This window comes from Cucumis melo, chromosome 11 (assembly GCF_025177605.1).
Source record: "Cucumis melo cultivar AY chromosome 11, USDA_Cmelo_AY_1.0, whole genome shotgun sequence".
NCBI lineage: Eukaryota > Viridiplantae > Streptophyta > Magnoliopsida > Cucurbitales > Cucurbitaceae > Cucumis > Cucumis melo.
In genome coordinates, this window is record NC_066867.1 from 18,572,619 (window position 1) to 18,644,165 (window position 71,547).

Genomic DNA, 71,547 nt, shown 5'->3' on the forward strand with positions numbered 1-71,547 from the left:
AACAGATGGCCAAGAGAAGCCTAATGAACGAAATATTCGACCGCCAGAGATACCCGATGCGCGCCAAGAATTTTGCGTCTATTCGGCCTTCAAAGAACTTTGCATCTTAGGATTTAGTAGATATTTTATATTTTCAAAGTCATTCAGAGAATTCTTCCCTATTTCCAAGGAACAGTTTTCCCATTTTCATTTATGTTCGTTCTTACCGTTAGTTAATTATGATGGCTTCTTCTTCTTTCTCTTCATTAGATTTGATAAGATGTGATAACCGGATATATAGTTTTTTTTTTTTTTTAACTAAGGACTATGAGGAATTTTTATCTATAAAAAGGGAAAGATTATTCATTAAGACCATCCCAATCCCAATATGTGATCAATAGTATTTTGTTACATATATCTAACGATTATTATAAGACCATTTAAGATGTTCAATTGATAACTTGAGACGTCGCAATATTCTTAATTCTAATAGTTTAAGAGGGAACTAGGAAACAACTACCTCACCAATCCATTAAGCTTTAGGTATTGTCTTCGCTTGATTCCTTCTTATTTTTCTTAATGTAATCAATTGTTCTACCTGCATATGATCCATAAAACTCAACATCATCATCAATTACTTCCTCACATGCATAATAAAATTACAACAAAAATGCTCAGCGCTTCTCTGAAATATGAAATTTAACTCAGAAAATGTGTAGCCTAGTTGAAAGACTACGCTGATCAAAATTCCAAGTACATTCTGTAGGCATCTCGATCCCCAGGGTAGTATCCTTCAATCGAGCTATCAACTTGGAACCCAAGTTTCTTGTAGAGATTCATAGCCGCCGTCATCGAGGGATCAACATGAAGACCTATACGCTGAATGTTTCTGGTTCTGCATTTCTCAATAGCTGCCTTCAGTAGTGTTTCTCCATGACCTTGTCTCCTACACTTCTTCACTGAACTTCGTTTCAAACCACATGCCAGTAAAGGAGAGAATAACTCATGATTAGCAAAAAGGTAAACAAAATTGCGAAATTAACGCACAATCTACCTTTCTTAAAAGCTTTCCTTGAAGCCCCAGATGGGAGAAGGGGAATATTTCCTCTCAGCCCATTTATCAAACAGGTTATGTGTATAAACAAGTTGCAAAATCCACAGAATTGGTACCGATAACGTAAGTAAGCCAAATTGCACGGTTATAGTTATACTCATCTAAATTAAATTAAATCATCTACAAGGTGAAGTTAGAAGCAGTAGATAATTCAAACATCCGCAGAATTCGCTTTCAGCACAACATATGCAATATCTTGGAAAAGTGGGCATGAAGAGAAATTAGGGGAGAGGACAGAAGGGAACCTGCGAGTTTGGCGATAGTAACGTAAAGAGAAGAAGGCCAAGATACATTACATAACCTACGACTTCTCCATGTAAGTCCAGGAAAAACAATCCAGAATTCTGTTTTCTCAGTTCTTGGTCGAAAAACCTGGCAAGAGACTCGTGTTTTGGAAATATCTTCTTCTCGAGCTTCACGACGTCTTCCACTACCTTAGCCCGCTTGGTGGAGTTTCTTCGCGATTCAACTATATCCCCACTGTTCATTGGTGAGAGCTATATCGTCTCTTCCTTCCTCAGATGTGTCAGGGTTGGCGTTTCAAAGCTTTCTTTCTTTCTTTCTTTGGTTTCTAGAAGTCAAGAAAATTATAAGAAAATAAACATTATAAGGAATCCTTTTTTTAAAATAATGTATTTTAAAAAACTAATATCAAAAATAGGGTGAAAGTTCGACAAAAAAAGGGTAGTTTTGTAGAAGTCCCGTACCTGGATACGACTATGTTTGGAAGTCGTAGACGGGGTCCACGACTTCAATGCGTGTACCCCACTTTCATTATTTTAAAATTTAAAGATATATATATATATATTTGTGCGGGGATTGAGGCGAGGAGGAATCGAAAAGATAGGGTGGAGGACGCCGGCGGGCGACAGGGTAGGAAAATGCAGACAGCGGTGATTGAATCGGAGGACGGGATAGAGTGGAGGACGGCAACGATTGACGGGGTACGAAAATGGAAACGGCGGCGAAAAATGAATCGCGTCGACCGCGATGGTCATCTTCTCAGTCCTCGGATTCAATCTCGTCGACGGCGTCGAAGTTAAACACGTCGGTTTTTTTTTGTAGCTCGTCTAGTGAGGAGATATTCCGGGGCATAGTAACCCATTGTGCCAACCGCGACGGTGGCGTCTGGAGATTTATCGTGCGTCGACTGCTGTGGGAAAATGGAGAGGGATGAGAAGAAGATGACGGGTAGGGTGGAGGACGGCGAGGAGAAGATGATGGGGTAGGGTGGGGCCCACGTATATAATATCTTTAAATTTAAAAATTAAAAACCTGTGGGGCCCACGTATTAAATATTAAATATATATATATATATTCAATATCTTTAAATTTTAAAATAACGGAAGTGTGGCCACGCATTAAAGTCGTGGACCTCGTCTACGACTTCCAAGCAAAGTCGTGTACGGGGTACACGACTTCCACAAATTTACCCCATTTTTGTCAATAGTTTGGCTTTCACCCTATTTTTGATATTAGTTTTTTAAAATACATTATTTTAAAAAAAGATTCAAGTATAACGCAACCATAAATTTCATTTAAATGTTAAGTACATCCACGTCCTTATCAATGGTAGTAATGGGTAGCACATTTCTTAGATAACTTATATTAGTAATGACAACTTATTATCAACTATTGATTGTTATCATCTGATAACTCTTATCAATCATAATTTTGAATATGAAAAAACCAAAAACACTCGTAATGGTGGCAAATAGAAAGCTACACTTGTAATATCTATGACTTTTAGGGATGAATATGATAGACCAAAAAAATCGAATCGTTGATCGGTCGGTGTCAGTTTTGAAAATTTTCAAATCGATAAATTTCAAGAATATTTTTAAAGAGCTAAACTAACCGACTTTTACTCCTCAACGATCAGTTTGAATATTTAATAAGCCAAACATAATTAGTTCGGTGATGGTTTGATAAAAACAAAATCGACTCGGACCAACCGATGCTCATACTTAGTGGCTATAACTAATAGTTGTTATCAATGATAGCTTTCTATGTGAGAAAAATTAGAAAAGAAAATGTGCAAAAGTAGTTGGACGTGGTCTTTTTAGTCTTTACCAATTTTTGTGCTATTTATGCCATTATTTTATTCATCTGCTATATATTCTATTATTTTTTTGGTTAAATGCATTTATGCAACTGACCCTATTTTTAAATTTGAATCGAATAAATAAATATAAGTGTGAAGTTGTCAAAAATTCCCTTATTTGAATAAAAACGTATAACTTACAAGAATTGAACTTGGAGAGTTTCTAAACAGTTTAAAAATCACTAAAATACTCTATAACTAAACCAAATACCACAGTAATTGACCCACATATCAGACATACCTATCGCATCAAGGACCGCCACATGACTTAATCGCCTATAACGCGAAAACCTTCCTTCATGTCTTTACTACAAGTTAGTTCACTTTTCACCATCACATCACTCCATGTCACCTTCTACACAAAATCTCTAGTGTAAATAATAGATTTAGTACATACATACACACATACTTTATACTGTATTGATATTTATACCACCTGGAATGATAAGCAGACGTTGATAACTTGTAGAAATACAAGTTATTATAGACTTTTAGGTAAAACAATGGAGTCTAAATGCAGGATAAAGTGCCAAACGTGTAGCTTTTACTGCAAATTCATAAAGATAATATATTATAACTTACATAGGTCTCCACGCATGTTTTACCATGCTTTTTTTGTTTTTATCGCTGGATCATGAGGAAAAGAATAATTATAGTGAATCATAAGAACGCATGTAAAAGCTTAAGCGATAGGAAGATTGTCTGGCGATTAACTTCACTAGGTGATAGGTCACATCATCACGAGAAGAGATTCACTAAAAGACAATAATGGTAGTTGGAGTTGATGTTACTTGACAAGGCTGCTTTTGGCGCTGAAATGTGTAGAAGAATAGAAGTTTCCCGCCCAAAGTTTCCTATAAAAGACCTCCATCTTCACCATGTAAGGGAGGTCAGAATGGACCAAAATCTAGAGAGCTCCAAGGGGTTTGTCTCCTTTAGAGTCGGCGGAAGAGAATAGCTCTTCCCCTTCTGTAGAAGTTCTTTCCCTCTTCCCTTCTTCTTCGGTCAACTTCTGAGTGAGAGCTTAGAGTGAGATTAAAGAGATAAACCACCATTTTTCCCCCTAACTTGTAAAAGAGCCAAGGAATGCTCATAAGGCATTCTACAGCTCGGCTCCCCTTCGTACTTTTCAGTTTTGTAATGTTTGACTTTTACATTTTCATGGCTGAAAGGCCTACATCAATCAATACATTGCATATTTATGCACTTTCTTTTTGTCATTTCTTTACTGTTCATCTTGTTAAAGTGACGTACGTAGTTTAAGTTCATGATAAGTGCTTGATAAGGACTCTTTACTTATAAAGTTTATCGTGTTTAGTTGAGCTTCACTCCATGGCTTGGCCAACGTTTATTGCCAATTGCTCGAGAAAGTAAGTAGCAAGGACATAGCTAAACACATGCAGAAAGGAGTTTGGAAAATCTACATCATGATCAGTATTCATTCTAAATGGAGGAGCAATAGTATGGAGAAGTATAAAACAAACTTGTATAGCCGACTCCACAATGGAAGCTGAATATGTAGCAGCTTGCAAAGTGGCAAAGGAAGCAATATGGCTAAGGAAATTCTTGACAAATCTGGAAGTTGTTCCAAATATGCATCTATCAATCACTTTATATTGTGACAACAGTGGTGCAATTGCAAATTCAAGAGAACTTAGAAGACATAAACGGAAAAGGCATATTGAGCTCAAGTACCATCTTATCAAGAAAATTATACATCATGATGATGTTGTAGTGATCCAGATATCTTCTGAGCAAAACATTGTCGATCCTTTTACAAAAGCTCTCACGGCTAAAGTGTTTGAGGATCACCTACAAAGTTTAGGTCTACGATATTTGTAAACTAGGACAAGTGGGAGAGTTATTGGGCATGTGTCCTAGTTTATTATATTCGTATGTTTATTGTACTAATATGTATTTTCTTCTCATGGTTAAATTCATCCCACTGGGAGTTTTAGTCCAAGTGGTAATTTGTTGAAATTCATTTCCTAAAACTCGTAGTTTGTAATTATATTATATTCAATAAAATCATTATTAAGAAAATATTAGTGAAATTGAATATTATAATCTTAAATCCAATAAACTAAGATTCCAAGGCTATTTTGAGTAAACTTGAACTTTATGTAAAGATATAAACATGGATCAAGTTCGAGTATATAGCCTAAATAGTCTATAGCATACGTATAAGGTTAGACACCTTATTTTTAGGGACACTATGCCTTGTTTTGTAGTTAGTACAAACGATGTGATCATAAGTCTTTCATATAGAGACATGAAAGTGGAGGCATCTTATGGAAATAGTTTACATAAGATTGAACCATGAAATAGTCACTTTTACGTTATAACATCGTTTATTGTTTAAAACTAACTATTTTCAATTATTGATGACCTAGATATCTTAATCTTAATCTTGAGCTAACTATGAATTCCTGCTCACATGAGATTATCCTTAGGTCTGCATAGGCAAGAGCAACTCATCAACACTGGCTCAATAAATCATCCATTTCAGGGATAAGACTGAGTGGATAGCTGAGGACATAAGGTGAAAGACGAAATTTATTCCTACCCACTTTACGGTTAGTAGATAGGTTGTTCCTTTAAGAATTGCATCCAAGTCTTGAACAATGGGCTCCACCCTCCCATGGTGGAAAGCAGTACAAACGCCGCGGAATTACAAATCTATTTTACTCTAATTACATCTAAACAATTTTAGAGATTAACATGCAAAAACTACCCTAATTAAACGAAATTAGAGTTTATCGAATGCGTACCTTTGAAGATTTCCAAATCCTCATAATCTCCTCACAAACTCGAAGTTGAGACCACCATTAGAGTTGATCCGCTATTCTTCAGACTAAGAACTAGGCTGTGAGACCCGACAGGTGAAGAAAATTAAGGTAGATAGATGGAATTTGAGGATGAATTTTAGGGCGAGAATTTAAAGAGAAAAAATAATTTGGTATAAATTTTTGCAAAATAAAAAATACCAAAATTTTCAGAAGTCTTTTCTCCTTTGAAATGAATCTTATTTATAACCTAATTACATGGAAAAATGCACGTAATTAGTTTATAAAATTTCAACACCTAACATTCCACTAACTATTAGTGAAACTTAATGAGCTAGGTGTCTACCTCTCATGTAGCCACTTATCTCACTAAGTGTTAGTGTGATTATCCAACAAAATGTTGTTTTTTTCCACTAACTTAGCCCAAGGGCAATATGGTCATTTGATCATTTAAATCAAAATCAAACTTTGACTTTTTCAAATCAAAAGTCAACATTTTGACTTTTTATCAGTTTGTCCGTCTTGACTAATTTCGAACTCCCAAAGATGAATCTGAATTCATTTTTCTAAAATTCAAATCACATTTGAATATAAAGTCAGTCAAAGTTTGACTTTGATTTTTTACAACTTTGACCATTTTCATGAAATTCAAGCTTCTGAATATAAATCCAAATTCATGTTTTATTATTTAAATCATATTTAAACATAAAGCTCTATCTCAAACTGATGACCGAAAATTATATCACATATATTTGTCGGTTTCTCTCTTTACCTAATTTAAATAATTTGAATTATTCCAACATATTGTTCTAAGTCCATATGAGCTGGAAATGGAACCTAGCTAATGGACCTATAGATCATGGGTTCTAACAATTCGAGATTAACTAACTAAAACCTTTTAGCAAGCTAATTAACATTCGTTAACTAATGGGTTATTCCACTAAAGTCTCATAGTTGCACTCCCCTCACTATAGATATATTTCTGTCCACCTGATATAACTATGATCAATAAGTTAATCATTCACAGGTTGTTTATAACCTCGGCTGGATCAAAATACTGTTTTACCCATGAGATTACATCTTGCTCCTTAAGTCCCATTGATCCACTATGGAACAATTGGTTTAAGGTCCAACCTAAACTAAATCCCTCTCCGGCCAATGAGAGGGAAGGGACCCTTGTTTAAGACTTGGATTCAGTTCCTAAGGCAACAACCTATCTACTAACCCTAAAGTGGGTAGGAGTGAATTTTGTCTTGCACCCTATGTCCTTAGCCATCCACCCGATCTTACCCCTAAAATTATAGGCTTATTGGGCCAGCGCTATTGATCTGCCCTTACCTATATAGATCTAAGGATAATTCCATTTGAACAAAAATTCATAGTTAGCTCAGTATTAAGATTAAGTTACCTAGATCATCAATAATTGAGATAGTTAGTTTTATACAGTCAACGGTGTTGTAACTTAAAAGTGACTATTTCATTGTTCTAGTCTTATGTAAACTCTTTGCATAGGAATCTCTCACTTTCATGAATCTACATAAACGATTCAAGATCACATTGTTTATACTAACTACAAAGCGGACCACAATTTATGTAGATTCATGGAAGTGAAAGATTCCTATACAAAGAGTTTACATAAGACTAGAACAATGAAATAGTCACTTTTAAGTTATAACACCATTGACTATATAAAACTAACTATCTCAATTATTGATGATCTAGGTAACTTAATCTTAATACTGAGGTAACTATGAATTTTTGTTCAAATGGACCTTAGGGTTTAGGGTTAAAGCGGACCACATTCATAGTATCTCCAAAATAAGACGTCCAACCTTATTCATACACTATAAACCGTTTGGGAAATATTCTTGAACTTGATCCACATTTATGTCTCTTCATAAAGTTCAAGTCTACACTAGATAACCTCAGGACCTTGATTTATTGGATTCAAGATTATAATATTATGTTTTCACTAATAAGGCCTCAATAACTACTTTATTGAATAGAATATAATTTTAAACTGCAAACTATGAGTTGTAGGACATAAATTCCAACAAATTTCCACTTGGACTAAAACTCCTAATGGGATAAAACAACATTAAATTTAACCGTGAGAGAATTACTCATATGAGTACAATAAACTAAGGCATACACCCAAACATTCTCTCACTTGTTCTAGTGTAGAAACTTTAGTACTATACATGAGCACATAATCGTTTAATGGTTAGGTATAGTACGTAATATTGCATATATCAAATTCCTAATAATAGAAGCAAAATGAATATGTCTCATAACCCCAACTTATTAAGGTGTTTTAGGACATTATTCCATAGACATTTGAATTTCATATTTGTAATGCAACAGATCCTTTTGAAATTCTGCATTTTATATCTAGACAACTTTTTGTCTATATAAGATGCTTGAGACATGATTAGTGATCTATTTTTGTTGTTCTGAACAATTTGGATCCTGAAAACACATTGTGTATTTCCAAATCTTTTATTTTAAATTGGGTAGCTAGTCATTTCTTTACGTCAGTTAGATAATCTACATCATTCATTGGCTTGTTTATAAGTCAATGGATCCTTTAAACCATCACCAAGTGTAACGATTTAATTTTCGATAAAACCAGATAACGGTCAGGCTAATGAACAACCTTCCCCCTACTTCGAGACACTCTCAACTCTTGATGATTCATGATGTGGTTATCATCGAAGAATGTGACATTTGTCGATACAAATTCCTTATTTTTCTTTAGGATAAAAAAAATTTGGTTACACGATGGTTTAGATTTGGGTAGCCAAATCTAAACGATTTTTTTTTTTTAAATTTGACACACGATCGTTTATATTTGTTTACACGATCATTTATTTTCTAAAAATTCTTGGGTACACGATCGTTGATTTTCGAAAGATTCTTGGGTATACGATCGTTTAACTTTTTTTACACAATTGTTTAGATTGGAGTTTAGATTTGGCTACTCCAATCTAAACGATTTTTTTTCAATATTCTTTATACACGATCCTTTAGATTTGACTATATTTTTTTGTACACGATTCTTTAGATTTGGGTCCAAATCTAAACGACGTAAAAAAAGAGATTTGGCTACCCAAATCTAAACGATGTAAGAAAAAATAGGAAAAGAATAAAGACGATGGAAAGAAATCAAACGACGTAAAAAAAGAAGAGAAAAATAAGAAAGACGATGGAAAGAAATCGCAGTGGAAAAAAAAGAAGAAGAAAACAAGACGATAGAAAGAAATCGTAGCGAAGAGGAGAAGAAAGACGAAAGTGCAAACCTGGAATATTTAAAAAATGACTAACTTCGTGGGCTTTGTTACACGAGCCGTAAATATTTTAATGGTTTGTTATATCGTACTATTTCTCCCAAACACATACTATAATAAGGGGTTTTTTAAAAAATATAACAAAGCGGCAAAGTATTTACACTGTATAAAACAATTACGAAAACGAAAAAGCCCCCAAGCCCACCGTGAAAAATACCAAAAATGTTTCATTAACCACGTCATGATCAACAATACACGCGTAATATATCTGGTACACGAACCTTTAGATTTGTTTGTTTAGATATGGTTACAATTTATTTTTTCAATTCTATTGTTTACTTTTGTTACACGATCTTTTAAATTGATTATGTTTAAGTTTGATTACACAATCGTTTAGATTTGGATCCAAATCTAAGAGATTTTTTTTTTTCAAAATTTAGTACACAATCATTTAAATTCGGCTAAATGATTTTTTTAAAAAAAAATTAGTACAAAATCGTTTAGATTTGGCTAAACGATTTTTTTAATTCTTTTGCTACACAATCATTTATTTTTTTTACACGGTCGTTTAGATTTGGCTACTCCAATCTAAATGGTTTTTTTTTTTTAATTCTTTACACAAGATATGAGTAGGAAAAGAAGAAAGATGATAGAAAGAAAGAAATCACAGAAACGAGGAAGAGAATCAAGACGAAAGGACAAACCTAGAATATTTAAAAAATGACTAATTTCATAAGCTTTTTTACACGTCCATAAATAGTTTGGTGTTTTATTACATCTATGAAAATTACCCTTATGATTACACTCCATTGTAATCTTTCCCAAAACGTATATTATAATAACATTATAATCGTTATTCTTCCCCAAAAAGCATATTATAATAACACTACAATCATAATCTTTCTTCAATGAAATATTATCGTAACACACCGTTCTTCATGCTTTCCCAAACACATATTATTATAAGCCTACCAATGATAAACCTTCTCATAAACATATATTATCGTAATCCTTATACCGATGACTCTTTCTCTTCCCAAAGGCACCATTAAAGATTAAAGACAAAGATAATTAGAATTTAGGGCTTCTTTCTCATTCACTCCCTCCACGATCACTCTAACGCATCACCCACACCCACGCCAACGTCCCACGTTAAAAGGGAGCATCGACAGTCACCATCTCCGGCGGCATTCAAAACCATCGTTCACCTCACAAGCACAGCACCCTTCGCCAGTTTGTACCATTTGGTTCACAGCCCACCGCCCTCCGGTAAGCTTTCTTTCCCCACTTTATTTGCTTTCGATGTTCGATGTTAAAAAAAATTTGGATTTTGATTCCAGTACTTCTTCTTCCCTTCTATTTGCTTTGAAGGTTCTAAAAGCTCCTTTTGTCTTTCTGTACTCATGTGAAATGTGATATATGAAAATCTCTCCTAGTGTGGCAAAATTTCCTGAGGGAAAGCTATAAATATATTTTGTTCTTTCTCTAAGATTGCCGAACAATTAAACAATTTTAATCTTGTTGCAATCTTGTTGCTTAACTTCTAAAATTCTTTTATTTGCTTTCAAAATAAAATCCCTTTTATGTTTAAAATACAGTACTCCAACAAACTGATGGAATGAGACATACGGCTCGGTTCGGTTTGAATTATGATAAAAGGATTTACTATTTAGAGTTGGAAGTACAAAGAAAAAAAAATGAAGTTACAGATGTCGACGTGTTTACTCTCTTCTCTTTGACTTTGTTGGAGTTGAAGAACCATTCATTTCCATGCCTTTGCCTCTTCGACAATAATTTTATTAATCACTTTCTTCTCTGACCACTCCCACGTTGTATCCTACTTCCTTATTTCTTCTATTTCCTTCATCTTCTTCCTCTACTACTCTGCTTTGATTTCATTTTTTTTAATTGGGTTTTTGTTGCTCCAGCTTTAGGGTTTTCAATTCCAATTTCTCACTCTCTTCTAGAATTGAAACAGAGTTTGAAAGAAATGTCTACTTTTTCTTCCCTCTCTACTGCTACATCACTCTCCAATATCCCCAGAATGCTTCCTCCAATGGGGAATCTTCATCTCCCATCCTCCCAATTTTTCCCCAACTTCAATTTCAATACCAAAACGTCTCTTTTCACTCTATTCACTTCCACCCACAAGCCCCAACTTTGTTATAGATCTCGCCCTAGGGCCTCCGTTCAATGTCTTTTCACTGGCATTGTTGAAGAAATTGGCCATGTTAAAAACTTGGGTATTGGTGAAAATGGGGGATACGATTTGGAAATCAATGCAAAAACTGTTCTTGAAGGTGTTAACCTTGGAGATAGCATTGCTGTCAATGGAACTTGTCTTACTGTCACTGCTTTTGACCACCAACTATCTGAATTCAAGGTGGGGTTAGCGCCTGAGACGCTTAGGAAGACTTCATTGGTGGAACTCTCGCCTGGTTCACCTGTGAATTTGGAGAGGGCGGTTCAACCAATCAGCCGAATGGGTGGCCATTTTGTGCAGGGGCATGTGGATGGGACTGGGGAGATAATATCTGTGGATCCTGAAGGGGATTCCCTGTGGATTAAGGTGAAGACATCAGAGGCTTTGCTGAATTACATTGTACCAAAGGGATTTATTGCTGTGGATGGGACTAGCTGGACTGTGGTAGATGTTTTTGATGATGAGAAAGCTTTTAACTTCATGTTGGTTGCTTATACTCAGAAAAATGTGGTCATTCCGTTGAAGAAAGTGGGACATTTAGTGAATTTGGAGGTAGATATTCTTGGCAAGTATGTGCAAAGACTCCTCAGCAATGGTGCCATCAATCCCATTAAGTCTTCATGATTACAAAGCCTGGAGGGAAAAAACAAAGGTCCCAATAGTTGCAATCTCAATCTTCTTCTGCATAAAGTTTTTCTCCTGCCTGGTTATGTTTTTAACCATCATCAAATTTGAGACTGAGAATGAGTAAACGATCTGATGTTCTACCGTCTTATTGTCTTGTTGTCTCTGTTGTATTAAAACACGGTTAGACGAGGTGACTACTTGTATTATGAATTTCAACCCTTTTTTCAGTGTAGTAATGCCTAATACTTTTTCAAGGGATTAGGGATGAATAAAGGGTTTGATGTTCTTGATAGAATCCAAATTAAAACCAAACTATATTAAAATATAAAGGATCAAAGCTTAGGATATGAACCAAGTAATTAGTAGAATGAACTTATGCCCTTCCTCTGTTGAGATCACTGAAGTCCTCTATCTACCGAATCAGTTATTGTCTTTGTTTTGTTTTTTTTGATGCAATTATTAATTTCGATCTTTAATCGAACAAACTCTAAAGTTGAGATTGTAAATTTATTTTTAGGGATTTGCGTTCTTAACTTTAAAAATTGTTTCTATTTGGTTTCAAGGTTTCAATTAGTCATAGTTACAATTTTTACCTGTATATGTGATAAATAACAATTTCATCTTTCTAAGTTGAAAAGGTGCTAGGTATAGGCTAAGCCTTCCTAATTTACAATGACTCCAATGTTTCTAGAGTAAGTGTGGTTTAGAACAATTGTGTATACAACGTTTTTTTTCTTTTTCCTTTTTTGAAAACTTGATTTCGTTGTAAATTTGGAACCATGCAAGTAACAGGAATTGTATATTTCCATTGTTTTTCATTTAATAATTAATAGATATATAAATTTCATACTTTAAATTTAATGAAAAAGAAAAGTTCACTTTCTTACCATTTTATTTATAAGTATTAGTAAAATAGAATAGAATTAAAGATAGGGAAAGTACCGGTACAAGGCAGCAATCTCCATCTATGTACCAATTAAATTATGTCAGTATAATTGTGATTTGTTACGTGACAATGTCTTTTTACTATTTTTTTTTTCTAACATACATTAAACATGTATCGTTCTGCTTTATTATGTTTCAAAGAAAAAAGGAAAAAAGAAAAAGAAAAGATGAGTATATTTCAGAAAAAGAATGAGAAAAAAGAAAGGAAATCTCCGCTGCTCAATTAGAGAATGAATCCACATATATCAAGACAATACGGAAATTCATGGATAGCAATGAAGGGAATTTGGATGTAAAGCCACTAAAGCAGGAAAAAGAAAAGGAGACAAATACCAATTCAATTTAATTAAACCTTAACTAATAATCATAAACATTTCAACTCTAAAACATGAAGTTGCATCATTCAAACCCTCACCTTTCAAGATAAAACATAATATAGGATTTTAAATGATACATTTATATAAATTCAAGGTTGAAATTAATACCGTTGTAAAAATTTAAGATCAAAACTAATACAATTGTTAGTTTACAGTTTAATTTGATAAATTTCAAAAGTTCAAAGTTTAAATTTATATAATTATTAATTTATGGTTCAAATTTATACAAATTTCAAAGGATATAAATTGTCCAAAAAAAGAAAAAAACACGTCAACATCTACATCATTTTCCATTTTTCGTCCAATGGCATATCTCAATACCTCATACACATAACTAGTGACATCTACTTCTTTCTTTAATCTTCAAAGTTAGAGATTCAAATTGAAAATATTATATCTACGAGAAAATAAATTTGGGTAGATTTGACAGAACAGGCCGACCCATGAGGTTTAGGAAGGCTTGTATTGTTTAAGTTGGTTTGGTTAATCTAATAAAACAAGAGTTAGACAACTCTCTTCAAATGTAAATTAATGTATGATCAAATGATAAATTACAAGGTTAATATTTTGATATCCTAAAAGTGTAATGAAAAGATTTAAATCAAGCCGCTTCTGAAGTCATCATGTTAGCGTAGATCTACCAATAAAAGTATGAAAAAATTTCATGCACCTCAGGTGTTTCAAGTAACATCGTTTTTTATTAGCAAAAACTGCTTGCATGTCTTACTTTACGGGTGATGGACCACCCCATCCGAATACGTCGAGCAGTGAGAGCTTCTAACAATACTTCCGGAGCATCTTCCAATGCTTCACCCTGTTTTCCGAATTCAACAGAGCTGAACTTTGGAACGAGTTGAAGCTCAGAGAGTAGGCTAGCTGCCGCTGCAGCAGTGCAGGTACGGTCCCATGATGGTTGAGGCCTTAACATTCAGACGAGCTCTTATGAGTCAATATTCTATAAAAGAATCATGCTTTCCCCCCAAGACTCGTGAAAACCCAGTCCATATATTGGATAACTGTCTCAAATTCTTACCTGAGTTTATGCATTGCAGAGGACCCCGTAGACAATGACATGCATGGAATGTCCTCCCCCCAAACCAATATAGCTTGCTCCTACATAATTACAACAATCATCACATCAGAATATAGTTTTTAGAGTAGTTTCCAGAAGTTTGGTCTACCACAGTCTGAATATCAACCACACGATGAACCTAAGCTATCAATCAACCATCCAAATCTGAAAAAAGAGCCAAAAGAACATTATGAAGGTTCAAACCAAATTGACGTTTTTCTTCTGTTGATTTCACAGCCTCCTAAAGGACCTTGATACTTGGAACAAGGACCTATTGTTGGGATGTTCATTTCACTGTAGTGATGGGGATATTTGAATATAAGAGCCGACAAAAGCTGGTTGAGGCCCAGTTCATTTTGGGTAATTGATAGAACACCACAGGAAGTGTCTATTTATATTGATATGAAATGGTCATTACACGAATTGAAAGACTCCTCGTGAAACAAAGGAGTATTGATCACAATGACAGAATTCACAATAAAATGTTCAAACAATTACAAACAGAAAAGTAAAGACTCGAGAACAATTGCATAAGACCCTGGACCCTCTGCTTCTCCTTTCTCTCTAGGAGTCGGCAGCCTTCCTCTACAAAATTTCCATCCCTTATCCCCGTAACTTCCCTTCTTTTTATCTCTTTCTTCTAACTTCCGGTCCCACCAGAGTGGTCCAACCCTCTCTCAACTTCTCCTCCATTCCCACATGCGTTGATATTTTTATTTCTTCTACTATATTTAAATATTAACGGTGGCCTAACAGTAGTGCCATCTAAAAGTACGGAGTTTATATTTATAATTGCTTTCCTGGACAAAATCTCCAGAAACCTAGATCCTACGGTGGTCCAACTTCATAAGATCACTCATTCAGGAATCATGGAGTAAAAGAAATTTGAGAATCCTTCTTAATATTGCTGACAGACGGGGGAGCTAGATGGCCGGCCTTGTTTTGGAGTACTCAAAAATTCTGTCCTTGTATGTCATGAGGCTTATATTGTTAAAAATTGGCAAGTTTTGGTTTCACATTTGCTTGGGGGGATTTTCTTATTTGACCATGTTTTTGTTAGATAAAATGAAACGATAAAAATTAAGACAAACTAATTCAAATTCCTGTCCTTATATGTGTCATGTGGCTTATATTATCAGTCATTTTGTCATGGGATTTCTCCGGTAATTATCCAGTAGATAACCTAGAAGACATAAAACAAAAATGCTACATAACGTTACCTTAAGTCGGTTGAAAATTGCAGCAGAGTTGCTCCAAGTACCGTCAATCAAAAAACAAATTCAGAATTCCCTCTCCATCAGTCTACGAGCAGAATCAACTAGAACATTACGGCATGATCAACTGGAAAAACAGAAAACTTCAGAAGTTTGGCCAAAAAACAAAACATCAGCCAGAATACAAAGTACGTCCTTTGAAATGTATGGTTGAATAGCTGAGCCTAGAAGCCTTCCATAAATAATGTTCCACAGGTATATCCAACCATAAAGGTCACAAATTGTGGTAATGTTAAATTTTTTCCACTATGTAGTCTATACTTTCATCATTACTATTTAATAATGTGTATAATCAAGAAGGGACATTAACTACACTGCTTCAGAAGATATGTACCATTTGCTGTGTGTTTTCTTGCTTAGTTGAGAGCTGAAGGCCTCCGGAACACCTTTGGAAGTTGCATTCTTGTTGGGATAAAGGCAACAAACTTTGCTTTTACCTGAGTAATATTCGGAAAATCACAGTAAACAAAAGAAGAAAAGAGTCTAAATGCCATACCAACTTTCCTAATGAGTTATTACAGTGAAGACCATACGACAGTTTATGGATGCTAACTATCCATATAAATCTGTTAGATATCCAAAGACAAAAAATATACGGAAATGCTGAAGAAAACTATATTGCAATTTAATGAAGAAATTACAATATAAACTAGAAATTTTACTTGCACCCTTTCCTCTTGATATCTCTCCCAAGCTCTAGTTAACTCACTAAATGTCTAACTCCCTCCTTCCCCACTTTATTTATTTACTAATATACACTCAATATCCTAATAACCTAAGAAGCACCGACACTCCTAAAATGGACAAGTGTCAGTGTTGGACACATGTCCTACACGCCAAGCTGGCGTGTCGTTTATTATATTATTAAAATTTTTATTTAAGACACGGCTGGAGACACCTCTAGGACACGGCAACCTGCAAATTTTTAAAAAGACAACTAAAATATGAGGCTTTAAGCCCAAGCCCAGCCCATCGGTTTTAAAACCTATTTTAGTTTGGTACCCATTCTTTTTCTTGTTGTTGCTAAGTGTCATAATCACAACCTTTAAAACTCGGGACGGGCGATTGTGCGGCTTATTATAACTTAGTCAACAAGTCAGTTGTGCTAAATCCGAAAGTTGCGGGCAAACTCACAATATGACGTAGCCTCCGAATAGAACACTGATTTCCTTTACGATTTCCTTCCCTTTATTGAATTCAGAAACAATTAAGAAATCTCAATCCTTTTCTCAACTCTCCAATGTACTTCTCTCTCTCAAAAAGTTACAAAGGCCTAAACAATTCTAACAAAAATCTCATGCCCTCTCTTCACTTCCCAACTTCCTATTTATAACCATCTAACTACCACCTAACTAATTACCTTTATACCCCTACACTATACTAATCTAGGTATCTAACACCTCCCTTCACGTTTTTCAAAAAATGTTTTTATAAAACAGGAGAGGAAAAAAACATTGAAAACATCATTAAAGAAAGTATTGAAGACTGTCAATTGCAAAGAAAGCTTAGATTGCAAAGAGTACGACAAGGCTTGGTCGGAGATTCAACTAGTGGATCTCCCCTATAGTACATTTTAAACTTTTTTGCTTTGACAGGCTTGCATGTGAAAAGTGTGAAATGTCAGTTAAAAGTTCAATGACATCAAAATGAAACCGATAGACTAAACTAAGTACAAAACATAAAGATAAGGTTGTTTGAGGATGATTTTCTCCACTTTCCTTAAACGCAGTCACTTGAAGACCAGCATTGTGATTTAATTTCTTTTTCCCCTTTTTTTTTGTTTTTTCTTACATTGTTTCCAATTTTTTCTCTTATCATCCATTTCTGTTTTTATTTATTTTCTTTCTCTTCCGTTTTTTTTCCTTTAATTAAATCTAGTTTTGTTTTTATTATTTTTCATTTTTAAAATCTTTCTTTTTTCTTCACCATTATTTTTATTTAAAATCTGGATCAACTAGTAGTCGACAAAAATATAATTCTATGGTTGTTATTTTGATGTTTTCAAAAGTATTATTTCACAATATATGCATCATATATATTTGTGTCGCATCGTATCCGTGTCACATGTCGGTTTCTGTGCTTCTTAGCTAATAACATTCCTACCATATTACTCATAGATTCAAAATTTCATAGTAATATCATAAATGTCTTAAATAAATACTTATCTTCTTAGACCTAGAATAATATAAATTTAGCTCTGGCTACAGTAAATAAAGCTGTAGGCTTGTTAAAGGTTGTACAAGGAATATGTAAGGCCCGTATTATCCATCAGTTTAAAAGAAAGTATAAAAGAAAGGGCAAGAAAGTAAATGTACAGGGGACAGAGCTGGGAGAGAGAAATAAAGAAAGGAATGATGCTGGGGGAGCCCACTAATGATGACTAGTATAAATAGAATAATTTAGGGATCGGTGAGGCAAGTTTTATTTTGGAAAAGACTGTTGTCTTTTAGGGAGGAGTCGACGGTCATATCAAAGGCTGGGCTATTTCTTTGTTTTCCTTTGCTTTTCTGGTGTGTATTTCTTGCTGTTTATCTACATTTCTCTGGATATTTTCCTTGTGAACCTTTCGTTTATTGAATACAAGTAATCCACAGAGTGCAGCCTCTGTTTCTACCATTTTTGTTGGGATTATTATTGTCTTTTGGGAGGGAAATCCTAACATATTGGTATGAGAGCCATAAATTTGGGGGTTGTGACAAGATTATTGGCGAATAAACAAATGGAACAGCACTTGTGAGGTAGAACATCTTAGATTCTTGATGTTTCTTTAGGTTCTTGATGTTTCTTTAACTATTTCTTAAGTTTTTTTATTTTAGTTTAGGTTTATTATTCTTGTATTTTGAGTTAGTTCAAAAATAACTAACTGATAACAAAGTTAGTTTACAAAATAATTAACTCATAACTAATTCTTGTTTAGCTTTCGGCCTATAAAAGGCTCCCATATTCGTTAATAAAATCATCTTGAGGTATTATCATAAAAACTCCCATGCTTTGCATCAGCTTGGGAGGTACTGAAAAAGAAGTTCTCGGTCTGAAGGAAATGATGCTCGAGTTAAAGAAGGTTGTGGACCAAATGGCTGATGACATAAGAGAAAATAGCTCATACCGAAGGAGAGATGAGTCGGGGACATCCAATGGATCTGTGATGAAACTAAAGGGGAAAATGGATGACTTGGAACCTCCTCTGGACAACACGATAGAGACGGTGGATAGAAGTAAGTATTAAAAGTTGTAAATGCCCTTGTTCCTCGGAAAGAACACAGAATCTTGGGTTTACCGTGCAGAACACTTTTTCGAGATTAATGAACTTCCAGAAGCTGAAAAGGTAAAAGTTGTTGTGATGAGCTTTGGCCAAGATGAAGTAGACCAGTATAGATGGAGTCACAATAGAAAGAAAGTTGAATCATGGTCAGATTTGAAAGAGAGAATGTTCCATCATTTTAGCGACACTCAACAAGGAGTTTGAGAGCAAGACTAATTAGGATTACCCAAGATGGATCCTACAGTGATTATGTTAAGAAATTTTTAAACTACTCTGCCCCTATTTCGAACATGGAAAGTGTGCTCATGGAAGCATTTATAACCGGGTTAGAACCCTCTTTACAGGCAGAAGTAACCAGCCGACACCCCTTGACATTGGAAGAATGTATGAGAGAGGCTCCGCTTGTTAATGATAGAAATATAGTAGTTAGCAACAGTGGAATTAATCAACCAAGGGTTTAGTGGAGCTGTGAACCAAGTCTTCAAGAAAACAATGGAAGGGGAGAAAAGAAACAACAGCAAGGCAGAATTTCAAATGAAACAAATAACTATCCCTATCAAGGGAAACTACAGCGAAGGTGAACCTCCTATGAAAAGGCTGTCAGATGAGGAATTTCGAGCTAGGTTGGATAAGGGCCTCTGCTTTAGATTCAATGAGAAGTATTCACATGGTCACCGTTGCAACGTCAAGGAAAAAAGAAAACTCATGCTATTCATTATGAATGAAGAAGGGGGAGAGGGAGAAGGCAATGTACTGATAGAGGGAGATGAAGAAGTAATGGAGTTGAAAAACCTTGAAGTTCCAGCTAAAACTGAAATTGAAACGAGGACAATCATGGGTTTCTCCTCTAAAAGAACCATGAAACTAAGGATAGGGAGGTCTTGATACTTATTGACAGTGAAGCCACCCACAATTTTATTCACCAAGCATTAGTGGAAGAGCTGAAATTGACCATTGACGAAGGCATGGCTTTTGGGGTAACCATTGGTGATGGGTCAAATAGAAGTGGAAAAGGGTTATGTACAAGAGTTGAAGTGAAGCTACCAAAACTCACTATCATTGCTGATTCTTTAGCAGTTGAATTAAGGCGAGTGGATCTAATCCTAGGGATCTAATCCCAGGGATGCAATGGCTTAGTACTACTGGCCTCATGAAAATTCATTGGGCCAACTTTGACTATGTCTTTCAAAGTGGGTGAGAAGAAAGTCACATTGAGGGGGGATCCATCACTAGTTAAGGCAGAATGTTCCCTCAGAACTATCACCAAAACTTGGGAAGAGGAAGATCAAGGTTCCTAGTAGAGTTCCAAATATTTGAAATGGAAGAAGAGCACGATTGGTACGAAAAAACAGTGGAAAAAGGGGAGGAATAGGATCTGCCAATGATCAAGTCTCTACTTAAACAATATGAAGATCTTTTTTCTACCCCATCCGAACTGCCACCTAAGAGAGGAATTGATCATTGCATCCTAACAGCACCCGGACAAAAACCGATCAATGTAAGACCCTATAAATATGGTTACCTACAGAAAGGGGAAATTGAAAATCTGGTGGAAGAGATGTTACAGGCTGGAGTGATCAAACCTAGCCATGGTCCATACTCCACTCCGGTTCTGTTGGTGAAGAAAAAAGATGGGGGCTGGTGTTTCTCCATTGATTATAGGAAGTTAAATCAAGCTACGGTCTCGGATAAGTTTCCATTACCGGTTATAGAGGATCTTCCGGATGAATTACATGGAGCCTCCATATTTTCCAAGCTGGATTTACGATCGGGGTACCATCAAATCAAGATGAAGGAAGACGACATTGAGAAAACTGTTTTTAGAATGCATGAAGGCCACTACAAATTTTTGGTAATGTCATTTGGCCTTACAAAATGCCCCAGCCACTTTCCAATCTCTCATGAATTAGGTATTTCGCCCTTTCTTAAAAAGGTTTGTACTGGTTTTTTTATGATATTCTGATTTATAGTAAAGATGTAACTGAACATGAAAAGTATTTAGGGATGGTTTTTGCCATTCTAAGAGATAACAAGTTATTCGCGAATAGAAAAAAATGTGTGATAGCCCACTTAAGAATTCAATATCTTGGCCATTGGATATTCGTTAAAGGAGTAGAAGCAGATGGGGATAAGGTACAGGTTATGATGAATTGGCCTCAACCAAAGGATGTAACTGGGTTGAGAGGATTTCTGGGACTGAAAGGTTATTATAGAAGATTTGTGGAAGGTTATGGTAAAATTGCAGCTCCCTTGACCAGATTGTTGAACACATTTAAATGGGATGGGACAGCCATTGAAGCTTTTGAAAAATTGAAGACAGCGATGATATCAGCCCCTGTTTTAGCCCTTCCGGATTGGTCCCTCCCATTTATCATTGAGACTGATGCTTTAGGAAAAGGGTTAGGGCAGTCTTTATCTCAAAATGGGCACCCTATTGCTTTCTTCAGCCAGAAGCTTTCTATTTGTGCTCAAGGTAAATCAATATATGAAAGGGAATTGATGGCTGTGGTGTTTGTTGGCAGTGCAGAAATGGAGACATTATGTGCTTGGTAGGAAGTTTACTATCATCTCGGACCAAAAGGCTCTTAAGTTCTTGCTGGAGCAGGGGGAGGTGCAACCCCAGTTTCAAAAATGGCTTACCAAACTACTCGGATATGACTTTGAAATTCTCTACCAACCTGGGTTACAGAACAAGGCTGCTGATGCCTTATCAAGACTGAAAACAACAGAAGAACAACCTAAAGAATTAGCTGTAATGAGTGCTCTGGGTATCATTGACTTAGAGGTGGTTTTGAAAGAAGTTGAAGATGATCCTGAACTTCAAAGATTGATTGAAGCTGTTCAAAAAGACCCAGAAAGGTATGCCAAATATCAGCGGTCTAATGACAAATTGCTTTATAAAGGAAGATTGGTCCTTTCCAAATACTCTACCTTGATACCAACCCTATTACACACATTCCAGGACTCTATTTTAGGAGGGTATTCTAGATTTCTAAGAACCTATAAACGCATGAGAGGAGAAATTTATTGGGATGGGATGAAAAAAGATATCAAGAATTATGAGGAGCAATGCGACAGAAACAAAACGGAGTCAACTTTACCAGCAGGGTTACTTCAGACTATCCCTGTACCCGAACTCATGCTTGAAGATTGGACCATGGATTTTGTGGAAGGTCTACCAACGGCAGGAAATATGAATGCAATAATGATTGTGGTGGATAGGCTAAGCAAATATGCCTACTTTGTGACATTGAGACACCCCTTCTCGGCTAAACAAGTTGCTGAAGTCTTTATTGATAAAGTGATAAGGAAACATGGAGTACCAAAAGCCATCATTACTGACCAAGACTAAAATTTTCTAAGTAACTTTTGGAAGGAACTTTTTCCACTATGTGCACTTCTTTGAAGAGAAGCACAACTTTCCATCCCAAACAAATGGGCAAACAGAGAGAGTTAACCGTTGCCTAAAGACTTACCTAAGGTGCTACTGCAATGAACAACCCATCAGTCATCCTATCAATGAGCTAGCTATTATGTGCACATAATGAGTCAAGACAACCATGGAGTGAGAGGAACAAATCGCGGTGAGAAGTTAGCCAATGCGTTGAAAGGAGCGTATTGAGCTTAGCAGCCTGAGCAATGGGAAATGAACCTAGGTTTCTCTAAGGGATGCGGAAGATGACATACAGGTTATCGAAGTAGTCTATGCGTAGGAATGGTTCATTATCCTAGTAAAAGAAATGAGGACTAATGTGTGTTTATGCGATGAAATGAGGTCTTGAAGCCTGTTTATGTTATGAAAATGAATTTGTTGGTTGAATTGTATTCCCCAAAAGGTTTTCAAAAGCATCACTCACTAAGTTTTCGACTTACGTTTTTAAGTTTTCCCTCCCCAGGTGATCAGACGTTGAGATAAGGTTAACAAAGCAAGGCGAGCAAGCAAGGGTTTAAAGTTTGGAAGTTGTTGATGGCACTTAAGTTTATTTGTTATAATTCTTGTTTTAAGGATGTATGTGAAGTGTTAATTACATAACGCACGATTTAAGAAATAAGAAGTGGTTTGATTATTAGTTGTGTTATTGAAGTTGTTGAGGTTCTGTAGCTTATGTTATGTTTTGAATCACATATTTGTTTAAGTTCAAAGACACTAGTCGCGTCACGTGCCGCATATCGAGGTTTGGGATGCATGTGGGGCGGGGCGTGACATGCACTATGAAGGAACACCTCAGAAATGCTCAAGATAAAATAAAGAAGTATGCTATATGAAAAGAAGACAAGTGGAATTCCATGTGGGAGATTTGGTATTCTTGAAGATTAGACTGTATCATCAAACCTCCATGAGCAAGAAAAGAAATGAGAAGTTATCACCTATATACTTCGAACCTTACAAAGTACTAGAAAGAATAGATCCTGTTGCTTATAAACTAGATCCAGTGATCAATACATACGGTGTTCCACGCATCACAGCTCAAAAAGGTGATAGGAGAACATACCAAAGTACAGCTTTGATTGCCAGTGGTGGAAGACCAGGAAACTCTTAGGGACGTCGATCACAAGAGTGAGTTGTGCTTGTTGCCAAACAACACACATCTAATAGGAGGAACCTTTAAAAAATTCCAAAGACAAACACCAAAAAATCATCAAAATTTTGGAAGAATGGACAATAGCCGATCAAGGAACACAACGAAGAAAAAATAAAATAGTTGGTATAGGCAAGAAAGTCAAATTACCTCCCAAACAGCTGGAGACACCTCTAGGACACGGAAACCTGCAAATTTTTAACAAAACAACTAGAAAATGAGGCATTAATCCCAAGCCCAGCCCATCGGTTTAAAACCTATTTTAGGTTGGTACCCATTCTTTTACTTGTTGCTGCTGAGCTCCCACACCGCACGGTGGATTTTATCCACCTACCTTAAACGCAGACACTTGAAGACCCATTAACCCTGCGATTTGATTTCTTTTTCCCCTTTTTCTGTTTTTAGCATTGTTTGCAATATTTTTTTCTTTTATCATCCATTTCTGTTTTTATTTATTTTCTCTCTTCTGTTTTTTTCCTTTTATTAAACCTATTTTTTTTTTTTTCATTCTCTTCCATTATTTTCATTTTTAAAATTTTTCATTTTTTTTTTACCATTATTTTTATTTAAATTTTGGACCAACTAGTAGTCAGACAAAAAATTAATTTTATGGTTGTTATTTTGATGTTTTCAAAAGTATTATTTCACAATACATGCCATCATATATATTTGTGTTGTGTCGTATCCGAGTCACGTGTCAATGTCTATGCTTCTTAGCTCATAATTCTCATAGATTTAAAATTTTAGAGTAATATCATAAATGTCTTAAAGAAATACTTATCTTCTTAGACCTAGACTAAGATAAATTTAGCTCTTGCTACAGTAAATAAAGCTATAGGCTTGTTAAAGGTAACATAAGGAGTTAAAGGTTACTCAAGGTGTTAATGATATATAATTAAATTTATCCTCAACCACAACTAAGCTTTTGATTAAATTGGTGGTTTAAGATGGTATCAGAGCAGGTGGTTTAGGGAGGTTATATGTTCGAGCCTCTGAGTTGTTGTTTCCTCCCCACTTGTTGACCCTTTCAAATATTTCAAGCTCACAAGTGGAGGGAGTGCTATTGATATATAATTAAATTTACCTAGTGGTTTAAGACAAGGAATACAATTACCTGCCGAATGCATTCCACATAATTTCTTCATGTTCAGCGATACCGTATAGGGACAAAGTTGTGGCTTCTACACCAAATACTTGAAATAGCAACTTCCCTGTGTTGTTCTGCCACAGAAAATCCTGAACAATAACTCTAGATAAACTTCACGTCAAGTTTAGTAGATGAGAATTATAAAGAATCGACCAGCGATAGACAGACCTTTGGATGCATATATAGCCAAAACCGTGCTCCATCCCATAGAGAATAATGCTTGACTCTTGAACACATACAATCCTCAACAGGCAGCCAGCACTAAACAGATTCAAAAGAACACAACAAAGGTAGATAAGTTACATAAAGTAACAATAAGGGTCTGTAGATAGTAAACAACCTATCAATTCTTAATAAATGCATTGGAAAAACTCATTCATCAAACCCGTTTTGTTAATATAGAACCCCAAAATACACAGAATGACTTAAGATTGATTTATTATACCTTTTGACAAAGATAATCCCGGCTCCCAAGTAAACGACATGCAATTTGTTGAGCAGAAAAGAATTGCAGTTTCTGCTCAGAACTACCTAGAGCCTTATATGTAGCTCGGTGTTTTTTGTCCTCCTGAGTTTTGAAATATCCCTGAAATAAGACCAAAGGTTAACATTAACAAGGCAATCATTTGCACAATGAATAAAATAAGGAGCTAAACATATAGCACCACGGCTTCGTGGTTCATGGAAGGGTTATCTAAACTTGATTCGCATTCCACACGTTTAATAACCAAAAAGGATACTGCAGGAATAGTTCTGCCATTTCAGAAGCAAGGAGAATTACCATTTTTTTTTTTTTTTTTTTTTGTGATAAGAGATAACTTCATTCAAAAACAGGAGCCAAATGAAACAATCTAGGGGACAAACTGATGAGGCATCACTTTTCCCAAGAGAGGGATTCCAAAAAGACCTTCCAATCTTTAATGATGGAGACTATGCAGTAGTTACAAAAAAATTCCTATGCAGAGCACTAAAAAATGTTAATACATGTTCACAAAATGAACCAAAATTTTGAATTTAAAATCTTTGCAAATTATCCCTTGGGGGCCTTAACCAAAGAATCCTAGTATCGCTACTTAAAAAAGGGCTTCATGAGATTTAGAAGCCAGATTCTGATGTCTTAAGGATGGCATCAAATCAACAAGAAGTATGCAAAGGAGTTTCCAACTTTTTGTAGTAAAAATAAATACGGTGGACAAAATGTGGTCTACGGATTCCTCACCAGAGGAGCATTTTTTGCAAACTCATGGAGATATAGATAGGTACGAAGTGTCTTCTAAAACCTTTCTGCACATTAAGACTCCTAGAAGGAAAGGTCTAAAGGAAGAACTTAAGATTTTTAGGGAAGTTTCCATCACATATCTGCTTGGCTAAATTCAGGTTTAACTTACTTTATCTGTGGGTCAAGTTGAAGATTAGGGGATTTACATGATAATTTCCCCAGTTTTCAAAAGTTCAGGAACATTAATAATCATTCTGACTTACAAAGACAAGCTCCCGGCTTGAGGAAGAATTGAGCTGAACATCTCTAACCAACTTGCCTTTTGTGTTGGAAAAATCCATAAACTTTATTTAGGGAACGAGTTGCAAGATGGGTTATAATCTTCCGACTACCCAAGTCTCCTGCCAATGCTAAGTTAAAAAGTGATCCTTTTTCCATGAAAGACCTGGTTTTACTTTTAGAAACGTCAATCCATCCCAAGGATCACGGAAATTACTACCAGCTGCTGTTGGGCGGACGAACAGAGATTATCTAAACTCTACTTCTAATAATAAGACTCCATGTGACATTCACTTCGTTTAAGAAATTCCAAAACCATTTTGAAAGAGAAGACATGAATCAATCTAAAATTCCAAGTTGCCGTTTACTCCATTAGCAATATCTAGATGAGTTGAATGATTACAAGGGATATAGAAACAATAATTGAGTATAGGATTTAATAGACTCTGTTGCAGTATCAACCAAAACGTAACAAAGTAAAAGAAGAGGCGGAAAACATATCCAATGGGTTTGTGGCAAACCTGAAGTTTGCCGCCATTACCACCAAAACTCATTTGGGCATCAAGATTTTTCTCCAAGACCTTCAATTCGTCTATAATTTCCGTAACCATGGTGGGAACAGGAGAGGTGGAGCCCCAACCCTGCCACTCCTGCAAGGTGATCGGAGTTTCTGTTGGTTTAGAGGTGGAGGAGTGGGCGTCGGGGTTTCTGGTGATGGAACCCATCTGGGTTTTGATTGAAAAGGCGCGAGACGGGTAGCGATTGAAAGTAGGGGCAAAGGCCCTTAAAGTTGACACCATCATGGACTTGTTTCGTCCGGTTTCTTCACTTCCATTTTAAGCTCACAGTCAGCTTAGCTTAGCCATTTCCTTTGACCTTTCCATTGTCACCAAATTGGGCCATCAACTCATCGGGCTATAAAATTTGGATTAGGCTTCCTCCGGAAGATACATCAGATTGTATTAAAACTTACATATTTATCCTATTAATTAATTTCATCTGATGCTCTTACATTGATAATCAATAATTTTTTTGGAATATAGTATATTTATTTTTTAGTACGATTGTATGGGTGGCTTAGAATGACTAATAGTTAGTTATTTTTGACACATTTACCTTAGTTGTCTAATTCCTTCAAATACAATATTTTGTATGAAGTTTTTTTTTTCTTTTGCTATTGTAGTTATATTCCACTACACTTTTGCATCTTATATTCCTTCGGTCTAGTAATCTATGCAAACTAGTTGGTGAATAATATGGTGTATTTGATGTGTATTTCATATTGAAATATAAGTTAATTTTCATAAATATACAACAAACCAGCAAAATATTTATGGCTCGTGTAACAAAATCAAAAAATTCATGAAGTTGGTCATTTGTTTAAATATTTTGGGTTTGCCATTTTTTTTCATCATCTTTCTTTCCATCGTTTTTCTTCTCTTCCTCTGCTACAATTTTTCCTTTCCCATCATCTTTCTTTTCTTCTGGTACCATTTTTCTTTTATATTTTTTTTTCAATCAATAAATCTGATATTATTTGGTGCAAGATCATGTATCAAATATAAAAGATCTTGAACAAAATCATTGAACTTAAAACAATTTAGGTAACCAAATTTAAGGCTGAGTACCAAAGCATCGTTGAGAAAAAATAGTTTAGATTTGATAGTCAAATCTAAATAATCCTATAAGTAACAAAGAATCTTGAAAAAAACCGTTTAGATTTGGCTAGTGTAACCAAATCTAAACGATTGTGTATTGAGGAATATATTTGGATAGCTAAATCTAAACGATCGTCTAACAAATAATAGTCAAATTTAAACGACTGTGTACAAAGAATCTTGAAAAAAATCGTTTAGATTTCGGTAAACGATTGTTTAGCAAAATCTAAATGATATTGGTACAAATTGTTGTTTGATTTTTTTAGTGATTATTCCCATGAAAAAGTTGCAACTTAGCTAAATTGAACTCTAATAATATTAAAATAAAGTTTATGGCAAAATATGTGCAACTTAGCATGTTTAATAGTAAAAGTTGACTTTTTTAAAGATGATGGATAAGATAATTTAATTAACAAACTTATACTACAAAATTTTTAGGAAAGGGTAAAAAACACAACATTTCATAAAATATTTACGATTCATAGAAAGTTAAATATAATTAATTTTGTCTTTTAGTTGTTGTTTTGTTTTATGAAGTGTAAATAATTTGTTTTTTTAAAAAAAAAAAACTCTAAATTTGTTTATTTTAAATAACCTAAAAATTTGTAAAAAGAAAAATAAAAGGTAACCATCTATCAAAATTGTGGTTCATCCTACTTATTTAATAGAAAGTTTCTCCAATACTTTAAAGATCATTTTCTTTAATTTAATAAAAAATAAACTTTAATTCTTTTTTTTTTTTTAACTCTCAGGGGATGTTGAAAGGAATAAGAGGGGAAATAAATAAGTAAAGTGGGAATTATGAAAAGGAAAAAATTATAATAATCCTTATTTAGTGAAGGAATAAGTGGAAGAATTATAATGGATTGTTTATAATCTTTGTTTGGGGAAGGAATATGTAAAAAAAAATTTAAAAAAAAATAGTACAAGGTTAATTTTCATAAATATATCAAATCACTAAAGTATTTACGGTCTATATAACAAAGCCTATGAAGTTAGCCATTTTTTAAATATTTCAGGTTTGCTCTTTCTTCTTTCTTCTTCTATTTTTTAAATATTTCAGGTTTGCTCTTTCTTCTTTCTTCTTCTCTTTATTGTGATTTCTTTCTATCGTCTTTCTTCTTTTCCTCCTCTTTTTCTTTCGCTCTGATTTCTTTCCATCGTATTTATTCTTTTCCTTTTCGTTTTTACGTTGTTTAATCTTTCAATCATCTTTCTTCTTTTCCTCTTCTTTTTTTATGCTGTTTAAATTCGGATAACCAAATCTAAATGATAGTGTATAAAAAAATAACAAAATCTAAAAGATCATGTATAAAGAATCTTGAAAAAAGTCGATTAGATTGGAGTAGTCAAAAGTAAATGATCGTGTAAAAAAAGTAAACTATCGTGAAAAAAATAAACAACCGTGTATCATAATTTTTTTTTAAAAAAAACGTTTAGCAAAATCTAAACAATTGTGTACCCAAAAAAATCTTTTAAAAAAATCGTTCAGTCAAATCTAAACGATCGTATACTAAATTTTGAAAAAAAAAATTAGATTTGGCTCAAAATTTAAACGAGTGTGTAACCAAATTAAATGATAGAATTGAACAAATAAATTGTTTAGATTGATCGCGTACTAAATATAGTACGCGCGTTGTTGACGGCATGATTGATGAGACATTTTTGGTATTTTCCATTATGGGCTTGTGGGCTTTTTCAGTTTTCGAAATTATTCTATACAGTGTAAATATTTTTTCGTTTTATTATATTTTTGAAAAGACACCTTAGTACAAATATATTTTTTTAAAAATTCATATTGTAAATCCAATATACAAATATTCGTATTTTATTTACCAAAATTTAAAATTTTTATCGGAAAACATGTCCCATTAGCTTTCGTAAATACGATGTCAATTTTGATAATTTTGTATGCAAGTTTTCATGCCAAAAAATTAATTGATACATTACATGTGAAAAAAATTACATGTATTTTTTTTAAATTGATGTTGTAAATATAATATCGAAAAATTGTGTATCGTTAATAATCGATTTAAAAAAATTTATTATTTTTTTTTTTAATTCGTACTGTAAATCTATTATACAAATATTAATATTTTATTTACCAAAATTTGGAATTTTTATTGGAAAGCATGTTTCATTAGCTTTTGTAAATACGATGTTAATTTTGAACGTTTTGTATGCAAGTTTTTCATGCTAAAAAATTAATTGATGCGTTACGTGTGCAAGAAATTACATGTATTTTTTTTAAAATTGATGTTGTAAATGAAATATCGGGAAATTGCGTATTGTTAACAATTAATTTTAAAAAAAATTATTTTTTTTAATTTGTACAAATGTGTATTTTTTAAATTCGTATTGTAAATCCAATACACCCTCTATTTTATTTACCAACATTTGAAATGTTTATTGAAAAGCATGTTTCATTAGCTTTTGTCAATACGGTGTTAATTTTGAATGTTTGTACGTAAGCTTTTCGTGCCAAAAATTTAAGTCATGTGTTACGTGCGAAAAAAATTATATGTATTTTCTTTAAATTGATATTGTAAGTACAATATCATAAAATTACGTATTGTTAATAATCGATTTAAAAAAATGATGACCAACGTAATAGCATTGAAGCAAAATGAAATATGAAAAACAAATATATATTTGTTTAATGCAGTTAAACGATAAAACTCTATTTTGAAATATAATATTAAAATAATAGATAATAATAATAATAAACTTCTTAATTTAAAATAATAATAATAATTTTTTAATTAAAAATAATAATAATAAAATTTTAACTTAAAATAATAATAATAAATTTTTTAAATTTAAAATAATAATAATAATAATAATATCACACCTTTGAAAAAAGAAAATAATGATTAAGATGTAATAAGGGGAGATTAAATATATTTCTTTTACCCCTTATTCTTTGCCCCAAACATTATAGAGTTCTTTCCTTTTCTTCTCTTAAAGCAGGGCCTTAACTTTTATTGGCATAAGAATGAGCTTTTTCTTTCTTTCTTTTTTATCACCATTCTTCACCTACATGTAAAGACTCAATCTTACTTTTTTGTTATTTCAATGCATTGAATGTCTCTTCATCTTCAAAGTATTTCAAGATGTTACTAGTTTGAAGTTGCAAATACTCTTATTCAATTTCATTTTGTCTATGTATTATTATATGAAATAACACAAATGTAGTTTTATCATTTTATTCATAAATATATTTTAAAAAATTATTTAATGATAAAAATTAAAATTAAAAGTATGGTAAATAATCAAATTATTAACTCAAAAGAACCTATACAACTTTTAATAGATGGAGAGAGTGAGTCGACAAAAGGTGTGAGTAGAAAAACAATAGTTTGTCATTCGAATATTTTTCCAAAATGATGATAAGAAGAATGTGATTTTAACAAATCTATGAAGATTGATTGAATGGAATGTGAAAATTATAATAAACCAATTGTTATTTAATTAACTAATTATATTTAATTATAGAAAGATTTAGAGGAAAGACCTAATTTGCCTACGAAATTTCATAAAGATCCTAAATTATGATTTTTTTTACCTAACTAGGATTTCACTTTTTTATAACCAATTATGTTTGATCATCCGCCAGAATATTTATTGATTTCTTTCCCGTCGAAAGTCCTCCACCATCGAAAATTTGTTCTTTGCAGGCAATTTATTTCACATTTAGAAATTTCTTCCACCGCCGAAAATCCTCCACCGCCTGAAACTTCTTATTTTATCACTGTGTTCATAGCTTCACCGGCAGTAATTTGTTCTTTGCCAGAAATTTATTCCACATTTAGAATTTTCTTCCACCGCCTGAAACTTCTTATTCTATCACTGGGTTCAGAGCTTCACCGCCGATAATTTGTTCTTTGCCAAAAATTTATTCCACATTTAGAAATTTCTTCCACCGCCAAAAATCCTCCACCGCCTGAAACTTCTTATTTTATCATTGTGTTCAGAGCTTCACCTTTGGTAATTTATTCAACGATTCTATCTGTCTTCACATATATCCGGTTAGTCATTTGGACATTCAGTAATAGTTACTTATATGTTGTAAATATGTACCCCTTCATATTTTTCATATTGCTCCAATTGCAGTATACTTATTTCCATATATATCCTTTATTATATATCATAATACATACATTTGGACATACAGTAATAGTTACTTATATGTAATATGTTTGTCAGGATGACCAGAATTGCAGCCTACTTCGATGGTTTTTTCAATGAATCGCACAATTACGTTGTTTTAGCATGTCTAAGATTACAGTTAATGAACATATGTGCTATAAAGAATTATACACTAGCCTTAGATCCAAATTAGACAGTATTATTGATATGAACAATATTGATATATACATTTGCCTAGGTCCTATAGAATGTGTTAAGAAGGATTTGGCTATAACAAATGATAATGATGTTAAATGGGTTTACCATATAATAATATCGAATGTTGAGCGTTATATTGCCCTTATTGTTCATTTTGTTGGCTCTTTAATTATTTGTTTGGGTTCATCGTCATCCAGTTCTTTTCAAACTCAAATCCATGATTATAGGAGTCGATTTTTTGAAAACATAACTATGTCTGAGGTAGATTCCAATTTTTCACTGAAAGTCCAAGACATGTTTTCAATCAAATTTTTGTTCAAACAGTGCATATAAGCCATTGCTCTTAGAGACAATTTTTAGTACGTTACTGTGAAATCAAACAAGGAAGTCATGATTTTGCAATGTGCCATTAGAAATTGCAAATGGTCCTTGCATACTTCTTGTTGTATTCATGGGGATAGGTCATTATGGGTTTTTACTAGGTTTGATTCTGAACATACATGTTCAGTAGATGTTCCATTAACCGATCATAGACAAGTCACTTTTACTGTAATCAAGGACCTAATTAAAAACAAAATATCTTTAGCTGGTTTTGAATTATTAACTCCCAAAGATATAGTTCATTTCATTCGTGTTAAACATGGTTTAAGTATATCCTACCAAAAAGCATGGCGTGCTCGTGAGCCTGCGTTGGATGATATTCGCGGATCTCTGGAGGACTCCTACAAGATGCTACCTAGATTTGCATACATATTGAAACTCAACAACCCAAGTATATTAGCAATATACTTAGGCATTTATTTTGTTAACATGTTTTTATCATATGTTCTGATTTTGTTTATGTTGATAGACTCTGTTGTTGAATATAAAGTTGATGCCGATGGTAGATTTCTTTACTTTTTCATAGCATTATCTGATTCCATTTCTGGTTGGCAACATTGTTGTCTAGTCATTTCTATTGATGGAACAAGTTTGAAGAATAAGTACGGTGATACGTTATCTGCTTCGATACCTGATGCCAATGATTAGATTTTTTTTCACTAGCCTTTTATGTTATGGATTCTGAGAATGATTCCTCATGAACTTGGTTTTGCAACCAATTGAAAAGAATTATAGGTGGTCGAAATGAGGTTGTCATAGTATCTGATAGACATAAAAGTATATGCAAAGCTATAGTGGTAGTATTTCTTAACGTTTTATATTGCATGTGCCTTGTTCATTTACTTAGGAACCTAAAATTGAAGTATAAGAGAATAGTCGATACAATATTTCATGCATGTGGGAAGACATTTAATATTGTATGCTTCAAACACGAAATGCGTTTGTTGGAATCTTCTATCTCTGGTATACGTGAGGAGCTTGAATCTATTGGTTTTGCTAAGTGGTCTCGTGCCTACTCACAACGTAGGAAATATAATGTCATGACCACTAATATATCTGAGAGTTTGAATTCTGCTATGCTGAAGGCTAGGGAGTTACCAATATGTTCAATGCTTGAGGTTTTGCGAATGATGTTGCAAAGATGGTTTTTTGAACGAAAAAATGAAGTTGATTATCAAATGACTGATTTTACCAAAACCGTTAAAGGTATATTAAGGGAACAGATCGAACGTAGTCGATTGATGAAGGTATGTTCATTTTATCTATTATTAATTATGCTTAATATACGTCACTATATTTTATATATACATTATGAAATTCTCTTATATTTTTCCATTGTAGGTTAATCCGGTTAATAATATGAAATATCAGGTCATAGATGGAACCTCCCAATATGTGATTTACTTACCTACGAAGATTTGTAGTTGCAGGATGTGGGATATATTGAAAATATCTTGTGCGTATGCATGTGCTATTTTTACCATGAAACATTTATCAATTAAGTCATATGTCTCACCCCTTTACTTAAATAACACTTTGAGTTCAATATATATAGAGAAGTAATAAATATCTTAGGTGATCATCGTCAATGACAAATACCTGATGATATTATGTTCATTGTCATCCTTCCACCTAATGTAAAACATGTTGTTGGTCGACCGAAGAATATTAGAATTCATTCAAGAATGGAGTTCAAGAGATGCGTAAAATGTGGCCATTATGGATGTGTTGGTCATAATTGCAACAGATGAGAGTTTTCCTTACTGAACTAGATTATTCTTCGTTTATTATGCTTTATACTAATAATTAAATTTTTTATATTGTAATGTTAAAATTTTATTTTCAATTATAAACCTATCCTCAATTTTGGAAAAAAATCCATATTTATAATTACCTTTACATTATTTTCCTTACTTATCTGTTTTATATACTTCATATTATTGAAAATATACACATCAACATTTTCCTATTTTTCAACCACATGATATTCTTTCCATTTTAATGTATAAAAGATTACAAAGTTTATTATACGTTATATACACAATATTATTACATATATAGGAAAAAGTATTATATAGAATATTCCCATTTTTTTTATTATATATGCACTAATTTTCTTAAAATTCCATATTTACCAATGATATATACATTAATTGCCTTAGTTTTCTAGATCAAACTTTGGATTTTGAAATCATATACGTAATAATATTGTAAATATACTTAACTTAAACATTTTATCACAGTTTCCATTTCAGTTAACTTCAAATTATAATGTATAACCATCTGATCTACCATATATTATTTAATATATATCATCCCAGTCTAAAAGTATATCATCAAATTGCTTTCATTTTTAATAACATAACATCTCTTGAACTAAAATCTATTAACAAACACAATATCCAAATAACATAACATAATCGAGATTACTACAATCCAAATTTTTCGGCAAATAAAATAATCCAAATTACTACATTCTAAATTTCAAATCCTAATTAAATCCAAACTTAGCAAACACAATGTATTATAGTTCTTGTGAGATTAATTTAAAACTTGGTGCTTCAAATCCTTGACTATTCAACTCTATTTTTTTTCCTTCTTTGGCTCCGTCAAACCAAATTTTGTTGGGAATGACGATCTCAAAACTTGGTGCTTCAAATCCTTGACTATTCAACTCTTCCTCACTGCATGTTGATAAGCAATATGTTTACCTCTAGCCTGTTATTCCAATGAATAACTAGTATGTACATTTTCAATATGACGACATACATATGATGAACATTTGAAATATACATACAGTAATTGTAGCAGTCCTAACAGCTACATATCTTTGAGCGGTCTTTTTTCCAATTTTTTCTTCTACATAAAGTACATAATGCGTATTTTATAATAATTTCAAACTATATATATATATATTAAAAAACAATAACTATAATGACTAAATTACTTACCTTCATTTTTATTGCTTCTTTCTCAATTTTGTCTACTTCATTAAGTAGAGCAGTATTTTATACTACATCATCAAGCAAATCATTTTGTCCTCCCTGATCATCTTCATAATTAGTATGTAATATACACATTTTTAAAATACAAATAAAAGTATATAACTGTCTAATATACCTCTTGTCCTTTATTTTTTGTTTCATTGTTTCCATCATGATCAGAATTAAAGTTAGTATGCAGAATATACGTACATATATATCTAATATATGGATGAGTTCATAAATAATAATATAGAGATTAATAGAAAATCTACCTGCCAATTATTCTCATCCCTATCAACTTTACCTCGATCATTTGAATTATTTTATCCTCTTCACCTCCATCATTATTTTCATCCATTTGTATGGTTTCATTATTTTCCACTGTTTCCCTTTCATTCTCTTTCAACATATTTTTGAGACATTCGACCTCCAAAATAAGTTTGTCCAATTTCATGTTTAAACATTCATTGTTGGCCATCATAATTTCTTGAAATTTGAGGAAGTATTAAAGAACTTCCTCATTGGATTGCTCAGGTTGTCGTGAGGATTCACCTCTCTCAAATCTGTAATCAGTTTCCACTCTCATTTCCATTTCATTGAACGTGTTTCATTCTACGAAATCATCCTTAGGAAACATGGCCTTGTATTCGAACTGTTTCAAATTTTACATTCAGATATGAGTTTATACTATATGCATATACATATAAAATATTCTACCCTTTCTGCTAGTTCTTTCCATTCTGGATGGTTGTCAACTACCCAGCTCAGCATGCATATCTTATTGTCATCAATTCTTTGTGCACATTTATTGTCATCATTTTTTTGTGCACAAAATATTGAAGGACTGGTCAAGATAGGGATACACTTATACACCCATACTAATAGAGAGTAAGCAAATCCAGAAATTCCAACAGCTAAGGCAGAATTTTTTTTTATAGATTTCTTAATAGAATCGATTAGCACATTATACCCTATCATTTCTTATGGATACGCATCAAACTGTTTTTCATCATCCAATAGTTTGATGTGTTCCAAATCACATTTGGTGGTGAATTGTTTTCCAAGGAGGAAATTCTCTAAGAAGTATATTTTGGCCATTTTTATTTTATCTTCCTCGTTTTTTTGATTCATTAAAGAAAAAATAAGACCCTTGACCTTGATATAGGATCTTCATGTTTGAAGTACTTTGAAAGAAATTTATCCTTAACCTTAGAATTATCTATGGTTGACAATGGACCACAATTCAAACCGATTATTGCCTCGAATACCCTAATGCCAAATTTGGCTATAGTTCCTTTGAAGTTGAATCACAATTCATCGTCCTTCGTCAATGTACATTGACGTCTGATTATATGGTATAGAAGTTGACTCTGGAATTTGGAGAATTTAAGGTCTAGAAAACTACCAAAAGTTGTATTTCTAAATACTTCTATTTCCCTACTATTTAATTTTCTAATTACATATAATCTTGCATAGAAGTTTAATTTCTACACTCTTGATCAATGACTCCTTTTCAGGATCAATGGTGCACCTTGCACATATAACTTGGAGGACAATATCATTATATATATACATAATATATACTATTAAATTACATTACCCAAAGTATATTTCAATAACTTAATGACTACCTCATAATAATCCTCTACGTATTTTTTTTCCTCCTCTTTTATCCTCAGTTGATTTCTGAAACAATATTAATAATATACATTTTAAATTATAAGATCATTTGTTAGTAATAACTAACTGCACTTTATTCAACTTAAATATTATATACATTTATTTTATATACTTTTTTATTTGATTTTCTTGCTTCTTTCTTCACATTTGTATTTCCTTGTTTTTCCTCTTATCCTTTCTTATCACTTTTTTTTTCATCTTCTTACTATTATCCTTCTTTTGTTCGGTTAGTTTCACAACTTTCTCTAACTTCCTATTCTACCTACATTTCATATAAACAATCAAAACCTTATAGTAACTTAACGATAGTTATTTACATGCCTACATTTCATATATACGTACATTTACAGTTTAGTTTCCTTCCCTTTCCCCTTCAACACACGTTCGAACAATCTCCTTTTGGCTATTGGTACATTGTCCTACACATAATAGAATATCATTAACGTTAGTTTCTATTCATATATAAAATTGAATATCATTTGTACAAAGAACATTTTTCAATTTGTATCGATCATAATTAAACCTCATCAGACTCCGACGAGAAGTTTAGTGGTACATGTTACAAAGTTTCTCCTTCATTAATCTACAAACAAATATAATTAAATCATCAGCATAAATCATATAAAATATATATATCAGTAAATATAACATATACTTACTATTTTAGATTGTTTTCCTTTGTTGTTTTGGTATTTTTGCTTCTGGAGTTTCGAACACCACGTCCGTTTTCTTCAACTTTTAATCCTGATACACGACAATCTGTGTACCTGTCGGTTCTCTTAATTCTTCTTTATCATCCTCTGGATATATTGTTTGAAGTGGTTGATACTTCCATTAGTTCTTCATTTCATTTTGTACCCCTTAATTATAACATATGAAATCTTTTATGTCAAAGGTTTTTATAGTTTCGTTTTTCATTTTAATAGTTCTAAAGTTTTATTACATTCAATAAAGATTCGAAAAAGATTCTAAGGTTTTATTTTAAGAAATTATAATAAAATTATAAAATTAAAGCATATAATAAGAGATAATTAATAAACTAATTAATAATTAAGGCTTTGACGATGGGATAAAACAAAAAAATAATTTGACCAATTAAAATAATACAAATCTCATAAATTATGTTCAACCATTATTAAACAATCATTATTAAATTATATATAAACCAAACCTAAGTGACAACATTTTTGTAATATTATATTTTTAAATTTACACTATATATATTTACAATTAATATATATGATACAAATAAAACATCCACGATGGAAATCAGATCAAGATTCTACCATAATTGCACTTGATTTCAAATTAATTTGAAATTAGGGTTTTTTTTAAAGAAACTTAAGTTCGAAGTTCTGATTGTTGCTTGAACTACTTGCTATCTTTCAGACTTTGAACCGGGTTATGGGAACTGTTGGATGAAAGAACCGGGAGAAAGAAAAGGACAGAAATGAAATTATGGAATAGGGTTGGACTAATATATTCTAACTTTAAACATTACAAAGGAAAAAATAGTAGCCCAAATTTTTGTCTTAAAAAATTTCAGCCCTTTTCCAAAGACCCAATAGCCCAATTTATAATGAATTTAGAAAAATTTAAAGACTTGATCTAGCTGCAACTTAACACAAATGTCTTAAATTCTTAATTATTTTCAGTAATAAGATTTGACTAATTTTACGGACGGATTTGACTTTATCATTAATTCTAAATACTAACAAATATAATTTTTTGCCATAAATATTTTATAATATAATTTATTATTTGTATTAAAATTTACATATTTATATTTGTATTAAAACTTACATATGTACGTTATTAATTATTTAATAGATTTATTTTCATTTAATGCAGTTGTAGTCATCTATTATTCGATATATATTGAATACAATTATGGTAATGTTTCCGATCATCTTTCTCTCCCCTTATTTATTATTTTTTATTCTTTCAATGAAAAATTTTCTGGTGAGTGTGTATTTCTCTCAAATCATCCAACCAACATTTCTCCATCTATTCTTTCTTATTTCGCTTATCTTGTTCAAGTTTTTCGATGAGTATATATTTGTTTCATCATATGGTTTTCCGATGAAATTTATAGTATGTTGGTGAAGTTTTTCGGTGAATTAAATTTGTTTCATCTTATTCATATTTGTTTCTAGGGTATTTCAATTTTTTTTTCTACATTAGTAATCATTATTTTTTGAATTTAAGAGTAATGTATTTCGAATTGTAGAATTTTTTTACAGTATATGAAGTTGGTTTCAGTTTACATTTTTGTTCATTATATAGTGGGATATATTGTACATAATACGTTATAGTAATATATATATATTTAGGTATGGCCAACATACAATAGAAAACCAACAATATATATTGTTCATAATTTTCGTTGAATTGCTACTGAATATATTATGAATTTGCGAATTAACCACATATTGAGGTTGATAATAAGCACATATTGAATGGAACACACTCTTCGTTCTGACGATGGCGAGTACACAAAAGAGTTAGATTAGTGTCGGACATTCCAAGTCTGATTGTGTTGATCATACCATGATTTGTCGAATTTAAACGTCCAATATGGCGATAGCAAACACCTAAATTGGGGTGGATGGGCTAATTTCGAGGGTCTGAAAAGGGAAGCGCTTTAAGGACGGTGGACTCTACTAAATTCTTATACCTTCTTCTCCCACGCTGTCTTGTAATAGAAAAATAGGAAGGAAAAAAAAAAAAGAAAAGAAAGAGAGTTGGATCTAATCTTTGTACGCGTTGGCATCCTGAGCGTACGATACAAGTAAACCACGTGGCGATGGATCCTTCAACAAATTTGTCTCTTTAGCTTATCTCAACTCAACAATGTAATTGCAAACACTATCTTTTTTAGGCATCCCCATCTCTTCATATTCGAATCTACTTCCTCTTCCCTACACTCGCTTCTATCTTTATCTAATCAACTACCTCATCCTTTGCCGTCCATCACTCATCAAAACAATTACACTTTTAATCCAACGCCTCATAACGGGCGACTTTCTGTCTTCCGATACTAACAATAATTCATTAATAGCACATGTTCTACGTTTCTTGCCTTCTTCCTCTGGATTCAACTAATTTTCTGTTGTTTGTGTTTTGCTTTTCAAGAGTTCGGTTCGCCTCTCCATTCTCACCACCTGATTTCTGGATTTTGTAAGTTTTTCTTCGCTCTCCTCTCAATTTCTTTTCCATTTCCCCACCATTTTCTTCACGATCATCAATTTCAGCTTTCTTGTTCTTCGTTTTCCCCCTCCTCCTTTCGCCCTCCGATTTGTAACCAATGGAGATGGCTATGGAGTTGGATGATTCGTTTTCGAACGTTTTGCTTCCCTTTGCCCTCGTCTCGTTTACTGAAGATGGAAGGACTCCGCGGTTTTCGATTAATCCATTACGAAGTACGCTGCGAATATCTATACCTACGCCCTTTTAAGTTTTCTTTAGGGTTTCTTTAGTTTCTTAGTTTTTCCATGTCTTCTGGTCTGCATTTTCGAGGATTCTATTTCGTTTCCGGGCCTATTTGTTGAATTTTTTTCAATTTGAAGATTGATTGTGTGTGCTTTAGTGTTTTTTCATATGGCTCTGGTAAGCTGTTGTTTCTCTTCGAAACCCTCCATTTCTACTTGTTGAACTCAAAAGAAGAACAGCTGTTGTTTCTCTTCCATCTTTCGTTGAAGACTACTACGGAATTCTACTGTCAAGCTCGGCTCTTTTCTAAGAAATTTTTGGATCTTAGAATTTTGATACTAGCTCTTCAGCTTGAATGGCTAGAAGGATGGAATTGGGGTTCCCGAAGTCTGCTTCATACAGTCTTCGAGAACAAGCTGCTAGAACGATTCTACGCAATGTAAGGTCACAAGGGCACACATACGTTGAGCTACGAGAAAATGGGAAAAAGTTTATTTTCTTCTGTACTTTGTGTCTTGCACCGTGTTACAGTGATTCAGTGCTCTTTAACCACCTGAAGGGCACTCTTCACACTGAAAGATTATCGGCTGCCAAACTGACTCTATTAGGACCAAATCCGTGGCCTTTCGATGATGGTGTTCTTTTCTTCCATAAGCCGGTTGAAGGAGATAGCCAGGTTGGGATGTCAAACGACAATCATGAAAGGTTGTTGGAGTATAACAACAATGATAACAACCTTGCGATTGTCAAGTATGTTGGAAACTCAAAAGGCAATGGCAATGGACAGGAGGAGTTTAATGGAAATATGAGGAACGTGGAAGATTGTTCCTTCGAGAATTTGAATGATGGTGGAGAAAGCGGTCCTTTGGTGATTCCTGGTGTACTGATTAAGGAAGAAATTTCTGATATAAAAGTGAGGTCGTTGGGTTATGGACAAATTGCTGCTAGGTTTACTGAAAAGGATGGGATCTTTTCTGGAGTCAGCAGAATATGGTGTGAATGGCTGGGTAAAGTAAATGACGGGATTGAGAATAAGGTCAAAGTTCCTGAACATAATTATGCTATTGTTACTTTCACTTATAATGTTGATTTAGGTAGAAAGGGCTTGCTTGATGATGTCAAATTGTTGCTTTCATCAAGTCCCGGAGCTGAATCACAGAATGATGAGAACCGTCAAGTGAAAAGAAAGAAATCTTTCTCTGATCCTGAGGATGGTAGTCTGTCGATGAGCCCCCAATATGATTCGTCTGGTGAAGATTCTTCAGCTTCTAATTGTGTCATGTCATCGCTGTCGTTGGATGGATATGATGATCAAATTTTGAGTACAACAGTCATGTTGAATAAGGCAGTAAGGCGTGAGCTGAGAAGGCAACAGCGTTTAGCTGCAGAGCGGATGTGTGATATCTGTCAACAGAAGATACTTACTCATAAAGATGTAGCAACACTTCTGAACATGAAAACTGGAAGACTTGCCTGCAGTAGTCGAAATGTTAATGGGGTAGTGTCAGTTCTTTCTTTTTAGGATTTCTGATATGATTGTCAATTATGATGATATTGGTGTGGACTTGGATGCTTATTTATTTACAACATTTGCTGATTTAGGTGTTTCACGTATTTCATACCTCTTGCCTTATACACTGGATACTTCTCTGTGAGTATGAGATTAGTGTGAAGGATCTTGGTGGTTCAAAAGTTAGACGAAGGTACAGGAGAAAGAAAAAGACTAAGGGCAACAAACACAGCAAAGACGGTGAAACGAGACAACTAAAATCCCAAATTGATTATGTTTTCTGCCCTGCATGCCAGGGTACCGGTATGATTATTGATGGGGATGACCTGGAGAAGCCCACTGTCCCTCTTTCTGAGGTACGTGCAACATGAAATAGGCTTTTATTCAATTACAATGTTATTCCCGTTGGTTCTTATGGTCATTAATCGTAATAATTTGGTTTAAAATGTTTAGGTTTTGTTAGTAACCTCTCCATTGCATGTTTTTCAAGTCCGAAGACCAAAATTAATGGCAAACAGCAAATAGATTTCAACGAAAGTATATAGAGAAGAGAACAAAACATTTGAAATCATGAGGGGTTCAAAAGGGAAAACCTGTCAAAGTTGAATAACCTAAAGAAAATTATGGCCGGAATTGGCTCATAAAATTTTTCATGCAAAATTTTACTTTTATTTCAAAATCTAAGAATTGAAGTAAATGCGACTAAATAATTTAGTCCCCCCCCCCCCATTCCACATTTTCTTGCATACCAATGTTTTAACCCGGCAGATTTCAGCAGATTTTTAGAAACTTGTTTTTGGAATTTGGTTAAGAATTCAGCTATTCTGCTTTAAAAACAGACAAATCATGGTAAAATATTGAGAGAAAATAGACTTTTTTTAAGAAAGAGAAAACAAAAGATGAAATGACTACCAAATAGTAAGCAAATAGATTTGATGTTTTAATAAGATGTCATAGCAAAGTTTATTCTATTCAACTAACTAAATAAATGCTGGAATAATATGTTATGTTTACTTAGTAATTTTTGGTAAAAAAAAAAATGTTTGTGATTACCAATAATTTTAACTGATAATTAAATTAAGCGAAGGTTCTTATTTAAGCTAGACGAGGTGACTAAGGGGATCGAAAGGCCTATTCATCGACCTTTTCTATAGCGTATAGAGATTATCTTTGTTTGCTTTTTACCATGGCTAATCAGTGTGAAATGCATTCACATATTTTATCATTATTTCTAGATGGTTTTGGTTAAAAAGAATCGACTGCCACGTCTAAGCTTTTTCAAGGAAGTTAGTGTAAGAGAATTTCATGGACATGTTTTTGATAAAATGAACTGTGCCGAAGATTTTGTCTTAGACTCTTAGGGATGGATACCTTCATTACCAACTTTATAACCATTAACAAGCATCTCTTTCTGTTTGGCTATAGATCTTTAAATACAAAATAAAAGTGAGTGATGCCCGAAGAGCATGGATGAAAAGTCCCGAGGTTCTGCAGAATTGTTCGACAGGTTTTCATTTTCCTTACCAACCCGATGAAACTATACAGGTGGGAACCAAACCATTCTATCTAGAAACTGCTCCTGTTTCATGTATGGAGTCCTGAATTTTATTAACTTAATTGCAGGAAAATGTGAAGCCTCTCAAGTTGCTGCATTTTTATGGAGCTTTTGTATAGAAAGTACCTTCAAATTTGTTGGTTGGAACAATAGGCTTCCAGCATGCGCTGAAGCGTACAGTAGGTAGGTCTTACTTCCTTCATTAATAGATACTGAACAAACTTTGAACAATCTCATGGTTATTGTAAATGATATGTCCACAAGTCTCGTAAATATTATGAAGATTGAAGGGCGTGGGAGTATCTTGATATATATAGATTGCTCTTTCACTGCGTCTGTTTTCTTTTTTTGGGTTGCAGTTGGATCAAACTTTGAGACTTCATTGTGTGTCAATATTACTGTATCACATCTCACAATTGCAGTCCAACATGATCCTTTTTTCTTTCCTTTAAACCCTTTTTTCCGACTTTTCTACACACTTGATGTGATGAAATTAGATATGCCATTGACCTCGATTTGTCAAGAATTAAGGGGAGTTGAGGGGAATTAAGGGGCTGTTGGGATGTATGAGTTATAATAGTTTGGGTTGAAGTGTAGACTATTTATTGCCTTAAACCAGACATATATCCATTAGAGAGAAATATAGATGGGATGTGAGAAAAGAGATTATTTTTAAAAAAAGTTTACTTGTTTTATCAGGCATTTGGATTAAAGGTTAATTTTTATCTTTAGGTTTTAAAATTACACGAACAATAGTCCAATTTGAATAAACTATTATTGACAAAAAAGATTCTAATACTACCAGAGTATTAATACTCTTCTTGTTCGCATTGAAAATTTTATCTTCTTAAATAGTAGTTGACTCAAGACTCTTTTTAAAATTAAGGCCAATAATTTGGGGTAGGATAGAAACCAAGAGACATCCCAATTAAAGATATTTGAGTTACGAAGAAGGTACTTCATTTATTAATTTTGAATTTTAGAACAGAGTGGTTAAGTTTGAAAAGTGATCCGGAAGGATGTTTTTTTGAGTGCGTTCTGATGATGGTGGGGGCGTCTTCCTCTTTCTTGGATGACGATGTTTTCTCTTTCTCGGATGATGATATGATATCTCTTGTTGGTTTCTCTCCTTTATTACATTAAAAATGGTGATCTGCAAGATAATGGAAGTGAAGGGTTTAGAAGGAAGTATTGTTTTAATATATATATATTGAAATTCTAATGAAAGGCCAGAGATTGGAAGTATAAAATGAAATATATATGTGGTATGGTGTAGTGTGGTGTTGTGTTTGTTTGTATATTGGGAATTTGCGGGGCCCAGCTGGAATTTATGGTAGAGACTGGGAGATATGTCTTTTTCTTAACTCCAAACTTATCAATCTTCTCCAAATTGTTAAATACGAGGGACCTTGCCCTTCATTTTTCCATTAAAAACAAACTTTCATATCTCTTTAAAAGAATTATATTCTGATGAAGACAAACCATCAGGATTAATGTTCATTCCCTCTTTCACAACAACAAATAAAAAGAAGATGGTTGAATCAGGTCATTCATTAGCATTTCCAAACAAAAATCATATATTATTTAAAATTTGTGTACCAAATAAAAATAAATTTGAGTATTTCTCTTTTCTAAAAAAAGTAAACTCGATCGCCTTTTAAGAAAAACATAATTTTTAGAATGAAAGTGTCCCATAGATAGAATGTCAAAGTCTTACCTCCAAGAGAGGGTGGATATATGTTTGAATGGAGATGTGCAGTTGGGTCACTTTGTTTGTTGGATGGCCCTCCCAAATTCTCAATTTAAACCTCATTATTGCGGATTATCCTCCATTTTTCTTTTATTTATTGACAAAATACTTTCTTCCTTCCTATTTTGTTTAAATTTTGAATTTGACGTTGGAGTAGAAGACAATATAACATAAATATGTAAATTAGTTTCTCTATAATCATGGTAAAAGATGTAACTAAATATATCAAGAAGTAAAATCTAGAAATATTCTTGATTTTATTTTGGTTAAGGAATTTTGAATTTCTTGACATAATGATAAACTATGAATAGTTAGAACTTTAAGGAGATTCTTTGCTTAGGTTTTAAGGATTTCACATCTATAAATAGACGTTTGTCTTCATTTGTAAAGCAAGTAAATTAAGTAAAGACAGTAAGAAAGAAAGAAACAGAATTATAAAAAATCTAAGGGATTGTTTGACACACCAACATGAGTTGAGTTGGTATAATATTTTTTTGTATGCATGAAATTGATTTTTATGTTTGTTATACATATATACATATATATGTGTATATATATATATCAAATGAGTGTTAAGAATTTGGAAAAGTATGTAGGTGAAACAAAAACAAAGCAAAAAAAAAAAAAAAAAAAAAAAAGAAAGAAGAAGAAAATATAACAAATATCAAATAACAAAAAAAAAAAAAAAATAAAACTCATAAAATGGATATATATATTTTTAAAACATTTCCTAGAAAGAATTAGTAAAAATGAAGATATCTTAAATTGCACAAAATACCCCTAACATATGATCTCAACTCTGCACCCCAAACGTAGACATATAAACTTAAACAAAACAATTATGCATTCCAAACAACCTATTAGAGTGAAAGTGAGTGAGTGTTTTGAGAGTAAAAAAGTGTCCTCTCTAAAAGTGTCCATCGTTTGTAAATTTTCTGAATAAAAGTTTTCTTCTTTCGAGTGAGTGTTTCTTTCTTTTGTCCCAATTTCTTCAACAAGTGTATCAAAGCAAAGCTAGCTGATGTCACACCCCATCCCTTAGTCACTTCATGCGATCATATGGAGGTGTGACCATCTAGACATTCAACATATATCTTTGCGCAAGATGGCATGCTGAAAGTCTAGTAAGCAGAATAAACACATCCGTCGTTACTTTAAATGCGAGACAAGCCTCAAACTCATTTGAAATAACAAATGCTTTTATTAATATTTAACAAGGTTTACAAAGCAAGTACAATAGTTTCCATAAAAGGAAATATACAATTCCCAAAAACAATAATTTGATCATCTCGCTTATGGCTTTTCATGCTATGCGAACGGATTGGGAATACTAACAAGATGATGCGACATAATTATGGCAGGAAAAACGTTCCAGTGGGCAAGACAAGCACTGAATGTCCTTCGTTACCTGGAGGGCATAAAACAAAACATTTAAAATATTAGACTAAAAGAGTCTAGTGAGTGAGGCTTTTCATAACACATTTAATAAATACATTTTTTGCCATGATTGCAAGTTCTTTTCTCAATACCATGCAACATAAACAAGCATAAATATTTCAATAGAATTAAGAGTATAAGTTAGAAACACATTTCAAAGCATTAGGCGATTTACACATACAAATTTCTTTGGCCATCATTTATAAATCTTATAGAAACTATTTCCTTCCAAATCATTCATTATAAGTCATACCACTTAGAAAAATATTTCGCATAATGCGCTTACAATTCATAACACCCAATCATTTCATATTAAAATTTATCTTTTGTACCCTCCTCAGCTTAAGTGTTTACCACACTCTTTTGCCGAGTTGTGGCTGTGCGGAGCAGTCTCAACGCAATAGCAATTATTTTCATCAAGTCTATCACGCATAACATGTCTTCCAATGTCAGAACACATAGAAAGCAAATGACATCTTATACCAGAACACAAAGCGAGTATAAGGCATTCCATACAAGAATACAAAGCAAGTATGAGATATCCTATTCCAAAACACATAGCAAGAATGTGACATCCTACACTTGAACATAAAGCAAGTGTGAGGTATCTCATCGTAGAGTGTACTGAGATCATTTTGCAATAACCATTCAAATTCATTTTCAAATTCAATTTATTTATAAGTCAATTCCACTTTTAAAAGGTTAAAAAACTTAATAGAAATCATTGTACTCAATGATTCAAGAGAGAAATATATAAAAAAGTTCAAACACAGTTGAAATTCATTTATTTTGAAGACATTTTTAAGGAAGAACCACTCACAATAAGTTAACCTCCTCCTTAAGCTCTTAGCCAATTCTTTGCCAGATTCCAAGTTCGAATAGCTCCTAAAATTCTTTATTCTCTTAAGTGAACACAAGATAGGAAATAACCCCCCAAACTTGCCAGACTTCTCTTATTTATAAGCCTCTTCGGTGAAGTTTTCAAGCATGAATGATTACTTTTGTTCGGCAGTGAGACTCAGCCAATATCAAAACACCATGTGCTATTGCCACCTCTCATCCTGAACTAGTTGGGCGACAAGGTCAAATCAACTCACCGACCTTCTTACACAAGGATGAAGTCAAACTACTTCGAATTGAAGGAAGCTCACATCGCCTTCAATCTCATCGAGTAGCTCTTTCTTAACGCATAGATAGAATGCCTTACACAATATAATCTACTTCACACATCGCCAAACACCAACTCCCATCAACATAGTCTTAACGCATAACCCACTCTTGTCGAGTGTGGTTGTTTGTTTCGTGTAATACAATGTTGTTCGTGGCTATGTCATGTTCAAGCTCTAATTGAGCGACCTACTAGGTGACTAGAATAGGTGATGCGATAAAAGGAGCAAATCCTATCTATGCATTGCTAATCTTCTCATGATATGTGTTTAATACAAGTTTTCCTCTCTATCTCCCAAGTGTAAGGGAAGAGAGGTCTCTCGGTAAGTCCATGGTCGAACTTAGGAAATTAATGTTCCTATTAATTCTATTGCATAACTAAACTCATGCGGTATAATTTATACAGTGTGGTAATGAACAATACATTTTATCTTAATTATATATACTAAGGTGCAATTGGTGCCGCTAGGTAATTGTGGAGATGCAACATGATGGAAAATGAACTCATATTACATGTACGACATGAAGGAATATTTAAATAACTAATCACAATGTAATGTGTATTAATATTTTGAGGTGATACAAAACGTCTAATAACTTTAGAATTAAGGCGATCATCCTTTCAATGCCTTCACGATACTTGCTCTCCTTCAAATACTTAAAGTTAAGCTATGATTTGTATCTAATCAGTTTGTATACATTGCAAGTAATTTATCCTAATTTAAGGTGAGAACTTTTTCGATGCTTTCGCCGCACACGTTAACATTTTTGCAACTTATGCGAAGGAAGAACTTGCCGACGAGAATGTATTGCTACATTCTCTTTGCTACTCGCTTAGTTAAATATGTGCTCTCACTTGTTAGGCAATTGCTATTAATGCAATTGTTTTTTTCTCTCTAATAAACAATATTTTGATGTCCGCGTGTAGCTAAGAAAAACTTACAAGATATACATTTGGATTCTCTAATATCAATAACATATTGCATTACTAAAAAACTAATTAAATAGATTGAAAGTTGATATTGAAAGAGAAATGGGAGAGTGATAGAAAAAATGCATTAATTTTATAAATATTACTTTAGGTCTTTCAGCCATGGAGTACATGTTACAAATTTATACAAGAAAACATAAAATGGAATACAGAGAAGTGAATCAAACCTTAAAATATGATTTCTCAAACTCTTCAGCTCTGATTTTTGCCTGTTTGCTGCAGGAAAAATGGTAAGGGAAGAACTCTCTCTCTTTTTATTCTAAGCTCTCACCTAAAACTCAAGAAGAAAGTATGGAAGACAAATGAACTTGCTCTTCGACCTAATTTCGCACGTTTTTTTTCCCTGAAGTAGAGTCTTCTATTTATAGGCAAGGAGTGATGTTGATAAGACATTCTACGCCTTATTAATGCCTTTGATTAAAGTTGTACTGGAGCTGCACAGATGTCCTTTTGTCAGATTTTTGTCATGTGCACCAACCTAATTTATTTGCTAGTGCATTAGATCGCCTAGCTTGTTATGATTTTCGCCGTGTTGGTTGGATGCGTCTCCCCACATGATGTGCTATCACATAGCTCTATTTCTTTTTGCCTAGAATCATCGGATAGGATATAAAACGCAATACAACAGGGATAAAGTTCTTTTGTAATATGCGATACATAAGTTAATCAAATCCTCTATTTTTTTCATGTTTTCTTATGTTCTTATGCGATAAGACCTCGTTATTTTACATAAAAGGCCACAATAACTTGTATTTTTACAAGTTATCACACCCCCAAATTTAAAATGATGCTTATTCTCAAGTGATTCCCAGAATCCTAGGCATTGTATCCATTTTGCAAGTTTCGCTAAACTTCTCAGAATGCATTTATAATTCATCTCGCCTTCTGACATTTCATCCTTTCCTCGCCTACTTTAAACTTGAAAATATTTCTAGATTCTAAAAGCAGCAAGCTTAAGTCTCAAAATTCCCTTGTTCATTTCTAGAAATTTTATTTCTATTTTTTTAGAAACCACGGTTGTTCCAAAAATTCTTGGTTCTTTTCTTTTCTCACAAAAAACTCATTATTATTTCGTTGAGAGAAAAATCATAGGTACTCTATGAGTTCGTTCCTCTCCTCAACTATAACTCTTAACGCCACTTATTTACTTTTACTCTCAGATTTAGTTGAAGCTTTGATTCTTATTTTTGGTGAAAGGGGACAACATAGGAGTTCTTATTTCAATTGAATTTAGAATGAAAGAATACATTAGTTTTTGTTGTTGTCATTTTTTTTTTGAAGAAATTTAAGTTTCAATCGCTTGAAAACGAAAAGTTCTTTGATTTTTTCAAATGCTTTAGCTCAGACCTCGCACATCTACAAATTTAGAACGCACCAAGGTCCTCATTACGAAAAAGTGAATGATAAGATGAACTTAGAAAAAATTACAAAAGAGGTTTGAAGTAAAGTTTGCTTGCTTAAAGACTACCATAAATATTTAAGTTCATTTGGAAAGTTTTCATTGCGAGAGACAAGTTAATTTAGAGTAGCAGAATTTTCATAATGGAAGTTATCCTTGTGAAACAACAAAAGATACACCGTGAGGAATTAAAAAATGATGGCAGGTGACAAGAAAAACATAACGCATAAATGGAGAAAATATGGACTTGTATTGAATTGGATTAAGTAAATGTATATACATATTACAAACGAATAAAAATGAATACAAGGCAAAAATAACAAAAGTACATAAGAAATAGAACACCCCTAAATTTAATCTTTTTGGTAGGGATCAGGGACGCTAGGGGCTTGGTGGATGGGCAGGAAGGGTGTTTCTAATTCTGGTGGGATGATAGGTTCAGGCACGCATTGAACAAATATGCATGGTTGTATACCATGGAAGTTTGAAACTGTCTATTGCGTCTTTCCCTCATTTGCCACATCAACTTAGATTGTGCTATGACCAGATTTGTAAGATTGTAGACCATGGTGGACAACTGAGCCATTTGCTCTTTCATTTTTGCGTTCTCCTTTTGGAGCCTTAAACGCCTAGTTGTCGTCTTAAGATTTTCCTTGTTGAGGTCCGATTTCTCAACCAACACTTGATCGAAATAGTCTACCACGGACTTCGTGATAGTGGTTCCAATGTATCCATGAAGGTCCTCATGTTTACTTTCTATGAAGGATTCAATAATAGTAGGGTTTTTCGGCCCAGATGAACTTGTCTCACCAGCTATACCAAGGACATGTTATTTTTTTGTTGGTGTAACGCCCCAAAATTTGAGGAATTTAATTTTACTATCTTAAGTGTAATTTTGAGATTTTGGGTGTTATTTAAATGTTGAAGTATTTTACCTTATGGAGATTTGATTCTATTGGATATTTGAAAATATCAAATTGTTGTTAAGTTGGAATTTATGTTTGTTTTGGTTATTTATGTTTGGGTGTACTATTGAATTTAAGGACTTAATAATTGTATTGTAAAAATAATATAATTATTTATGAAAATATGTTTGGAGGAGATAAAGGTGATTGGTTTGATTGAGGAGAGAGAATATTTGATTTTATTTGGAAAAAAAAGTTAAAAAGGGAGATTTGGTGAGTTTTAAATGAAGAGAGAGAGGATTTGGTTGTTTTGGAATTTATTAAGAAATAGGAAAAAGGAAAAATAATAATAAATGTATTATTATTATTTTTTGGGTTAAATAGGTCCTTGGGAAGTGGGCCATCATTTTCTTCTCAAAGGAAAAGAAAAGAAGGAAAACCTTAAAAACCCTAATCCTCCCCGTCGCCGCCGCTCCGCCGCTGCCATGTCACCACCGCCTTGTTCGTTCGATTGCCGTTGGAAGTGGATCGCAAGCCATCCTATTCATCTTCTCCATCACCAACTGTCGGCCGTCGCCGCTGTCTCATCGTGGAACCCGAGCCGACCCTCGTTGTTGCAGCTGTTCGCCCGAGCGTTCTGTCAGCCATTGTCGAGTCGCAGTCGTCAGCCGTTACGTAAAGTTCCATCATGCCGTACCGCCGAGCAGCAGCCGCCGTTGCAATTCCAGTCGCGTTGTCCAGTCGCTCGCACAGCCACGTCGTCGCAAGTCGGGCATCGTCCATCGAAGTCCGTGAAGCCATGCCCGTGTTCCAGCCGCTTTATTCAAGCCGTGCACGCGCGTCCGAGCCGGGTCGCCTTCGCCAAGCCTGCGTCCCAATCCTTAGCCGAGCTGCACCTCCCTTCTACGAGCTGCGCCTGCCTTCCAACCGAGCCGCCAAGCCCTTTTTAGCCACCTAGCCATTTTTGGTTCTTTTCTCACCTATTTTTGGTAAGTTTTTGGTAAGTTGATTGGGTTTTGGCATACCCAACAAAGATTTAATTTTTGGATCTTAAATAATTTAATTTTGGGTTAAATTAAATTATTTCTCTTAAAGGACCATTTGGACTAGCTGAAGTTGAAGTGTGGGATTTCTCCAGTTAAAGGCTAGCTTGTTGCAACCTCGACCTTGGGTAAGTTAGTTCGACTGAATTCTTGAGCCCTTGGTTGTTTAGATGGTTAAGTTATGTAAGTTGGTGTTTTCTAACTATTTAGGACGTCGCTGCTTGGAAAGCGTGATTTTACTGTTAGAATTCGTTTGAGCAAATCTCTAGGTAAGAGATTCTACTACTAGACCTTCGAGTTACATTAAAGAGACCGCATGTATGAATATATGGTTATGTATCAATGGTAGCTAAGTACATAACTCGAAGTTATTGAGAAAGAGGCTGATATTGTAAATATGATTGTTGGATGACTTTGTGGTTAGAGCTGATAATGCATTGATGTTATCACCTACATTTTATTGAGACAGTATTGTGATTGAGCATGATATGACATGATATGATATGATATGATATGATATGATAGGATATGTATGGTATGACATGTTATGGCACAATATGTTATAATATGATTTGATGATACGTTATGTACATGCTATGGATAGGGTGTATGTTAGCTTTACCTATTAGAGTCGTACCCACACGAGTGTCCTTTGGGATCACCACTCTTTTGACGACTGTATAGTCCGACGAGACCACCAGTCTGACATTGACATTGACACAGACATGATTTGAGAGATCCGACGAGGTCGCTCACACTTATGACTGCGTAGTCTGACGGGATCACCAGTCTGATTGACATTGACATAGATATGATTTGAGTGATTCGACGGGATCACTCACAGCCCGATCGTCTTAAGTGTTCCCTTGGGTTCACCAGAGACTAGCTTGTTCCTATGCGATCACAGGTTGCACGTGTTCGGGAACATGCCAGTTCAGGGGTACCACTCTTCAGGACTCTAATAGGAAATTAACAGGTACCTAGTTGGACTAGTAGTCGGTCCCTTACTGAGTATTTTTATACTCACTCTTTCCATTTCTATTTTTTCAGGCAGAAGCAGAGGTAAGAGCAAAGGCAAGCTGGCGAATGACCAGAAGTGACCTTGGCGAGCCATAGGGATACGTTTGCTTCCGCTTTATGTCATAGTTCGGATTTTATTATTTATATTTATATTTTATTCTTTATTTGTTATTTTATTTCTTTAAAATTAGATAGGGCCCGAGTTAGGATTTTATTTTTGACTTATTTCTAAATACATTTGTTTATACTTTTAATGAGAAATTCGAGGTTTTGTTTTATTTTTCTATTTTAATTTTACAAATTTTATTTATCTTTTAAATTAGTAATGACTTCGGCTTAGTATAAGGAGTTTGGTCATTACAGTTGGCAAGTGGGTCATCAACCACAACTTGTGTCTCCAAATCAAGCATCTGATCAATAGTTGTTGGTTTCTTCTTTGTCGCGTCCCCTTCTAATAAAACTATAGCTGAGACGTTGAGGTCTGAGCAAAATGATCTTTGTTGTTGGGCGTTAATTTAGTAGGAATGTGAGAGATGGATGGGTGACACAGCTTTGTCTTTGGCTGTATCAACCTTAATCTTCTTAGTAAGTGAGGTTTGGATTGATGCGACCTTTCTTTTTAGTGGCGGCAGTGGTGGAGAATTCTTTTCTTCTTCTTCTTCTTCGTCTGCCTTGTCCTTTCCCAAAGTCTTAAGGCGACACTCTTCTTCCTTATTTTGGTGGAAGGTAATCACCCTGTTGACTGCCGCCTGACTACATCACCAACTGGCATATGTGTCTGTGGTAATCGGGCAAGGAAAGGACGTACATACTTGAGGCAGAGCTTCTCTACTGTAGATGGGAATAGTTTGGCGCATTTGTGGTTCTCCATGTAGGTGAGGAGGGCCCTTTGGATCACTTTGTCTAGGTCAAACACTTGCTTAGTGATGATGCAGTGGAGGATTATGGCATACTCAAAAGGAACAATGCTATCGTGTTGGTGGGGAGAGTCTTCTTCTTCACGAAAAATAACCACACATTGGCTTCAATGGTTAGTTAATGAGGGTATAGTTGAAGCCTCACATTTGGCATCTTCTCCCATTCTGCGCTTGTCCACATGATGGTTTTAAAGATCTCCTTGGTGATACCTTCTGTTAGATGGTTGATCAATTCGTGTCCCAGGTACTCCGCTTCATTGGATAATCCATAAAGCTCGTTAATCACCTCTGCACGAAAGAAAATCCTCTCCCCATCCGCCGCCGCGCAGAGGTCAGCTGGATGAAACTTGGCCGCATAGAACATATCCACAACATCCAACTTGACCTTGGTGTCTCCCTCAGAGAACTTGCTCCTCCCAAATGCCTTAATTGGTCCATGGAGGGAAGTCTAGTAAAGCTCCTTTAAATGTGAATTATCGTGGAGTGCATTAATCATTACTTGATGATGGGAGACCTTCAAGTTGTTGGAGGAATCAAGAAGCTTAGCACTAGAATTATAAAACATGGTGCACATGTAGAAAGTCATATCTCCAAGATTTACTTGTGGGATGTTGTAGGAGGCACCGAAGTTAATCCACCCAAGGATGCTGATGCTTTGAAGAAATGAGGTATCAAGACAAGTAAAGCCATGTTTGCAATTAAAACTACAATTGATTAAGAAATGTTGGAGTATATTAGCATTATGGATATGCAAAAGAAAGCATGAGACACATTTGTCTCACTTTTCTCAAAGAAGAATGATGCAAGATTGCAGTTTTTAGAGAACGAGCTCTTGTTAATTGCTCAAAAGAAGATGTCTCTCAACCAGTACTTCACCATGGTAAAATCTCTATGCCACAGTTATTTCAGAATCAAGAATGAGAAGAATTATTAACCACGTTAAACATTAATATAGAAGCTTTATTGTTGCAATTCAAGGTTGGGCAGTTCAACCTTCCTTGATTGACCTACAAAATATACTTTCCAGCCAAGAAGCATTGATAAAACAAATGTCAAATGTCACGATAAAGAACAACACTGAAGAAGCGCTCTTTAGTGGCCAAAGAAAAGGTCATTCAAATTTTCAAAAGAAAGAAGGATAAAAAAGAGATGAAGAGACTAAAAAATTGGTAAATTATGAAAATGATTAGATTGTTGATTCAGAATGTTCTAACCAACGACAAGAGATAAGAGAAAGCTGTAAAACACATTAGAGTACAAAGAAAGCCGAGTTGTTGTAGCTACAAACAACTCAAAATTTTCAATAGCCCACATTGGCAAAACTTTCATAATTTCTTATTCTAATTCCAATCAAGTGAAATTGGAAAACACGATTTATGTGCCTAAAATGTAAAAAAATTTGGTGCCAATATTTCAATTGATATCTGCAGGCAGCTTTATTGTGTGTTGGACCTGATGGTGTCAAGGTCTACCAAGATTTGGAAGCCAGTGACAATCTATTGATAGAAGGGTGGGAACTTGATTCCATCTATATCATGTTAGCAGAAGACGCCTACGTGGATAAGTAAAGACACCAATGTACAGAGTGCATTGATTCTATTGGTGAACAATATCATACATTAAGAAATGTTAGAATTGATGAACCATTATCATGGAAGGGCACTTGAACAAGAAAAGACACCTAAGGATAATCGCTCTAAAGATAAGATAAGTCAAGTGCAACATGATCCCATGAAAGAAGGAGAAGAAAAGGACAAAGATGTTAAAGTGCTTGAAATACAAAGTTCTTGACCTAAAATACATAATAAAAAACCAAAATTACAAAGATCAAACATGCAGAAGATAGCAAATTTTAGGTATGCAAATGCAAATGCAATGTTAACAATATTTGAAGAATTAACAACATACGAAGAAATATCACAAAATATCTAATGGAGAAAGGTCCTAGAAGAAGAAGTAGATGCATTAAGAAGAAATAGACGTTGGGACAAAGTGGCAGAAGGGTAAGTGCATCCAAGCTTGCAAAGTGCTAGAAGGCTAAAATAGTTGGTGTTGAAGGGGCGTGTTAAAATAGAAGACAACACTAACTATTCTAGAAGGTTATTTAAGTATCTACAATATGATATAAATATGTAAATTAGACTTCTCTAGAATTATGGTGAAGGACGTAAATAAATATCTCAAAAGAAAAAATCTAGAAATATCCTAGATTTTATTTAGGTTAAAGAATTCTAATTCCTTAAGATAAAGCTAAACTATAAAATATCTAAATAGTTAGAACTCTACTGAGATCCTTTTGTTTGGGCTTTAAGGATCTCACATCTATAAATAAGGGTTATGCCTTCATTTGTGAAGCAAGGAAAGTAAGCAAAATGGGTAAGAAAGGAAGTGAGAGAGTTAGAGAGAGACTTAGATTGAAAGTGAGTGAGTGTTTTGAGAGTAAATGAACCTTCTTTCCAAAAGTGTTAATCATTTGTAAATTTTCTTAATAGAAGTGTCTTTCTTCCGAGTAAGTGTGTCTCTCTTTCTTTTATGCTAATTTCTTCAACATTTGATTTCAATTTAGTGTTTATGTTTCAAAATGTTACCATTTTACTAATAAGATTTGATTTTTTTCTCTTCCTTTAATTTAACTCTAGATTTTAAGATTTACACTTTTAACTTCACTAATTATCACTCTCATTCTTTAGCATTAATGCCTATTAATTAATTTAAAATAATTAAAATAATTAAAATAATTATTCACTCTCATTCTTTAGCAAAGGGTAAAATGAGTATTTAGTGACAACTTTGTAGGTTAAAGGGTAAAAGTCTTGAAACCAAGAAATAGAATGGAAAAGAAATTCTTGTCAATGCTAAAATGGAGATAATTTCGAAACATTTATTAAATTGAACCAAACTCAAAATTTATGAACTAAAAGACAACCATTAGAAACTTGACCAAATGAAAATTATACGCGAAATCTCGAAATCATGTTCAATGTGTAGCCTTTTTTTTTTTTTTTTTCTTTTTCTATTTTACTATAATGTAAGGTCACAAGTAGCTCTTATTCTTTAAAAAAGTTTAACTAACTAAACCAATGTAAATGTTGAATGAGAAACAAAAAAACATAAAACAATTCCATAACACTTTCTCTTTCTAAAACATTTAAGGACAGTGGATAGCCTAGACCTAATTCAAGGATCCTACTTTCTACCCATAGCAAAAGAATACAATTAAAGTGAAAAAAAAAATTAACAAATGACATAATAGAGTTTTACCGAGTATTGTTTGGGTTGTATAATAGATAGGTGAAATCTAGAATATACCTAAGTTAATTTTTAAAATAATAATAATAAAAAAAAAAAAAAAAAACAAGAAAAAACCACAAAATAAAAGCTATATGGAATGGACTCTACACCATAAATAAAACTATATGGAATGGACTCTTCATCTTGTGGCTGAAATTGACTGCCTAATTAATTATTTGCACACATAATACTTTGGCATGTGTGTGAGCTTTGTACAAGTGGTCTTAAACTAGTAATTCCTTAAGACCTTAACTTTCCACTTTGGTGCTTCTCCTAATTGTGTAAAAAGCTGAAAGGTTTCCCAAATACTTATCATTCGCCTCAGCTATTGGACCCACCCATCCCTGCACTCGTAATTCCACATCAGTCACAAAGCCATAAAAAATTTGATCCAATATATAGATGGGGATTATCGATCTCATTTGAATGTTTTTAACATGCAACCCAATAAGTATTAATTTTGAAAAAAAAAATCAAAAATCTAAATTCAATTCATCATAAAACCTAACTTTAGAAACAACCTTAGGATAGTCTTTCTAATAAAACTCTAGTAACATGGTACAATAACAAAATCACCCATATTGAATTTCATGAGAAATACTAAAATTACATCAAATTTATTAAATAAAATAAAATTTAATTTGATGCATGAACGGTTGGTATCAAAGTATTATGAAATTCATTGTAAATAAACAAACAGGCTCACTTGAATTAAAGTTAGTTCGATCTATTTAAGTACTAATACAAATATTACCGGTTGCTTAATTATTGAAGTCGTGCCATTCACGGAAGAAATTTGTTCCTTTGGAGAAAGACTTGTTTGGGTGCATGAAGATGCCCTCTTCCATTCACCTAATTTTATATTGAAATGCGTCAAGTTTGGATAACCACAAAATTGGATTTTAGTAATTTTTTTAATCAACCACACAAACAAAGAAAAGAAAAGATTATGCAAACTTTCCCTATCTTCATTCTTTTTCATGGATGACTTATCAGGAGATTCTTATGATAATGCCCATCTAATTAACTTTTTGTGATAATGGGATTCCCACATAAAATAATTTTCATTATACATCCACCAATCCCATGAAACAGATTGGAAGGAAATTTATACCCCTTTTTTACACTAAGCTCATAGTTACATGCTATGTGTATATATCTACATCCAATACCTAGAAATGGTCTAAAGGGAGCTTCTTAGAATAAAAGAAGACATATTACTAAGCAGCAAAAAAAGAAGAAACAGATTCTGCTCAGTGACTCATCAGCCTGCATTATGTGCCTCCTCAGTCTTACACTACTGTTGCTCACATTACCATATGAATTTGGATAACTGTACAGGTTCGTTGTTGTGTTTCCCAACGTTCTTGGGTAAATCGTGTCACCAAACATTCCAATCACTGGATGGATAATGTTTGTTGTGATACTGCTTGAGCTAAGCATTGACGAAGAGATGTATTCGTTTTGTGTTTGTGAGTAGTAGGAGTGTGACTGAGGAGAATAGTTGTGGGAATGAAGCTGGGGGGTTGGAGATGCTGGTGTCTCTGCCTCACAAGCATGCCACCCAAGCGGTCTGCGTGGGATGGCTGGGCCAAGATTTGGAGGTGCTTTAGCTTTGGAGGCATCTGTAGTTTGAAATTTTCCGTAGATTGGGATGAGAGTAGCACGGGAGACTTTGGCCTTGCAAACAGGACATCGGCATTCCACTTGTTGGCATTGTTGTGCAGATAATTTCTTGGAGTGAAGCCATTTATAAATGCAGGGCCAACAGAAGAGATGACCACAAAGTGTTACAACAGGATCTTGAACTGAGTCTAGGCATATGTTGCAGTCAAAGCCATGGGAAGCTTCATCTTCAGCATCTGAAATATATGTTTGGATGTCTAAACGTAATTTGTCTCCTCCTAATGAATTGTCGTTTGGCATCAAAGCCTCTTCAAGGTACTGCTGTTCCATGGCCAGGTTTATGTTTCTGCAGTCTTCTTTCTATAATGCCTCAAGCTGATAAACATATCCAAGAAACAAGGTCAGAACTCAGAACAACTAAAGTCTAAGAGAAGATCAATAGAATCACACAACTTAATCAGAAATTCACAGTAAAAGGCTGCTGTTGTAAATACAAGTATGCAAAGAAGCAGACAAAAGAATCAACAATTCGGAAAAGAAGCTATGAAGGCACGACTTACTAGGAATTCATTAATAAACCAAAAGCATCACATTCATTGCAGTGATAAGATAACTGATGAAACGGCAAAACAAATCATCCTAATCCACTGGTTCAAATATAATATTAATTGGGTCCCAGAACTGACACGAACATGGGTAAGCTTATAGATTATTGTATTCTGAATGGTCGCTTCTTGAAAATTCTATCACGAAACCCCCAAGTGGAGAATGATGTCGAGGATTTCTGAAGTTCCCATAAATATCAAAACATGCTGATCTTGACAGACCCAGATTCAATTTATTTAATCAATAACAAATTCAAATGATGGAGATTCGTGATGACTCTCACAGACACAATGCATCCAAGAACTTCCCTAGATTACGTTATGCTAAATCAATGGTTAGAAGTTCCAATTTACTGCATAACGTGGTAAAGATTCAGAATCTTCTGCACTCATAAGCCATCTTTTGAAGCAGATGAACTCAGTACAGGTGAAAGTGAAAATAACTATCAATCTTTAGGTACACACATAAATTCGGATCAGTTACTTGGAAAACAGATCCGAGAGGCATAATCATGCATAGAAGAAACCAGAACGGCATAAATACATAACTAAGAATTTTCCTAAATGAAGATAAATCACAAACCCAACAAGTAATAACCAAAAACAATATAAAGGTGAATCAAAACCCAAGTTGCAATCGAAATCAGAACTCCACATAATTACTCTTCCATTTTCCAAAGAGGTGGAAAATCCTACTGAACTTTCTATTCAAAAGACCCAACAAGAACACCTATAACAAAAGAACTTCGTAACTCACCACTTGGCTAAAGTTCTATTGGCGTATTAATCTTCGGCACAAACAAAACAATCGAATGAATCCACCCCCACCCCTACACCACACAAAACATCTCTAAAAAACAGAGCAAAAACAGAGCATGAAAATTTTCCGTCCGCACAACACATAAAACCGTTTCAGAAAACAAAGAAACCCAATAAAAGTCATCCACAGAAAAAGGGGATGGAGTTCGAAGCGATATTAAAAAAAAAAAACCCAAAACCCAAAACCCAAAAAACAAAGAACCCCATCTCCATCAGAAGTTTGGGAAGGAAGAAACCTAAACCGAAAAACAAAAAAAAAAGACCGATATACATTGGCAAACAGATCAAAAGCTTATTCCACTGAGAAACACACTCCCATACACACAGGGGGGGGGGGGGGGAACGAAACGTACCGAAACTTAATCGGCGGATTAGTATGTGCGTGTGAGTTAAGAAGGTTGGTTGAGAGAGGAGGAAGAAGAAGGAATATGAATTTGAAGAGGGGGATGAGGAGGGTTGAGAGGGTGTTTATATAAAAAGCGAGAAAAGGGGAGAGGGAAGGAATCCGAAATTCAATAGAAATGGAAAAAGAAGAGATGATGGGACGATGACGATGCGGCGTCTGAGCTTAAAGCAGATAAAGGACAAAAACATTGCTCTCTTTTAAAGCTCTGGTTTCTCTTCAATCCCCTTTCCTTTTCCTCCCTTTCCTTACTCGTATTTATTAAAAAGAAAAAACAAAAACTAACCTTTTTAGGAATTGAAAAGGCATTTCTATCAACAATTTTTCTTTAATTATTTTATAGAAAATAATTGTGAATATGGTGAGATTTTATCTTCTTCAATACTCGTCTAAAAATAATTAATGTATTGGACTTTTGGATGTAAAATATTGGGAAAAGTGAGAAAAGAGCAAATTTGAGGATAGAAAAAAGAAAAATAGCAAACTGTTATATTATACACTGTATTTGTTGAGATAAAAAATTCAAACAAAATATCATATCACGAATACAACGTAGGAGTCTTTTCAAAAATATAAAAAAGCGGCAAAATATTTACACTGTGATAAACAATTCCAAAAACGGAAAAAACCTAGAGGTCCACCGTGTAAAATACCGAAAATGTCTCGTCAACCACACCATCAATAACGCTCATAATATATTTGCGATCGATTACATATGCTACAATCATTTAGATATGATTCAATATATACGCGATCATTTAGATATGGTTCAATATATACGTCATACGCGATCGTTTAGATATGACTATAATTTATACGCGATCGTTTACATATGTCTACAAGGCGATCGTTTATAAATATGGTTATAATTTATACGGGATTGTTTAAATATGACTACAATTTATCTTTTTAATTCCATCGTTTTATTTTGTTACACGATCGTTAAATGATTTTTTTAAATTTTTAATTCTTTTGTACACGATCGTTTAGATTTCTTTACACTTTTTACAGGATCGCTAATATTTGACTACTTTAATCCAAATGATTTTTTTTCAAGATTTTTTATACGTTTACATTTGGCTACTCCAATCTAAATGATTTTTTTTCAAGATTCTTTATATACAATATTTTATTTTATTTTTATTACATTTGGCTACTCCAATCTAAATTATTTTTTTCAAGATTCTTTATCTTATACACAATCGTTTAGATTTGGTTACCAAAATGTAAATGTGTAAAAAAAAGAAAAGAAGAAAGAGGATAGAAAGATTAAACGAAGTAAATATTAAACGATGTAGAAAAGAATAAAAAAAAAAAAAAAGAAAGACGGTTGAAAGAAATCACAAAATCAGAAAAGAAGAAATACGATGTAAAGAAATCGTAGTGAAAAAAAAGAAATACGATAGAAAGATTTAACCAAGTAAAAAAATAATTGAAAAATAAGAAAAATGATGGAAAGAAATGAAAAAAAAAAGAAGAGGAAAAGAAGAAAGACGATAAAAGAAATCGAAGATTTAGACGACGCGAAGAAGAGAAGGGCAAACCCGGAATATTTAAAAAATGGCTAACTTTATGGGCTTTGTTACACGGGCCGTAAATAGTTTGGTATTTTGTTAGATTTATGTAAGTTTCCCTACAATGTATTTATAAACACACCCATTTAAAAATTATTATATTGTTTCAACAATCCCTAAACATATGCCATTAGTTTCAACGTCCCCTAATTATGAGGATAAAAATCAATAAATTAACGAAAAATAACTTCAAAGATTCAATTTTTTATTTTTCTAATTATAGATTCAAAATTGAATCCTCCCTAAAATCATGGATAATGTAATATCAATTAATTTCATCATTTTTTATTTTTAAATTATATACCAAAAAACATTAATTTTAGATTCAAAATTGACCTTTTGTACTTTTTAAGTTATTTATGGAAAAATATACATAAATTAATTAATTTTAGATTCAAAATTGAATCCATTCCTAAAATCATGCCAAAGATAATGCAATATCCATTGATTTTATCATTTTTTATTTTTTAAATTATTTAAGAAAAAACATACATAAATTAAGTAAATTTAGATTCAAATTTGACCTTTTGTATTTTTTAAATTAATTACGAAAAAATATACATAAATTAATTAATTTTAGATTCAAAATTGAATCTCTTCCTAAAATCACGTCAAAGATAATGCAATATCCATTAATTTCATTATTTTTTATTTTTTTAAAATTATTTACGAAAAAAACATACATAAATTAAGTAATTTTAGATTCAAAATTGACATTTTTTATTTTTTAAATTATTTACGAAAAATATAAACAAATTAATTAATTTTAGATTCAAACTTCAAATCCCTTCCTAAAATCATGGCAATGCAATATCCATTAATTTCACCGTTTTCTATTTTTTAAACTATTCTTAAAATAATGAATATCTTCTTAATACCCGACCGCTACATCAAACATAAAACCTGAGAGCTACAAAAAACGCATAACAGAGTAAAAAGAAAACAGATAACCATTATTGAATCTATAGAGTATACAATCATACTTTTACTCCATACAAATTGTATGGAGTAAAATAGAAATATAATGTTTGAATTTGTAAAATGCAAATTGTATACATTAATTTAATTAAGATTATTGCTTTGAATCCCTAAAATTATGCCAACAATAGTATTTGTTATATATCACCCATAAAATTACAAATTGGTTTTAACTTAGTTTGAATCTCTAAAATTATGTCAAATATAATGTTTGAGTTCCTATATTTAGTTTGTATCTTTTATGAAACAATAATTTAATATACATCTCTCATATGTCACCGATGACAATTGTTCATATACAAACACAGTGTATTTGTTGAGATAAAAAATCAAACAAAATATCACTTGTCACGAATACAGTAGTATATTTGTAAACAATAATTCTTAACTAAATAAAAAAACCATTATATTGTTCCAACAATCCCTAAAGATATGCTATCAGTTTCAACATCTCCTAATTATTAGGATACAAAATACAATGTATTAATTTTAGATTCTTAAATTGAATTTCTAAAATTATGCCAAATATAATGGAAAATCCATTGATTTCACCATTTTTTATTTTTCAAATTATTTACGAAAAAGTATGCATAAATTAATTAATTTTAGATTCCTAAATCATGCCAAAGATAATGGATAATCTATTAATTTTACATTTTTTATTTTTTAAATTATTCACAAAAAAACACATATAATGCATCAAGTTTAGATTCTTAATTTGAATTCCTAATGTCAAAATTTTGAGGTGAAAATTTTCAACATTATTATCATAAGTTATCAAGATTTTATGTTGTTGAGTGTTAAAATTATTTAAGCTTAGAAAGGAAAAAAAAAGATATACATTTTATAATATTATAATATAATATAATATAATATGAATTATATTATTATTATTATTATTATTATATTATATCTTTTTGAAAAACTCTAAATTCATCATCATCTTCTTCATCTCAGCTACAGCTCCCCCCACACTCCATCTTTTTCTTCTTCGAAATCACACGGCCGCGCCCGCCCCTGCCTTTCTTTGAAATCACATCTTCTTCATCTCAGTTGCGAGTCCGGATCTGAAGCGAGCGGACTGTGTCTGCTCCAACCGGTGTTTGTCTGTGAAGCTTCGATTGTCGTCGTCGTATCTCCACGAACCCAGCCGCCGCCATCACGATCTCCCATTTGTGTGGAGCTTGTTGCACCATTCATCCTTCTCCGTAGCACGCAGCCGCACCTGGGTGTGCTCTCTTCGCCATTGAAGAAGCCTCCGTATTCGAGCAGTCATGTCCCAAGCCCGCGCACCGTTCGAGCCAATCTCCTAGTCACCCGAGCCGCTTTCTTTATTACTCGAGCCATGTAAGCTATTCTTTTCCAAAGTGAAGAAAGAGATGCTAGGGATTTCAATTGCTTCCCAATTCGAAACAATGAATGGGATGTGAAATGGTAGGTGCATAGTTTGTATTAATTATAGGGTATTTGTAGATTTTGTTACAAATGTATTTAGAAATTACATTTGTCAATTAGGTAGGGGCATTTAAAACATTGTTCTCCCATTTATTATTTAAAAATTTTATGTTTTGCTATTTTGTCAATTTAAAAATAAAATCGTCATTTATCCAAAGTAAACCTCTAATTTTGCTATTCTTCTTGTCAGCCCAAAAATATTTGGGGACGTTTGGGCTTACGAGAGGAGGAGTGAGTTATGTTAATCCATTCCATGTTTGGGTGGGAAAGTATTTCTTTCTCTCTTTTTCACTATTCCACCCCTTTCTCAATCTTCTCCCAAACACATATAACACCATTATTATAATCCTTCTCCAAACGTATACTATCATAAAATTTGTAACGCCCCAAAAATTTAAGGTAATTTATTTTTATTATCTTAAGTTTAATTTTTTTTTCTTTTCGTAATTAGGGGTGTTATTTGGTTGATTTTTTTTGAAGATTGGATTTTTGATGTTAGGAAATTGTCGAATTGTTGTAGTGTTGGAGTTGATGTATTAATTTGTTGTATTTGAGAAAAATATGATTAATTATATGGTTAACTGTATAATTAATTAAATTTGAAGGTAAAATAATTTTGTTGTGGATAAGATATTTGGTAGAGATATTTGTTTTTTTGAAAGATAATGATTTTTGGTGGAGAGAGAGAAGATTTGAGATTTAGTTTGTTTTGGGGTTTGGATTAAGGAAAAAAGAAAAGAAATAATAATAATAATATTATTATTTACTTTATTTAAAGAACCTTCGTAAAGCGTGAAAGAAGAAAAACAAAGAAGGGTACTCATCTTCCCTTGAAACCCTAGTCGCCGTGCCCAGCCAACTGCCATCCCGCATTCGCCGCCGTTGGTCTTCTCCGCTCGTCCTTCCATCGCGCAGTAGCGCCACCAGTCAAACCGTGCAGGCCGCCCGTTGCCGCATCGCCGTCGAGACGATTTCGTTCTGTCTGTGAACGTCCGTTCGCGTACCGCCGAACGCCGCAGTCGAACGATCTCCGCTCGCCCTTCCACTGAGTAGCAGGACCGTCGCAAGTCGCCGAGCCTTCCGTCCGTCGCACCACCGAAGCCGTCAAACATGTTGTGCATCGCTGCGAAACCGAAACTGAATCCGACCCACACCACCTTCTCCGCGAACCGAACCCAAACCTACACTTTCGTCCGAGCCTGCGCCAGTCGCCCGCGTGAGCCGCGCCACCTTAGCCGAGCCGCCTTCCTGCGTCCGAGCCACACGCCTGCGCCAGCCGCTCCTACCCGAGCCGCTTTCAAAGCCTTAGCCGAGCCACCCCTGTTTTCCTAGCCGTTTGTGCCACCTAACCTATTTTGGTAAGTTTTTTTTGGATTTTGGTTGTTTCCCAACAAATATCAATTTTAGACATTAAATAATTTAATTATGGATTTAATTGAATTATTTTCGTGATAGGTCAATTGGAGGATTGAACTGAAGATTTTTCCCAAATCAATGATAAATTTGGAATATTCTTCAACTTTGGGTAAGTTGAGATAAGTGGAATTGGACCCTAGGCAATTAGTAATTAATTTATTAATTCTAGTCATTGGGTTCATTTGTGCTTAGGGCTTGACTGTTAGGGAGCTTGATCGTGACTGTTAGAAAATTTTTGCTGTGAGCTAATCTCCAGGTAAGAGACTCTACTACTAGACTTTCGACTGAAATTAAGAGAATAGCATGTGTATATGGTTATGCATAGATGATAGCTAAATTGCAGAACTCGATGTTACTGATAATGAATGACATTGTAATGATAATTGACGCTGATGACTGATGTTATGATATGACTAGTGGTATGTTGATGAGGACGACTGTGTTATGTTTATGATTAGGGTATTTCAGATGAGTATGCTATGATTGTTATGTTATGCCCTGTTTATGATAATGTTATGACACGTTACATGCTATGGATAGGGTTACTGTTAGCTTATTCTATTAGAGTCGTACTCACATGGGTGTCCCTCGGGATCACCACCTTTTTATGACTGCGTAGTCCGACGGGATCACCAGTCTAGTATGACATTGACATAGACATGATTATGAGTGATTCGACGGGATCACTCACAACCCGATTGTCTTAGTATTTCCTTCGGGTACGCTACAGACCAACTTGTCCTAGGTGTTCCTTTGGGTCACCAAAGACTAGATATGTTCCTACGGGATCACAGATTGTACATGTTCGGGAACGTGCCAGTTCAGGGGTACCACTTTACTGGACTTTAATAGGAAGTTGAAAGGCACCTAGCGGGACTAGTAGTGGGTCCCTTACTGAGTATATTTTTTATACTCACTCTTTCTTGTTTAATTTTTTTCAGGCATAGGTAGAGGTAAGGGCAAAGAAAAGCTGACGACTGACAAGAAGTGACCGTGGCGAGTCATAGGAATCATTTTGCTTCTGGTTTATATCATTGTTCGGATTCCAGTATTTGCATTTTTATTGCATTCTTTTATTTTTATTTTATTTCTTTGAAACTAGATAGGACCCAAGTTAGGATTTTATTTTTTAGACTTATTTCTATATACATTTGTTTAGGCTTTTAATAAGAAATTCGAGATTTTGTTTTATTTTTTTTCTATTTGACTTCGGCTAGTATAAGGAGTTGGGTCGTTACAGAATTTTTATAATACTAAAATTATCACAACATTAACTCTTCCGTAAATCAAACTTTCTCCCAAATGCTCCCATAATGGTTAGATAAATCTACTCTCTAATGGGTATTTTAGGAATATTAGGATTATGATTTATAAGAAATTAATTCATGACACTTTTGGATAGATTTAAAAGTTATTTAAAATAATTTATTTATTTGAGTCTTTTAAAAAATATAGCCAATAGTGAAATAAAATTTAAACGATTTTTTTATAATTTGATTAGTTGTTTAGATTTTGTACACAATTATTTAGATTTTACTAAAGGATTTTTTTCAATATTACACAATCATTTAGGTTTTTAAGTTTGAAAAAAAAATAAAAAATAAATAAATCTTTTATGTTTGGCACACGATCTTGAATCAAATAACAGTTTAAAAAAAAAGTAAAGGAAGAGAAGAAAGACATGGAGAAATGGAGAGAAAAAAAGAAGAAGAGAAGAAAGACATGAAAAGGAAGGGTAAACTTGAAATATTTAAAAAAAATGACCTCTCGATCTTTTTCATTTTGTTACATGGCCGTAAATATTTTGATTATATGAAAATTTCTCTTATCTATCTATCTATCTATATATATTTATTTATTTTGAATGTGTTATTTTCAATTTATAAAACTAAATCAAATATACTTCTATTTATGTCTATATGTATTATGCTCAATTATAGATAGATTATGATATTTTATTACATTTATAAATATTTTTAGAAGTTTAGTTATTTAAGATAATATATGTGACTAAAAAGTTCAACGGACGTAGGTAAGTTGGGTAAGCTAAAAAACTTGAAGTTGGTTTTTCAATTTTACAAGTATAAAAAAAGGGTACCTTTTTTATAAAACTAATTATAAGGTAATTAGGGAAATGATTTAAAATTTTATCTAAAAAGTAAATGGACATAAATGATTCATGACCATCCCAAATTCCCAATAGTAAGATAAAGATAAAATGATAATAAATAGGAAAACTTACACAAATGTAACAAACCACCAAACTATTTACGGCTCGTGTAACAAAGCCCATAAAGTTAACAATTTTTTTAATATTCCAAGTTTGCCCTTTCATCTTTCTTCTCTTCCTCCGATTTCTTTCATCGTCTTCCTTCTGCGATTTCTTTCATCGTCTTCCTCTTCAATTTCTTTCATCGTCTTTCTTTTTTTCCTCTTCTTTTTTTGGTGATTTCTTTCCATCATCTTTCGTATTTTCCAATTGTTTTTTTACGTCGTTAAATCTTTCCATCGTATTTCTTTTTTTTTTTCACTGCGATTTCTTTCCATCACATTTCTTCTTTTCTAATTTTGCGATTCCTTTCAACTGTCTTTCTTCTTTTTTGATTCTTTTTTACATCGTTTAATATTTTCATTGTCTTTCTTCTTTTCTGATTCTTTTTATGTCGTTTAATCTTTCTATCGTCTTTCTTCTTTTTATTTTTTTATCACTGTGATTTCTTTCAATTGTCTTTCTTCTTTTCCTCTTTCTTTTTTTACATCATTTAGATTTGGATAACCAAATCTAAACGATCATGTACAAAAAAAGTAGCAAAATCTAGAAAATCGTGTATAAAAAATCTTGAAAAAAATCATTTAGATTGGAGTAGTCAAATGTAAACGATCATGTAAAAAAAATAAATCAACAGTAGACAAATCTAAATGATCGTGTACCAACATATTTAAAACAATCTTTTAGCTAAATCTAAACGATCGTGTAGACAAATCTAAACGATTGTGTAGACATATCTAAATGATCATATAAAACAATAAATGATCGTATAGCAAAAGAATTTAAAAAAATCGTTTAGCCAAATCTAAACGCTCTTGTACCAAGTTTTGAAAAAAAAAATCGTTTAGATTTGGATCCCCAAATCTAAAGGATCAAATCTAAATGATTGTATAACCAAATTTAAACGTAACAAAATTAAACGATCGTGTAACAAAATTAAACAATAGAATTGAAAAAAATAAATTGTAACCAAATCTAAACGATCGTGTACCAAATTTTGAGTTAAATCTAAATGATCGTGTACCATATTTTAAAAAAAATATTTAGATTTGGGTCCAAATCTAAACGATCGTGTAACCAAATTAAACGATCGTGTAACAAAATTAAACGATGTAATTGAAAAAAATAAATTGTAACAAAATCTAAACGATCGTGTACCAAATTTTGAGTTAAATCTAAATGATCGTTTACCATATAATGAAAAAAAATCGTTTAGATTTGGGTCCAAACCTAAATGATCGTGTAACCAAATTTAAACGTAACCAAATTAAATGATCATGTAATAAAATTAAATGATAAAATTGAAAAAATAAATTGTAACCAAATCTAAACGATCGTGTACCAAACAATAGCCAAATCTAAATGATCGTGTACCATATTTTGAAAAAAAAATCGTTTAGATTTGTGTCCAAATCTAAATTATCATGTAACAAAATTAAACGATAAAATTGAAAAACTAAATTGTAACCAAATCTAAACGATCGTGTACCAAACGATTGTTTAGAACCTTGATCCTGCTCTTGAGTGATTCCTTTAGAACGACTGCGGGTGATGGGTTATTCTATGTAACCGTCACTTGCAACAGAAGATTTGGACATAGCCTTCTTTGATGCCATTGATTTTCTTGTAGATTTGGATGACGAGAGAGAGATGAGAGGTAGAGAGGTCCCACTGAGCGTGCCAATTTGTTCACACGAGATTTTCGGAGAAATTTGGTTCGTGGAGTGGAACTTGGGTTGATGTTGTATTTATGTTGATTTGATGCGATGTGGTTTGATCTCTAGGATTTGATCCTCTCTTGGCTAGATGCTTATGCTTGATTTGAGGAAGCGGAGCACATGATGCTCTTGAAGTTGGAGTCTTGAAAGAAAGTTTTTATTTTCAAAGGAGCTTCAATCTTCGAGGGTGGTCAACTTCAAGAGTTAGGGAGTCTTTTGGCTCTTAAATTTGTTCACACGAGATTTTCGAAGAAATTTGGTTCGTGGATTTCAACTTGTGTTTATTGATAAGCTTGATAGTGTGATACACTTAATTGATATATTGTCGATAAACTTGATAACACACTCTTTTATAATGTTGATGCACTTGATTGATATGTTGCTGATGCAATTGACTGATATATTTTGATAGGGATGCGCTTGACTAAGTTGATACACTTTATAATGATACAATGATTAAAAAAAAAAAACTTCTTTATAGTAATAGACCCTCTACACACATCTCTCTTAGCTTTCACCAACTAGCACTCCTCCACACCATCCATTACCGCTCTACCTCACCGTTGCTTATTGCATCGACAATGCATGTCTGCTCAATGAATATTGTTGCTTTTCTCTATCTTTCTTTCTCCCTTACTATTAATGGATTGTTTATGGAAAATATGGAATAAAAATAATTTAAAATTCAATTTTTGAAACTTTTTTCATATTTGCAAAGTATCAAATTATCGATGATACACCTACATAATAACATATTCAAATCGTCACGCCCATTGTAATTTTTCTTTTAAATTTTAGGGCTATAGTATGGTTGATGAGTGAGGAACTTACTGTCGCTCGTAAACCTCAACCTTAATAAAAGTCTCATGAAATTACAAGGTCTTGCTCTAAAAAAAAAAAAAAGTTATCTCAACATGTCATGGACAACAGAAAGAGGAGAGCATTTGATTCTTAAGCTACAA

General features: G+C 33.4%; 7 protein-coding genes across 16 annotated transcripts in view; 3 read left to right on the forward strand and 4 right to left on the reverse strand.

Moving 5' to 3' along the window:
• Positions 1–886, reverse strand: part of LOC103490521 (tetraspanin-19) — a 3,459-nt gene extending 2,573 nt beyond the window's left edge. Inside the window, exons 1-2 of one of the 3 annotated variants that reach the window (XM_051091518.1) lie at positions 737–886; positions 505–577 (exon numbers count right to left, since the gene is read on the reverse strand). In XM_051091518.1, the coding sequence (XP_050947475.1) occupies positions 505–512 (8 nt within the window). In that variant the 5' untranslated portion in view covers positions 513–577; positions 737–886. Of the gene's footprint in view, positions 256–504; positions 578–683 lie in introns of those variants that run through there. The other 2 variants (XM_051091519.1, XM_008450062.3) reach the window with 2 other exon arrangements.
• On the reverse strand, positions 585–1,581 carry LOC103490520 (uncharacterized). Its single transcript, XM_017045077.2, is given in 3 exon segments — positions 585–938; positions 1,339–1,380; positions 1,383–1,581. Coding segments are annotated over 3 exon segments (459 nt in total). The 3' UTR covers positions 585–720.
• An 8,774-nt stretch (positions 1,582–10,355) lies between these two features.
• On the forward strand, positions 10,356–12,354 carry LOC103490522 (riboflavin synthase-like). Its single transcript, XM_051091520.1, has 2 exons — positions 10,356–10,539; positions 10,869–12,354. Exon 2 carries the CDS (start codon positions 11,261–11,263, stop codon positions 12,095–12,097), a length of 837 nt encoding a protein of 278 aa, XP_050947477.1. The 5' UTR covers positions 10,356–10,539; positions 10,869–11,260; the 3' UTR covers positions 12,098–12,354.
• A 1,571-nt stretch (positions 12,355–13,925) lies between these two features.
• LOC103504245 (uncharacterized) lies at positions 13,926–27,100 on the reverse strand. Of its 5 annotated transcripts, none has more exons than XM_051091522.1 (10): positions 26,777–27,097; positions 25,203–25,343; positions 24,926–25,018; positions 24,725–24,831; positions 23,761–23,798; positions 23,524–23,634; positions 16,103–16,205; positions 15,715–15,835; positions 14,456–14,535; positions 13,926–14,342 (listed from the first exon to the last, which is right to left on the reverse strand). In XM_051091522.1, the coding sequence occupies exons 1-6, from the start codon at positions 27,056–27,058 to the stop codon at positions 23,621–23,623; spliced, it is 675 nt and encodes a 224-aa protein (XP_050947479.1). In that variant the 5' UTR covers positions 27,059–27,097; the 3' UTR covers positions 13,926–14,342; positions 14,456–14,535; positions 15,715–15,835; positions 16,103–16,205; positions 23,524–23,620. The 5 variants fall into 5 exon arrangements, with proteins under 5 accessions (XP_050947479.1, XP_050947478.1, XP_050947481.1 ...); XM_051091521.1 differs by having other exon boundaries at positions 24,725–24,846; XM_051091524.1 differs by lacking the exons at positions 23,524–23,634; positions 23,761–23,798 and having other exon boundaries at positions 26,777–27,099.
• A 6,476-nt stretch (positions 27,101–33,576) lies between these two features.
• LOC107990935 (uncharacterized) lies at positions 33,577–38,727 on the forward strand. Its single transcript, XM_017045040.2, has 3 exons — positions 33,577–33,888; positions 33,983–34,036; positions 38,695–38,727. The coding sequence occupies exons 1-3, from the start codon at positions 33,577–33,579 to the stop codon at positions 38,725–38,727; spliced, it is 399 nt and encodes a 132-aa protein (XP_016900529.2).
• Positions 38,728–40,245: 1,518 nt separating this feature from the next.
• Positions 40,246–44,255, forward strand: LOC103490523 (uncharacterized). Of its 2 annotated transcripts, XM_051091527.1 has the most exons (5): positions 40,253–40,485; positions 40,895–42,235; positions 42,340–42,603; positions 43,673–43,792; positions 43,871–44,255. In XM_051091527.1, the coding sequence occupies exons 2-5, from the start codon at positions 41,093–41,095 to the stop codon at positions 43,919–43,921; spliced, it is 1,578 nt and encodes a 525-aa protein (XP_050947484.1). In that variant the 5' UTR covers positions 40,253–40,485; positions 40,895–41,092; the 3' UTR covers positions 43,922–44,255. The 2 variants fall into 2 exon arrangements, with proteins under 2 accessions (XP_050947483.1, XP_050947484.1); XM_051091526.1 differs by having other exon boundaries at positions 40,246–42,235; positions 43,673–44,255.
• A 14,512-nt stretch (positions 44,256–58,767) lies between these two features.
• On the reverse strand, positions 58,768–61,403 carry LOC103490524 (E3 ubiquitin-protein ligase RMA1H1). Of its 3 annotated transcripts, XM_051091528.1 has the most exons (3): positions 61,126–61,345; positions 60,711–60,783; positions 58,768–59,723 (listed from the first exon to the last, which is right to left on the reverse strand). In XM_051091528.1, exon 3 carries the CDS (start codon positions 59,676–59,678, stop codon positions 58,920–58,922), a length of 759 nt encoding a protein of 252 aa, XP_050947485.1. In that variant the 5' UTR covers positions 59,679–59,723; positions 60,711–60,783; positions 61,126–61,345; the 3' UTR covers positions 58,768–58,919. The 3 variants fall into 3 exon arrangements, with proteins under 3 accessions (XP_050947485.1, XP_008448288.1, XP_016900554.1); XM_008450066.3 differs by lacking the exon at positions 60,711–60,783 and having other exon boundaries at positions 61,126–61,403; XM_017045065.2 differs by lacking the exons at positions 60,711–60,783; positions 61,126–61,345 and adding an exon at positions 59,909–60,660.
• Positions 61,404–71,547: the final 10,144 nt, after the last annotated feature.

What these genes read in the sequence shown, in the direction of transcription:
- LOC103490522 (XM_051091520.1), top strand. Translation starts at nt 11,261, where the DNA reads ATGTCTACTTTTTCTTCCCTCTCTACTGCTACATCACTCTCCAATATC.
- LOC103504245 (XM_051091521.1), bottom strand. Translation starts at nt 27,058, where the DNA reads ATGATGGTGTCAACTTTAAGGGCCTTTGCCCCTACTTTCAATCGCTAC. An exon ending in GGGATTATCTTTGTCAAAAG is followed by an intron (nt 25,019 to 25,202) that starts GTATAATAAATC and finishes GAATCTGTTTAG; the next exon opens with TGCTGGCTGCCTGTTGAGGA. An exon ending in GGCTATATATGCATCCAAAG is followed by an intron (nt 24,847 to 24,925) that starts GTCTGTCTATCG and finishes GTTATTGTTCAG; the next exon opens with GATTTTCTGTGGCAGAACAA.
- LOC107990935 (XM_017045040.2), top strand. Translation starts at nt 33,577, where the DNA reads ATGCGTTTGTTGGAATCTTCTATCTCTGGTATACGTGAGGAGCTTGAA. An exon ending in AACGTAGTCGATTGATGAAG is followed by an intron (nt 33,889 to 33,982) that starts GTATGTTCATTT and finishes TTTCCATTGTAG; the next exon opens with GTTAATCCGGTTAATAATAT. An exon ending in TAGATGGAACCTCCCAATAT is followed by an intron (nt 34,037 to 38,694) that starts GTGATTTACTTA and finishes GCTATCTTTCAG; the next exon opens with ACTTTGAACCGGGTTATGGG.
- LOC103490523 (XM_051091526.1), top strand. Translation starts at nt 41,093, where the DNA reads ATGGCTAGAAGGATGGAATTGGGGTTCCCGAAGTCTGCTTCATACAGT. An exon ending in GTAGTCGAAATGTTAATGGG is followed by an intron (nt 42,236 to 42,339) that starts GTAGTGTCAGTT and finishes TTGCTGATTTAG; the next exon opens with GTGTTTCACGTATTTCATAC. An exon ending in CCACTGTCCCTCTTTCTGAG is followed by an intron (nt 42,604 to 43,672) that starts GTACGTGCAACA and finishes GTTTGGCTATAG; the next exon opens with ATCTTTAAATACAAAATAAA.
- LOC103490524 (XM_008450066.3), bottom strand. Translation starts at nt 59,678, where the DNA reads ATGGAACAGCAGTACCTTGAAGAGGCTTTGATGCCAAACGACAATTCA.